Source organism: Channa argus, chromosome 9, assembly GCF_033026475.1.
Source record: "Channa argus isolate prfri chromosome 9, Channa argus male v1.0, whole genome shotgun sequence".
NCBI classification, from domain to species: Eukaryota; Metazoa; Chordata; class Actinopteri; order Anabantiformes; family Channidae; genus Channa; species Channa argus.
This window is the reverse complement of record NC_090205.1, coordinates 2238720-2309148: the sequence shown is the minus strand read 5'-3', so window position 1 is coordinate 2309148 and position 70429 is coordinate 2238720. Positions and strand designations below refer to the sequence as shown.

At 38.2% G+C, this 70429-nt stretch overlaps 10 protein-coding genes across 10 annotated transcripts; 6 read left to right on the top strand and 4 right to left on the bottom strand.

Annotated features, from left to right (window-relative positions):
• The first annotated feature begins 3593 nt into the window (after window positions 1-3593).
• Window positions 3594-4520, top strand: LOC137133551 (olfactory receptor 13C2-like). Its single transcript, XM_067517267.1, has one exon. It carries the CDS (start codon window positions 3594-3596, stop codon window positions 4518-4520), a length of 927 nt encoding a protein of 308 aa, XP_067373368.1.
• A 1976-nt stretch (window positions 4521-6496) lies between these two features.
• LOC137132875 (olfactory receptor 11A1-like) lies at window positions 6497-7423 on the top strand. Its single transcript, XM_067515891.1, has one exon. It carries the CDS (start codon window positions 6497-6499, stop codon window positions 7421-7423), a length of 927 nt encoding a protein of 308 aa, XP_067371992.1.
• A 3758-nt stretch (window positions 7424-11181) lies between these two features.
• LOC137132449 (olfactory receptor-like protein COR2) lies at window positions 11182-12093 on the top strand. The gene has a single exon (XM_067514894.1). It carries the CDS (start codon window positions 11182-11184, stop codon window positions 12091-12093), a length of 912 nt encoding a protein of 303 aa, XP_067370995.1.
• Window positions 12094-22270: 10177 nt separating this feature from the next.
• LOC137132872 (olfactory receptor 5AC2-like) lies at window positions 22271-23200 on the bottom strand. Its single transcript, XM_067515885.1, has one exon. It carries the CDS (start codon window positions 23198-23200, stop codon window positions 22271-22273), a length of 930 nt encoding a protein of 309 aa, XP_067371986.1.
• Window positions 23201-25438: 2238 nt separating this feature from the next.
• LOC137132871 (olfactory receptor 6N2-like) lies at window positions 25439-26359 on the bottom strand. The gene has a single exon (XM_067515884.1). The coding sequence runs from the start codon at window positions 26357-26359 to the stop codon at window positions 25439-25441; it is 921 nt and encodes a 306-aa protein (XP_067371985.1).
• Window positions 26360-41943: 15584 nt separating this feature from the next.
• Window positions 41944-42855, top strand: LOC137132870 (olfactory receptor 13C2-like). Its single transcript, XM_067515883.1, has one exon. The coding sequence runs from the start codon at window positions 41944-41946 to the stop codon at window positions 42853-42855; it is 912 nt and encodes a 303-aa protein (XP_067371984.1).
• Window positions 42856-50518: 7663 nt separating this feature from the next.
• Window positions 50519-51430, top strand: LOC137132688 (olfactory receptor 2M5-like). Its single transcript, XM_067515511.1, has one exon. It carries the CDS (start codon window positions 50519-50521, stop codon window positions 51428-51430), a length of 912 nt encoding a protein of 303 aa, XP_067371612.1.
• A 7506-nt stretch (window positions 51431-58936) lies between these two features.
• On the bottom strand, window positions 58937-59863 carry LOC137133386 (olfactory receptor 6N2-like). The gene has a single exon (XM_067516950.1). It carries the CDS (start codon window positions 59861-59863, stop codon window positions 58937-58939), a length of 927 nt encoding a protein of 308 aa, XP_067373051.1.
• A 3208-nt stretch (window positions 59864-63071) lies between these two features.
• On the bottom strand, window positions 63072-69796 carry LOC137132869 (olfactory receptor 13C9-like). The gene is made up of 2 exons (XM_067515882.1): window positions 69778-69796; window positions 63072-63991 (listed from the first exon to the last, which is right to left on the bottom strand). Exons 1-2 carry the CDS (start codon window positions 69794-69796, stop codon window positions 63072-63074), a joined length of 939 nt encoding a protein of 312 aa, XP_067371983.1.
• Window positions 66792-67718, top strand: LOC137132796 (olfactory receptor 2T27-like). Its single transcript, XM_067515786.1, has one exon. The coding sequence runs from the start codon at window positions 66792-66794 to the stop codon at window positions 67716-67718; it is 927 nt and encodes a 308-aa protein (XP_067371887.1).
• Window positions 69797-70429: the final 633 nt, after the last annotated feature.

Genomic DNA, 70429 nt, shown 5'->3' with positions numbered 1-70429 from the left:
TTGCTACTTACTGCTCCACACCAGTCACCTCTTCTACTCTTCGTTCCCTTTCATTTTCCTCATTCATCAACTCTTCAAAGTTCTCCTTCCATCTTCCCATCTCTATCTCTTTGTCTGGCCAACCTGTACAAATCCACCTCTCCCTCTTTAGAGTCCAACCTAGCATACAAGTCCTCATATGCTCTTTGTTTGGCCTTTGCCACCTCTAACTTCACCTTACGCTGCATCTCCCTGTACCCCTGTCTACTCTCTTCAGTCCTCTCAGTGTCCCACTTCTTTTTAGCTAACCTCTTTCTCTGTATACACTCCTGAACGTCCTCGTTCCACCACCAAGTCTCCTTGTCCACTTTTCTCTTTCCAGATGACACACCGAGTACCCTCCTACCTGTCTCCCTGATCACATTAGCTGTAGTGGTCCAGTCATCTGGAAGTACTTCCTGATCACCCAGAGTCTGTCTCAGTTCCTCCCTGAAAACTACACAACATTCTTCCTTTTTCAACTTCCACCACTTCGTCCTCTGCTCTGCCTTTGTCCTCTTCATCTTCCTCACCACCATCCTGTGTTGTCTGGCTACACTCTCCACTACCAATACTTTACAGTCACTGATCTCTTTCAGATTACAATGTCTACACAAGATGTCGTCCACCTGAGTGTTTCTACCTCCGCTCTTATACGTCACCCTATGTTCCTGCCTCTTCTGAAAGAAAGAGTTCACTACAGCAGTTTCCATCCTCTTTGCAAAGTCTACCACCATCTGTCCTTCTGTGTTCATGTCCTGAAGACCAAACCTGCCCATCACATTCTCATCACCTCTGTTCCCTTCACCTACATGTCAATTGAAATCTGCACCAATCACCACTCTCACACCTCTGTGGGTGCTCTGCATGACTTCATGTAACTAACTCCAGAATTTCTCACATCCTACCTGTGGGGCATAAACACTAACAACATTGAATATCACTCCTTCAAGTTCCAGCTTCAGACTCATCAACCTGTCTGATAGTCTTTTCACCTCTAGAACATTCCTCACAAACTCCTCTTTCAGGATAACTCCGACTCCATTTCTCTTCCTATCTGACCTGTGATAAAACAACTTGAACCCTGCTCCTAAGCTTCTAGCCTTGCTACGTTTCCACCTGGTCTCCTGGACACACAGTATGTCCACCTTCTTCTCTGCATCATGTCAACAAACTCTCTAACCTTCCCTGTCATAGTCCCAACATTCAAGGTCCCTACTCTCAGTCCTACATTCTTAGCTTTCCTATTCTCTCTCTGCCTACGAACACACCTTCCTCCTCTTCTTCTTTGTCTTTGACCAACAGTAGTCCAATTTCCACCGGTACCCTGTAGGTCAACAGCAGCAGTGGCAGTCCTTGTTAAGCCCGGCCCCGACCGATCAGGAAGAGAAGTCAGATTTGCATGTGTTTTAGAACAGGTGCCTTTCCTGACAGAATCCTCTGTATTTATGCAGACTTGGGACTGGAACAGGAAGACCGCCCCATTGGTTGCATTTCTATGCTCATTCACTCAATGTGCTTTATTGCAAAATTACTAACATAATCAGTATTAGCTTTTAGTTCTTACAAAGGACATCCAGCTAATGACACCATGACCGGTCCTGTTCATTCTAGATTTATCAGAAAATGTGTAAAATCTCATTTTAAGTTAGTCTAAGAGATTTGGCCTTTTTGGCCTTTACCAAATAACATAAACGAAAATAACTTTTTTGCTCTTATCAATCTGTGCATAAAGACATTTCAATAACTTTAGCGAAAATAACACATTTAGGTCACTAACCTGTAGATTCAGGACTTCAGAGTTTAATAAAGATGTTGACATGTAAGTCAGGAAAAGTTTAATGAGATCCACTGAGGGAGAAACAGACTTATAAAACCCTTCAATAGACTCAGACTGATCTCTTAGCAGGATTGAAGATTAACACATACAGAAGTGAATTACAAGGTCTGTTAACTGTAAGTTCAGGGAAATGTTGCAGCCTTCAAAGTAAAACATCTTTTTAAAAATCTATGAACTTTATTTTATTTTCTTTGTCGTTTACAATAAGCAATTACTGATTTTCTTAATGGAGGAAGAAGTAAATGTAACAGGACAAGACCCAATAATTCCCCCTTGAACAAGCCCTAGGCAACAGTGGAGAGGAAAAACTCCCTTTAACAGAAGAAACTTCCAGCAGAACCAGGCTCAGGGTGGACGACCCTCTGCCTTGACCGGTTGGGGTGAGTGGAAAGTGGAGAGAGAAAAGAAAAGAGCAACAAAAGCAACAACAAAACATTGGGCAGGTTGGTAGGACCAGTAGCTGCACACTGGAAGACACACAGCTTCAAAGCTGGGGACACCTGCAGAAAGGGACAGAGAGAGGGACACAGAGAAGGACAAAGACAACGACGGGAGAAAACACAGAGTTAATGTCATACAGTGGTGACAATTGTGGGGTGAGAGGAAGGAAAGGAGCTCAGTGCATTGGGGGGTGGGTCCCCCAGCAGTCTAAGCCCATAGCGGCATAACTATAACTAACTATATGTTTTATTAAAGTGGAAGGTTTTAAGCCTAGACTTAAAAGTAGAGAGGGTGTCTGCTTCCCGAATCTGAACTGGGAGCTGGTTCCACAGGAGAGGAGCTTGATAGCTAAAGGCTCTACCTTCCATTCTACCTTTGTAAATTCTGGGAACCACAAGTAGGCCTGCATTCTGAGACCGAAGTGGTCTACTGGGATGATATGGTGCTATGAGATCTTCTATATATGATGGAGCCTGATCATCCAGAGCTTTATATGTAAGAAGCAGGGTTTTAAATTCTACTCTAGATTTAATGGGAAGCCAATGGAGAGAAGCTAGTGAAGGTGAGATATGATCTCTCTTGCTAGTTCCAGTCAGCACTCTTGCTGCAGCATTGCTGCAGGCTCTTTAGTTACTGGGGCATCCTGAAAGTAGGGAATTACAGTAGTCCAACCTAGAGGTAACAAATGCATGGACCAGTTTTTCAGCATCACTTTGAGACAGGATGCTCCTATTTTTAAGATGTTCCGTAGGTGGAGAGAGTTAAAAGTATTGGTCCTAACACAGAACCTTGTGGAACTCCATAGCTAACCTTTGTGTGCATGGAGGATTCACCATTTGGAGTGATGTGCTAAAAAGTAACGGGGGATAATGACAATTTACAGTTATCTATGTATTGCATGAAACAATCAATTTATGTATTTATAGATATTTAGCTGATTTCAATAGATAAATATAATGATGCAGTTTACTGTGGCACAGAATGATTTAGCAGGTTGTAAACTTGAGTCAGGCCTCCAGAGTTTGGTAAAGTTGTTTACATGTCACTCATGTTGGAAAGTTTAATGAGATCCATAGAGACTGAAACAACCGTATAAAACAAATTCACCAGTTTCAGCAGTTCTCTTTGCAGAAGTTGGAATTTTAACGTCAGGTAACTGAACAAATTAGACAATAAAGCTTTCTAATAAAGGGGAAATCTGCAAACATTAAAGTAAAACAACTTGTTTAAATTCTTATCTACATTTTACAGTTATAGTATCTGCTTGGTAAAATAATAATATCTGACTTTGTTTATGGAGGAAGAAATGAATGTAACATATTTAATTCTCGATGGGCATGTAGAACTTAATAAATACAGATACTTTTATTTCATGATTGTTTTTATAGTTTATCTTCTGATAATCTGCAGTAATTGTACTATTGTGTACTTGATCTGGAAACACCAAAACCTCCATGAGCCTATGTACATTTTCATTGCTGCTTTGTTACTGAACTCAGTTCTTTTCAGCACCAACATCTACCCAAAGCTTTTGATTGACTTCTTATCTGAAAAACAGATCATATCTCATCAAGCCTGCATTGCTCAATATTTTATGTTTTATGCTTTAGGTGATTCAGAATTCTTACTCCTGGCAGTCATGTCCTATGACAGATATGTGTCTATATGTAAACCTCTGCAATATCCAACTATTATGAGGAAAACAACTATAATTGTCTTTTTGGCTTTAGCCTGGCTTGTGCCTGCTTGTCAGCTGGCAGTTTTAGCAGCAATGAGTGCCAATCAGAAGTTGTGCAGCTTCACTCTGAAAGTGATTTTTTGTAATAACACCATCTACAAACTTTTCTGTGTTGCTTCTAGAGAGATATCTATTTTTGGTATATGCAATTTGTTAAATGATGTTGTTTTCCCTGTGATCTTCATCATTTTTACATACACCAAGATACTTATGATATGTTATCGGAGCAGTGGAGACATCAGGAAAAAAGCTGCACAGACCTGTTTACCTCATCTGCTGCTTTTAATCAATCATTTTTTATTGATGACATATGATCTTATTGTAGTTAGAGTTGAATCTAATTTGTCAAAAACTGCACGTTTAATAATGACTTTACCATTGGTTTTGTATAATCCTATTTTTAATCCAATTATTTATGGACTAAAAATGAAAGAAATTTCTAAACATCTCAAACGGTTGTTCTCTCAGCAGAAAATGAACTAATGCTATTCATATTGATAAAGTCCTTCCTAATAAGACTAAAGTGATGTGATTTTTCTGAACAATAACAAGAATTTCAGGATTTGCAAAGCCTGCAGAACAAAGCTTTGTCCACGTAAACACTGTCAATATGTATGAATATAAGCACTCACCTTATAATCATACATATTATAGAATCTTTTTTTAATGGGCTGTGTCAGGTCCTGGATTGATTTAGTGAAATTTGATTCTTCAAACTGGACCAGTGTAGGATTCTGCTCTGCACTTGTGTATCCCATGACTGGATAAACTTAAAGCTGAGCAGACACTGTGTGACTTTTATCAGTTGTGTCTGATGTGTTTTAACTGGCCTTTTAACTCAGCCACAACCTCCAAATGTATTTAAAATTTATAAAAACAGAGAAATGTAGCTTTACTTTGTGCTGTTGTTGATGGCTGGAGCATGGGCGCTGTAAATCACAGCATACTTTTCAGAATTCAGCAATAACATTAAAAACAACCTGTGGTTTAGCCATAGCATGTAAAATACTGACAATATCCCCAAAACGTGTTTAAACAAGCAAACACGTGTTGTGCTGTGACGTCAATCCCATTCACGTTGCCAAAATAAATGTGGGTATTCTTCTGTTACCTTGAGAATCGCTAATTCTCAAAATCATCAAAGAATAAAAACAGCAGCATGATGAAGTCTCTATTTTAAAATGCATGGCCTTAGCAGTGAACTTTCTCTTTTTTACAAAAGTAAAATTAGCACATAAAAGAAAAAAAGATGAAAAAAGTGGAAAGGGTGGATAATAAAGACAAGATGACAAGTTTACCACCTACATAGGAAAATAATGGTATGATGAAGCTAAGATCAGCTAAAGCAGTGGTTACTGTAGGTCTCCCTCAGTTGTGATGCCATTGGATGTAAATATGAACAACCATGTCTCCTAAAAAATAAGTTCCTGTACAACTAAACTGCAAACCCGATTATGTTTTCCAGAGAAATTGTAATTTCAACCACATTATGTTTCCTGTGGACATTATGAGAATATGTTGACAACGTGATGTAACGTATGTTGATACCGAACATATCAATAAAATGTTAGGACGAAGTAAGTTTGTCCAAAATATCTAATCATGCAGCAAAATACAAAATAGTTTTGTTTTCTGCTGTACAATGTCCAGTTTGTGTGACTACAGCGTTATTAAAGTGTTTTATGGTTGTGATTAGGCAGGTAAAGGATCTAGTTAGAGTCAGAGGTAGTTCGAGGGCTGGTGTGTGTTTTTATACAAAATCTGTTTTATTGCTTTTAAACACATTTAGAATCTTTCTAATCCTAATGTCAGTCGTTTTCTTGCCTAAACATAACCAGACACAGGACTCAGGAACTGAAATCGGGTCTTGGCTTGAAAGTCCAGTGCTTTTTACACCATCCACCCCCCCCAACGACCGCCTGGCAGCTCCCTTTCCCTTAACGATTAAGTCAATATGTTTGTTACAAACATGTAATCGCGTTGGCAGTTTTGTTGTATAGGAAAATGATTTTTAGGATACATGGTTGCCACTATAGCTCAGGTGCCCTTTTTAGCCAGGAACACGAGAGTTTCTTCCAACAGAGAATTGCTCTTTTTTATTTATTAATACATTAACCAATATCCATAAAACAACAACATGAAATATAACAGGCCACAAGCCCTAAAAGGCTCTAACAACGCCTCCAGAGTTTGATAAAATTCTTTACATGGTAGTGAGGTAGTTTAATGAGACCCATGGAGAGGTTTACAGTCTTATAAAACAATTTCACAGTCTCAACCAGTTCTCTTTGCAACATTTGGAGATCAACACACATATATCATCAGGTAACTGAATGAATTCAAGAATCCAGTGCAGAGAATATGTTGTTATCTTTAAAGTGAAACCTCACCCTCTAATTATTGGTTCAAATATTCTTGTTATATCTGCTATCTAAAATGAGCAACATTTGACTTTCCTAATGGAGGAAGAAGTAAATGTAACATATTTAATTCTCGATGGGCATGTAGACCTTAATAAATACAGATTCTTTTATTTCCCGATTGTTCTTATAGTTTATCTTCTCATAATCTGCAGTAATTGTACCATTGTGTACTTGATCTGGAAACATCAAAACCTCCATGAGCCTATGTACATTTTCATTGCAGCTTTGTTATTGAACTCTATTTTTCTCTGCACTAACATCTACCCAAAGCTTTTGATCGACTTCTTATCTGAAAAACAGATCATAACTTATCAGGCCTGTCTTGTTCAATATTTTATGTTTTATTCTTTAGTTGATTCAGAGTTTTTAATGTTAGCAGCCATGTCCTATGACAGATATGTGTCCATATGTAAACCTCTGCAATATCCAATGATCATGAGGAAAAGAACTGTCAGTATTTTTCTGGCTTTAGCCTGGCTTTTGCCTGCATGTCAGGTTATGGGAGCAGCAACAATGAGTGCTAATCAAAAGCTCTGCAGCTTCACTTTGAGAGTAATTTTTTGTAACAACACAATTTACAAACTTTTCTGTATGACTTCAAGAGCGATATCATATTTTGGTGTGTTTATTTTACTAAATACTGTTGGTTTTCCTGTGATCTTTATTATTTTTTCATACAGCAAGATACTTATTATATGTTATCAGAATTATGGAGAAGTCAGGAGAAAAGCTGCACAGACCTGTTTACCTCACCTGTTTGTTTTAATCAACTATTTTGTTTTGTTAAGTTATGATGTCATTACAGTTCGACTTGAATCAGACTTTCCAAAAACAGCACGTTTAATAATGACTTTACAGTTAGTTCTGTATAATCCTCTTTTTAATCCAATTATATATGGACTAAAGATGAAGGAAATTTACAAACACCTCAGAAGGTTGTTTTGCCAAGATAAAATTAACTAATGTTATCAGCCTTTATAATTTGATGCTGATATTCATCTTAAGAGTCAAGCAATTTGTGTGACCTATGAAAAGTCTTGATTTCTAACACTTATTAAAAAGGTCATCGTCAATTATGTGACGACTGATTATATTTCATTTGATTAATCCAAAATCCATCATTGTTGTCCCGTGTACCTCAAATTGCAGGTTCCAGTCAATATCAGTCAAATACTAGTTTTGGGAATTTAAAATTAATCAATTTTACATTAGTACCTCTTACAGGAAATAGGTGTCTGTTGCACTGTAAAATCTGATGGTGACAAAGGCTTTAATGGTGCCTCCTCTTGATTACTCGCCTTACTTACTATAATCTACCAGCAATCTAAATTAAGTCAACCTTAAAATGTGCTTAAAACCCTCTCAAACTGTGACAAAGTTTAGTTCCACTGCTACTTTATCAATACTGATACTACCTCAGGCCACATATATTGGATTCAATTATTTCAGAATTTCATAGTGTCACTTCTTGACTTATGTATTCATTTTCTCTTTGCCCACTATTAATGAAATGTATTACATTAGCCCTGCTTTATTGAATTTCCTAATCTCATTATCTCATTTTAAATGTCCTAATATAAATGTAAATGTCAGTAGGGATGCCTGGCATGGTTGAAATAAAGGCACTGTGGGGGACATTAACAACATAACAAACACAAAGACTCAAACTCAAACGGACAGAACAAATGCCAGCAAAAGGCCATTACTAAGAAAATAGCCAAAACATGTCAGAAAAGCTACAGGATTTTGAAATGACTTTAAAGCTTTATAAAAAAAAGTTCATTCTCTGGAAATAATTGAGGAGCCATGTACATTTGTTTTGAGCAACGGAAACTATTAAACATCTTTGCATCAAAGTCCTTTGAGAAGGTTTAAATTGTGTGACTTTACTGACTCACTGCTGCTCTACCTGCTCACTTAAAGTGAGCAGGTAGACAGAAGAGAGGAGGTCTATACCAGCAGACTCGGAAAAGATCTTTTTGGCCCCTGCTTTTTAGGTTGTGTAAGTCAATGAGCCCAGTTCCCTGGATGCACTGGAGTGTGATAATTGCTTAAAAGCCTAATTGAAGCTGTGATAAAGTGGTGGAAAACATGCTACACAACATTTTCACAGCCGATCAATAAATGACAGGTCATGTCCTACCATCTTAGTGGATTTGTATGAGAAACAATTTTCCTACTTTGCAGAATGAACACAGGGTTATTCACATTCACATGACATAAAAAATACTTATGTATGTGGATATTATTAGTGATTAATATTGGGGTTTTGGGAATAAATGAAAGAGTCTATTGGGGGTTTACGAGAGGACTTCACTTAAGCGCATGTTGGGTACATGAACACAAACTCCCTAATGTCACAGTTGAGACTGGCACATCAGAAGTATTGTTAAACAACAAAAAAAGCACAAGAAATGACAGGCCAGACAAGAGCCTTGGCACCACTTCAGGACCTTGGGGCATGGGTGATCTGGGTGGTGTTAAGGGGCCTGAAGCACTTCTTCCTCTATGTCAATTCTGGTAATATTCAGAGGGGCAGAATGTGGCAGTAATTTGGAGTCCTCCTTTTCTATTGGAGGGTCAAACTGTCGAAACAAGACATTAAGTTTGGCAGGAATTTAGATATTCGGCAATTGGTGGGACTTTTTATGGTCAGTGAGTACCACAAATGGTGGTTCTGCTCCCACAAGCCAAGAGTGATACTGGAGTGCCAGTTTTACTGCCAGATGTTCTCTCTCCCCTAAATCATAATTTTACTCTACAGATGTGAGTCAACGAAAGAAAAATGTTGATGGGTGGATGTAGTTATGCTTTTCAAAACAATAAGACAATACTTGACCCACTCCAGAGTTTGGGGAATAAACATCAATAACAAATCATCGGTCAGCAGGGGGCAGAGCATTTGTGAATCCAAAGGGCATTGCCAGATAATCAAATTTACTGACTTGGGTATTTATGGCTGTCTTCACCTCATTCTGTTTTTGGATCAACACAAGTTGGTAAGCATTCCTTACCTTACCTTGAAGGAGTTTGAATGCAGATGAGATAAGGGCAGTGGTTCTTAATGGCAGTTTGGTTCATTGCCTGATGATCAATGCCAGGACACAGACCTCCATCTTTCTTACCAATATAAAGAACTCTGTACCAGCAGACGAAAGATGATGATTAGTTTAGCATTGCTGCCAATGCTTCATCATCGTATGACTTCATGGCCAGACGACCAGGAGCTGACAATGAGTACAGGTGCCCCAAGGAGGCATGGCTGTGGGAAGCAGGTCAATGCCATAGTCATAAGGTCAATGAAGGGGGAGGGAAGTGGCTTTGGTTTTGTTAATCCAGGGATTGTGGCTGTCCACCTCCATGTGTGGGTTGTTTTGTTTTATCCAGGTGGCACCAAGAATTAGCAGTAGCTGAGGAGACTGGATGACAAGAAAGGCGACTTTCTTGTGATGAAGATAAGTGGTGAAGATAAATGAACCCGAAGAGCACTTTGAGAAAACATGAAGTAAAATGCCAGGCCTTTTAATGGGTTGTTCTGGACATGATGCCCTGAGCCACCAGAAAGCAAGCAGAGATTCACACCTTAGTGCCACTCATATTCCTCCTAAGTAAGACAGGACCTGTCCAGCCGCTTGGTCGGTGCTTTGGGGTGCTGCGGCGATGCACTGCACTGTGTGCTGCGGTCACCCAGAAGTCAATAGCATAGCAAAGTCAAAGTAGCAGGCAGGAGACAACAGGCAGGTTGGAAGTACCTTAAGCCAGTCAGGTAGGCAGGCAAAAAAAACGCGAAGTCCATCCAATAGAATTAAGCTGGCTGTGGAGTAAACGTGCATAGCTACAGGAGAATATGTAATGAAGAACTTAGAGAGAACAGGGTAGAAATGGACAAAAAACAAGTGAAACAACTATAGCAATGAATAACCCAAAAAGAAACTTGGACCAGAAAGATATGTCCAGGAAGTGGGGGGTTTCAGAGTGTGTGTCCCGAGAGTGAGATGGTGCTGGAATTCAGGCAATGATTGTGACACTCTTCCTAAGAGCGCTACCAAATTGTAAATCTTTTCAGGTGTCAGCCCTGACTGCTACTTATCAAATGATTTTTTTTAAGTTGTCTGGGTGCTGAAAATGTTGACATTCAGACAGGACAGAGTATGTAGTTTACACATTTCACTGATCTACTTCACATGTTTGGATTCATAGAGCAAAACCTGTGCAATAATGCGAGAAATGAAAGGTAGCTATTTGTACAAATGTCCTCCTAAAAGTGTCTGGCAGGGATTGTGCTTTAGTGGGTTTAGTAGCATTTTACATGCCACGTTTGTTTGATACAGTTGTTGGAAGGAACAATTTTGGAACAGTTTATTTATTCAGACATTTTGCCACTTTCTGTTACAAACAAATGTGGAAAGCGGAAAAAGGAAAACTCCCAAGCAAGACTACAGACAGATTCAGGCCTCCAGAGTTTGATAAAGTTGTTTACATGTTAGTCTTTAATGAGATCCATGGAGGGTGAAACAGTCTGATAAAACCATTTCACCACTTCAAACTTCTCTCTATGTAGCATTTGAAGTTTAACACATAAAGTGAAATTTAACAGCAGGTAATTTAATGAACTACACTGTGCAATACATGATTTGATTAAATAGTAAACTTAGAGTTTGAACTTTGTCTTTAACTTTTTATTTGAATACTTATACATTAATTGACTTGGAAGTCAATTAATGGAGGAAGAAGTAAATGTAACATATTTAATTCTTGATGGATTAGTAGAACTTAACAAATACAGATACCTTTATTTTATTATAGTTTTTATTATATATTTTCTAATAATTTGCAGTAATTGTACTATTGTGTACTTGATCTGGAAACACCAAAACCTCCATGAGCCTATGTACATTTTCATTGCTGCTTTGTTACTGAACTCTGTTCTTTTCAGCACCAACATCTACCCAAAGCTTTTAATTGACTTTCTGTCTGAAAAACAGATCATATCTTATCAGGCCTGCCTTGTTCAATATTACATGTTTTATGTTTTAGTTGATTCAGAGTTTTTATTGTTAGCAGCTATGTCCTATGACAGATATGTGTCTATATGTAAACCTCTGCAATATCCAACTATTATGAGGAAAAGAACTGTCAATATTTTACTGGCTTTATCTTGGCTTCTTCCTGTTTGTCAAATTGGGGGATTAGCAACAATGAGTTCTTGTCAAAAGCTCTGTAGCTTCACTCTGAAAGTAATTTTTTGTAATAATTCAATTTATAAACTTTTTTGTGTAGCTTCTAGAGCGATAACTGTTTATGGTGTATTCGTTGTGTTAAATATTGTCGGGTTTCCTGTGGTCTTCATAGTTTTTACATACATCAGGATACTTGTAACATGTTATCGGAGCAGTAGAGCTGTTAGAAAAAAAGCTTCACAGACCTGTTTACCTCATCTGCTGCTTTTAATCAATCATTTTTTATTGATAACATATGATCTTATCATAGTTCGACTAGAATCAGATTTTCCTAAAACTGCACGTTTAATAATGACTTTACAAGTGATTTTGTATAATCCTATTTTTAATCCAATTATATACGGACTAAAAATGAAGGAAATTTATAAACACCTCAAGAAGTTGTTCTGTTAAGATCAAATGAACTAGTCATATCAATAGTCATATCAATGTTGATAAACCTTGTCTGTAATAAGTGTTTCGATTTGTTGTGATAGTGTCAGCAAATCTTTGTCTGGTCTTCTGCATGTCAAAATGTATCGATCATCTTATCTCTTATTTCTCGTGGATATTCATATTTGTAATCCAGTTAAAATACAGCACTATTAAAAAAGAAGCCAAGTCATTACTTCTAACCCTCCAACACTTTGAGGTTTATGTTGGCTCCAGCCCATTACAAGTTGTTGTGTTTACTGCTCACAACCCTCATGTTCTTGGCACAGATGAAAAACCTGAACCATAGATTAATGAGCTGGTCCTTCCTCGTTCAGGATTTTAACCCGTAAATCTATCACAAAAAAGGAACTGAAAATGTTTTTGCTGATGCTTTGTCACGTGTGTCTAGCTGTTCCTAATTATCAGAAATTTTAGGGGAATGACTGATTTTTAGGAAGAGGGGTGTTACGGCCTTGGCCGAATGTGATGTAAATTATTGTTCTGTTTAAGTTGTGTTTTGTGTGACTGTTTTTGAGTAAGAGTGAGTGCTCTTTGTTTGTGGGGATCTGTGTGCACTGTGTGATTGGCTGGATTGGGGGGAAGTGCTGGAAGGTGAATGGTCCATCTTACACTTCCTGGAATTTAGAAAGTCTGGTTTCTCTGATAGTAGCACCTATTATCTGTCCTCTAAACTGTTTTGTAAACTTTGGATTAGTTGCATTGTTGGGCCTTGTGCCATAGTTTTGTGTATTTATTGATTATTTTGTAAATAAGATTACTTATCACCATCTCCATTGTACATATTACCATTCTTTCTGCTGGTTTGTCTTGTTTTCACAGTAGGGAGTTAGGGTTAGAGATGGGCTTTTTGTTTGTTTGTTTCCTCTTAGCGGTTAGTTAGCACTTTCTGTGGGAAATAGATCCTTTTGTTGGTTTGTTTTTTGGCCTTGGTTCACCTTCAGATATAGTGCTTCACTTTGACCATGACCATTTTAACTAGAGTGATCAGAATTTGTGTAAAACCTAAGTTAATGTTTAGGAGCTTTAGTGAGGCCTTACTGGCCTTTGTATGGTTACAAAAAAAAAAATTTCATTTTTATTTTCCTCTTAAGACATTTTAGGGATTTTAAGAAGAAACTCCTTCAGGCCTCCAGAGTTTAATAAAGGTGTTTACATGTTAGTCACCAACTTTAATGAGATCCATTGAGAGAAAAACAGTCTTATAAAACATTTTACAGGCTCACACTGTTCTCTTTGCTGGATTTGGAGATCAACACAAACAGAAGTGAAGTTCCAGGTCAGGAAACTGTAATGGAGTAAATGAATCCAGTATTGGCGAATTGTTGCAAAGTAAAGCAATTGTTTTTAAATCTATGAACTTTTCATATTTTATTATCTGCCTTTTAAAATAAGCAATTACTGATTTTCTTAATGGACAAAGAAGTAAATGTGACATATTTAATTCTCGATGGGCATGTGGAAGTTAACAAATACAGATACCTTTATTTTATGTTAGTTTTTATAGTTTACATTCTTATAATCTGCAGTAATTGTACTATTGTGTACTTGATCTGGAAACACCAAAGCCTCCATGAGCCTATGTACATTTTCATTGCTGCTTTGCTACTGAACTCTGTTATTTTCAGCACTAACATCTACCCAAAGCTTTTGATTGACTTGTTATCTGAAAAACAGATCATATCTTATCAGGCCTGCATTGTTCAATATTTTATGTTTTATAGTTTAGTTGATTCAGAGTTTTTACTGTTGGCAGCCATGGCCTATGACAGATATGTATCTATATGTAAACCTCTGCAATATCCAACTATCATGAGGAAAAGAACTGTCAATATATTTCTGTTTTTATCTTGGCTTTATCCTGTTTGTCACTTTGTTGCATTAGCAACCATGTGTGCTAATCAAAAACTCTGTAGCTTCACTCTGAAAGTCATTTTTTGTAATAACACATTTTTCAAACTTTTCTGTGTGACTCCAAAAGCAATAACTATTTTTGGTGTGATCACATTGTTAGATAATGCTGGGTTTGCTGTGTTCTTCATCATTTATACTTACACCAGAATACTCAAGATCTGTTATCGCAGCAGTGGAGATGTCCGAAAAAAAGCTGCACAGACCTGTTTACCTCATCTGTTGCTTTTAATCAATCATTTTGTATTGATAACATATGATCTTATTATTGTTCGACTGGAATATGATTTCCCAAAAATTGCACGGTTAATAATGACTTTACCAGTTGTTGTTTATAATCCCCTTTTGAATCCAATTGTATATGGATTGAAAATGAAAGAAATTTTTAAACATCTTAAAGGGTTGTTCTGTCGACAGAAAATGAACTAATGTTATTCATATGGATAATCTCACCTGTAATAGGAATCATGTGATTCTTCATTTCTGCGCAAAGTATTTGTCAGGATTTGCAACACATGCACTAAAAATCTGTTTCATTTTACACAGGACAGATGAATCTATTTATAACTTTTTGTGTTCTTTTTGCCAAATTGCCAAACAGATACAAATGCAATGAGGTAGGCCTCTCCAAGGAAAATTGCATAAAAGTACAATGATTTTGTACAAGTGCTGGCACCACTTTTGCAGTAAAATAGACCCAGGTGGAAAAAAGTGTACACGTGTTGATCTGCTTTCACTGTTTGGCAGCAGCCCTGAGTTGGTATTTATTTATTTAGGTTGTTTTATTTCTTTAATATTTTTATGCACCTTACATTGATGTACTGACTCTTACCCAACATTGATTTCAAGAAATTTGAAGGGCATAGAACAGGACTCTGAAATCAACTCTAGTGTGAAACAACCGTTGTAGATCAGACCACGACTGTTTTGCTAACCATAATATGTTTAATTAGTGTCTAAGATTTTCATGCATTACAGATGATGTTTTTGTGCCTAGCTCTGACTAAAGTTGTGCTATTTTAAAAGATGCCTGCCTTCTTATGTAGTGATGCTATTTCAACAAATGGGTACTTGGGTTTTCGAAGGGGCAAAATGTAAATGTTCTCAATGGTGCTTATATAAACAGGACAGAAAAATATTTAGATTCTTATTGATCCTTACACATCATCCAGAGATTTAAAAAAAAATTCCAATATCTTTTTAAATTTTTTTCTAGTAAATATATGATCAGCAACATATCTTATTTTGGAGAAGTGCCTCCCTATTAAATAGCCTAGAAGTGGGGCACAGAAAATTGTTCTACAGTTTTTAAGATCTCTTTCTCTCATCAAAGCAGAGATGCCAGACAGACAGCTAGAAATGTGTGTTGAGACAGTGCAGTCATTTGGTGGAAAGGACAGGGAGAGGTGCGTTATCAGCAAAGCAATGATAGTAAAGGCCATGTGAGTGGATGATAGAAACCAGGGATGTAGTATGGATGGGGAAAAAAAGGCCCAAGCATTGAGCCCTGCGGCACACCAGTAGAGAGGCTATGAGATTTAGAAATATGCCTTGAAAGTCTGTCCATGTAAGTAAGACCAAAGCCAGGCCGGAGCTGTTCCAGGGATGGAGACAGGAGAATGTGATGGTTTATCATGTCAAAGGCTGCAGGGAGATCAAGTAGAATTAAGACAGAAGACTGACCTGTGGCTTTTGCAGCCTGCAGGGATTCCATGACCATCAGGACTGCCATTTCTGTGGAGTGAGCACTGTTGAAGCCCGACTGGTTGACATCAAGGAGGAGCAAATCTGAGAGTTGATCAAAGACTGCCCTTTCAAAAGTCTTGGCCAGAAATAGAAAAAAAGAGATGGGTCTGTAATTCTCAATAACGAGAGTGCAATCCATGCACCCAAAGGACCACAATTGTCTAATAACCACTTGTTAAACCTGACACCGGCAAATTCAGAAGGAGCAATAACACCTTATATCTTCTCCAGTGCTATGATCACAATATTGATATTGTCAGAATAATCAGGAATCAGAGTAACATATGTTTCCTATGTGATATATTAATTGGGACTTAGGCTAAGTTTATAATTGTGAGGTTAACCAAAAAACATCATCCTGACCACCCTAATGGCAAGAAGAGAAATGCTTGAGTTCCACAAAGCCAGTAGAAACTTTTAATAGGTGGTTTGCCTTTTTATGCAGGAGCAGGGAGTGAGTCACTTTTAAAGTCACTTTTAACAATCACTTCTAAAGAGATGTTCACTGGGTGAGACACTGGGTAGTTCCAGGAGTGATAACTGTCCAGCAACAAGGTTTGCACATTTTGACAATCCTATGAACTGTCCAGTGCCATTTCAGCAAAGACATATTCAATGTTTGACCACACATTCTTCGTGCTAATTTGCTGGATCTGGTTCTCCAGTTCTCGCTCAGTTTCAATTTTATCTCCTTCTGCACAGACTTCAGCAGATATCTGTCCCCATCCCTGAAGGCGCTCTTCTTTCAGCTGAGCAGCTTATTCAGGTCACCGGTGATCCAGGGTTTATTGTTGGAGAAGAACACCACTGTCCTGGTTGGGATGGTGTTGTCCAAACAGAGGTTTATGTATTCTATGACATGGTCTGTCGCTAAGTCAATGTTGTCTCCATGGGGCTCACAGAATACATTCCAGCCTGTGGCTTCAAAGCACCCCTGCAGAGTCTTAGTAGCCTCCTGAGAACACCTTCTACAAGTAATGTGTGTTAGGAAATCCTGTGAGGATCATGAAAGCATTTGATCTTGATTTTGTAGCTTAGCAGTGATTGTGTTGACAAGCTGTGTCACGAGAAGCCGACGGTGGGATGTAAAGGGCAATAACAATGGGACTTGTTCTTTGACTTCTCCAGCTCTTTTAACACAATGCAGCCTGTCCTGCTGGGGGAGAAATTAAAGAGCATGCTCGTTAAAACCCCCACGGCTGTCTGGATTTTTCTGGACCCCAATAGGTCCATTCGCAGAACTTTCTGACGCTGTGACCCTATGATCCGTTTTGTTAACCTGTGTTAGCACAATCATCTCCAGCTCAACATCAGTAAAACAAAGGAACTGGTTGGTGGTGGACTTCAGGATGTCCGAGACTCCTGTCAATCCTTTGGGTGTGGAAGTACAAATACCTGGATGTCCACCTGGACAATAAACTGGACTGGTCCGTTAATGCAGCATCACTATACTGTACATCGAAAGCACAGAGCAGGATGTATTTTCTAAGGAGACTTGAGTCTGCAAAATCTGCAGCACCATGCTGTGGATGTTTTATGAGTCCATGGTAGCCAGCTCCATCTTCTATGCTGTGGTTTGCTGGGGCAGCAATATGAAGGTGGCAGCCAGTAACTGGACAAATTAATAAGGAGGTTCTTTCCTGCGGGAGATGCTGGACCTTCTGCATGTTGTGGCTGAGAGGAGAATGTTGTCCAAATTTCTCTCAATCCCTCCCACCCACTCCACTGTGTGCTTGCTGCACAGAGGAAAACTTTCAGCCAGAGACTGATCATAGTCAAGTGCTCCACAGAACATCACTGGAGATCCTTTCTCCCAGTGACCATTAATCTTTTCAACTCGTCCCCCTTCTGTAAAAAGATCAAATGATCAAATAGTATTGTTTTTATTTTATTTATGTTTTTCTCCTCTAGCTGGGTTTATTCTTACTTATTGATCAGTAGTTTGTACTTGTACTTGGTCGGGGGAAGGTTTTTCCTTCCTTTTCTACATTTCACGTGGAGAGCAGCCGTAACAAGGCAATATTCCCCAATGGGATGAATAAAGTTGTTTGAATCTTCAATCTTGAACCTTGAACATATGCAACAATATCGCAAAAAATATGGATGCATGCTCACAGCTAGTAGTTCTACTAGGAACTCAAGGCACTCGTTGAAGAAATCACAGTCCCCCAGAGGTACTGAGGGAATTGTATCCAAGCGTCCCATTAATTCCAATCAGAGGAGACAGTATAGTATGGCCGTCCACCACTTACGTTACAAACAGCCTGTCTCAGTTGTCTGACTGATCGACAGTGCTCCCCTTTTTGCTTGGCAGTATCCACTCACTGAAACCTATCCTGACTTTTAGACTAGAATCAGGTAGAGGGACACAAGGTGAACACCTCAACAACCCGAGTCTCACTAATGTGTGGTTTAGTAGTGGGTCTACTGTTATGTACTATAAAAATACACATGAACTGACAACATACATTTTTTATTGAATTACTAGGATGAAATAATTATTATTTTCATCCATTATCAGCTTTCTGCAGCCTGCAATTCAATAGACTAATTGTACATATTGTTAAATAGTGGCTTCAGGGGCAGCACGCCGAGGGAGTGGTTGGTGCTACCACCTTGCTGGACTTTGCAAGTTCCCGGCGGTTTCATCCCACAGCCCAAAGACGTGCATGTTATGTTAATTATGACCCTTAACAAGATAAGTGGTTACAGATAATGGCTGTTGGATGGATGGATAATGGCTTGAAACACAGCATCCAGTGCTAAAACAACACCCCAAACATAAAACACTGGTACATCCCATTACATTTTCATTTAGTCATTCAGAGGCTTTTATCCAAAGCGACTTACAAGTGAGGCACAACGCAGCAAAACTCAACATCAAGGAGAAAACATCAAAGCAAAGTCTGTTTTCAGCAGATTTTTGAACATTGGGAGTGAGTGTGCAGAGTTTGGTAGCTCGTTCCACCATCGTGGGTTCACTGAGCTGAAGAGTTTTGCTGCTGCCCGTACATGATGAGGGGGGAAAAAGTCACAGCACTAGTCAACACCATCACTGCTTTTGGTTATAAAACTTACCCACACCAGAGGTAATGGTAGTGCATGGAATTAGAGGAGTGTGAAAAAAAAAAACAGTATTAAGAAGAAATTTGAGAAATGGGTTCAGGTTTAGCATAAACCATAAAGTCCTAAATTACAAAACCTACAATATCTTGGGAAAGCCCAGGCATTTTCCAATAGGAGAGCTTGGGGGTTTTACAGACTGTTGAGAAGAGAGAGACGTCTTTTAATACATTTTCTGAATGTGTCATGAAAACAAGTTCTATAGCAACACGTGGATTCAGGCCTCCAGAGTTTGACAAAGTTGTGTGTGCATGTTAGTCTCTCATGGTGAAAAGTTTAATGAGATCCATGGAGGGTCCAGCAGTCTGATAAAAGTTTTACAGGCTTGATCAGTTCTCATTGCAACATTAAGAGATGATTATAAACTATGTGCATTTCAAGCTCAGGTAACTGTGAATGTTTTAGAGAATCTAATACAGGAGACATGTCACTGCATTATTAACAACATCTTCTCTACATTTATAGTTAAATAATCATTTTATATTGTCTGTCTGCTTTAATAATTAAATATATTAGGCTTTTTTAATGGGGGAAGATTTCAATGTAACGTATTTATTTCTGGATGGACACGTGGAAGTTCAGAAATACAGATATGTTTATTTCATGACTTTTCTAATAGTTTATATTCTCATAATCTGCAGTAATTGTACTATTGTGTACTTGATCTGGAAACACCAAAACCTCCATGAGCCTATGTACATTTTCATTGGAGCTTTGTTACTGAACTCTGGTATTTTCAGCACTATCATCTACCCAAAGCTTTTGATGGACTTATTATCTGAAAAACAGATCATATCTCATCAGGCCTGTATTGTTCAATATTTTTTGTTTTACTCTTTGGGTGGTTCAGAGTTCTTTCTATTGACAGCCATGTCCTATGACAGATATGTGTCTATATGTAAACCTCTGCAATATCCAACTATCATGAGGAAAAAAACCATCAGTATATTTCTGGTTTTATCTTGGATTCTCCCTGTTTGTCACTTTGTGGGATTAGCAACACTGAGTGCTAATCAGAAACTCTGTAGCTTCACTCTGAAAGTCATTTATTGTAATAACTCCATTTACAAACTTTTCTGTGCGAGTTCTCATGCGATATCTGTTTTAGGTGTGTTGGCTTTGTGTCATAATGCTGTTTTACCTGTGATCTTCATCATTTTTACATATGCCAGGATACTTTTGATATGTTATCGGAGCAGTGGAGAGGTCAGGAAAAAAGCTTCACAGACGTGTTTACCTCACCTGCTGGTATTAATAAATTATTTTTGTTTGTTCATGTGGGACGTTATTACAGTTCGAGTGGAATATGACTTTCCAAAAATTGCACATTTTATTATGACCTTACAATTTATTTTGTATAATCCTCTTTTCAATCCACTTATGTATGGACTTAAAATGAAAGAAATTTCTAAACACCTTAAGAGTTTGTTCTGCAAAGAAAGATGAGATATTATTTAGTTTACTATCAGTGTCATGTTTTTCTTAATTAGAATGATGGGACACAGATGGGATTTTTTTGATGTGTGTGAAGTGTTTAATGTCAGTACTGACATGTTCTGAGAAAATGTGCAAACTAATAACAATCAGTAAAACCCTTTTTCAGATTCACTGATGTGAAGAAATGTTTTTACTGGGTTGGTTAAACTGTGGCAAAAGCTGAACATATGGTGGCACAGTTGCAAAATTATTTAAAAGTATTTTTGGAAATAATAAATTGTGTACTAAAAAGCCAGCAGAATGTTTGACATTTCTGAGACTTAAACTTTTTATAAATACGTAACTTATCCATCATTTTAATACACAGACAGACAACCAGTCACACCTACAGGCAATTCAGAGTCAGCAGTTAAGCAGACATGCATGTCTTTGGACTGTGAGGAGAACATGCAAACTCCACACAGAAAGTCCGCAGCCAGCCCGGGATTATCAACATCAATCAATATTTTAATAGCAGACATTCACATAATTCACATAGATAAAAGTAATATATGAGTGGCCATTTACCTTTTATAGAGCTTAAACATGGAGTTTTAGTTTGCCTACTTTAGAGCCGCTGGGGTCTTTGAGGGTTTCAGGACGTAAAGGTTTGCTCCCAAACTCTTCCAGGTGTTTTTTGTTGCCTAGGCAACAACAGCATGCAGCAATTAAGCAAAACACGAGCTCTCTGTTTGTCACCAAACACCAAAGAGGCATGGGCAGGGTTCTGGCAGCTCCTGTGGTGTGATGTCCAGACAAAACCATAAACAAATGTAGTAATTGGTCATGATATTACAGAAACTTTATAAAGGTTTAAGGTGGCTTATTGTGCAATAACACAACATTTGGAATCTAATATCTAATAGATTTCACAATCTGATGCTGAGAGATTTTTTTTAAATTGGCTTTTAATGTAACAATTAAAAATTCCACAAAAAGAAACCATAGAAACAGGTAATTTAGTGACCATGAAAAATGAAAAAACGTATGTGCATTATATGCTGAATAAGAACTGTGATGGAAGATGGAACAGGATGGCGTCTGGAGTGAGGAACCATGGCCCAGGACAAGTGCGGTTTGGGGAAGGATTACAGGAGGTAAACAGGAAAGGGGGGGTATGAAAAATGAGAGCACTCTGATGATTAAGGCAGGAGGATATTTGTAGACAGTAGATTGGAAAGGGAGTGTTTGAGGCGTGGTCCCACTGCTGAAGTTCAGAAAAACTCAATTTAAGGGTAATAGGATGGAACTTCTATCAACTTTTGTCTGAGAGGAAAAATAGACACTAGAACAGGCTTTCAGCTAGTACAAACATCCCTTTATCAAAAATTACTTAGTCAAGAATTCATTTATCAAGGGAAACACAAACGTTTGGACTAATTTAATGTTCACTATTTTACTATATTCTTTGTTTTATGAATTCTATGTTAGTTCTGATGATGTACATTTGTGCATTGTTATTATGTAACCGTTAGGGTTATGGTTGGTTTTTTTATTTATGAAATGTGTCACAGAGTTGTAGGCTACACAGTGCAAAACAGTTTATACTCATTTTTGTGCAAACATCAGGGCATTGTCTTCTAGGCGCTTTGAAAGTTTACACACATATAAACAGTCCCTGAAATTCCTAGAATATCTTGCATATTTCTTTCTATCATGTGTGCAGGATTTACTTGGACACGAACACCAACAAGCAAACTCTCAGCTCTAAAAAGGTCTAAATGTCTGAAAAATTCATCAGTCATCACATTTGGTAGGTTGACAAAGGTCTTTACTGCATATTAATAAATCTCACATGTCACTATTATTACTGACAATTAGTTTACACAGAATCACACCTCTGCATTCTTGATCTGCACTGACAAAAATATCAGTATTAAGATTATGATTTCACTTTTCCTTGGCAGAACAACCTTGTAAGGTGTGTTGCTATTTTCTTCATTTTAAGTCCATAGATAAAAGGATTAAAAAGAGGATTATACAAAAATAACTGTAAAGACATTATCAAACGTGCAGTTTTTGGAAAATCATATTCCAGTCGAACTGTAATAACATCACATACAAACAAACAGAAAAAATTGGTTAAAACAACCAGGTGAGGCAAACAGGTCTGTGCAGCTTTTTTCTTGACTTCTCCACAGCTGTGATAACATATTATAAGTATCCTGGTGTAAGTAAAAACGATGAAGATCACAGGAAAAACCACAGTGTTTAGCAAAATAAACAAACCATAAAATGTTATTGCTCTTGAAGTCACACAGAAGAGTTTGTAAATTGTGTTATTACAAAAAATGACTTTCAGAGAGAAGCTGCAGAGTTTCTGATTAGCAAACAATGTTGCTAAACCTACTTGCTGACAAGCAGGCAGAAGCCAAGCTAAAGCCAGAAAAATACTGATGGTTCTTTTCTTCATGATAGTTGGATATTGCAGAGGTTTACATATAGACACATATCTGTCATAGGCCATGGCTGCTAACAGTAAGAACTCTGAACTACTCAAAGCATAAAATAATGAATATTGGACAAGACAGGCATAAAAAGATATGATCTGTTTGTCGGATAAAAAGTCAATTAAAAGCTTTGGGTAAATGTTAGTGCTGAAAAGAACAGAGTTCAGTAACAAAGCTGCAATGAAAATGTACATAGGCTCATGGAGGTTTTGATGTTTCCAGATCAAGTACATAATAGTACAATTACTGCAGATTATGAGAAGATAAACTATAAGAAAAGTCAGGAAGTACAAGTAACTGTATTTGTTAACTTCCACATGCCCACCAAGAATGAAATATGTTACATTCAAATCTTCCTCCATTAAGAAAATGAAACAGGCAGAAAATATAACATAAATTTGTGAATAGAAATTTAGACAAATTACTGCCACATTTCTCCTCATCAGTTAACTGACAGCGACATTCATTTAGTATGAGCTCATATCCACATCTTTCAAAAAGAACTGTTTGAGCCACCAAATATTTTATCCGACCTCTTCACCCTCCATGGATCTCATTAAACTTTCTGCCATGAGTGACTCACAGGTAAACAACTTTGTCAGTCTCTGGAGGCCTGTCTCCACACACATTGTTAGACCTGTTTGGGGCTTGTGACCTGATGAATTCAACGCTTCATTAAATGGCTTCATTTCTATGGATTTTTAATAAAATTCATTAATGCTCCCAAAGTTTATTTTTTGTTAAAATCTCATTTGTGATAAGGACAATCGATGGATGAGTAAATCAGAATATAACCCCTCTTTCTAGAAGCTTTGTGCTGGCCATAAATTAACTTTGGAATCAGATATTTGGGGGCGAAAACTGGTTTACTGATGAGGTGCTCCTGTTTAGAATCTAACAGAAGCTGGGGGGGGGGTCAACAAAATATCCCATTTTCTTCCTCTGTACAACTTTCTTGATGTTAATCAGTACGGCTTTAGAAGTGGTTATCTGACTGAAACAACCCTCCTGACTGCTGTGGAATTACAGGTACAGTGCCTTGAAAAAATATTCATACCCTTTAAATTTTCCACATTTTGTCACGTTACAACCATAAATGTAAATGTATTTTATTGGGATTTTATGTGGGAGACCAACACAAAGTGGTACATAATTGTGCAGTGGAAGAAAAATTATTATGAAATGGTTGTCAATGTTTTTTACAAATAAATATTTGAAAAGTGTGGCGTATCTTTGTATTTAGCCCCTCCCCCCCAGTCTCAAGTCTTTTGCAGACTCTAACAGGTTTTCCTCTAAGATTGTCCTGTATTTGGCTCCATCCATCTTCCCACTCTGACCAGCTTCCCTGTCCTTGCTGAAGAAAAGCATCTACCAGGGATGATGTGTTCAGGGTGATGTGCATTTTGCATTCAGGCCAAAAAGTTAAATTTTGGTCTCATCTGACCAAAGCACCGGCTTCCACATTTGATGTGTCCCCCACATGGCTTGTGGGGACTTCTTATGTCTTTCTTTCAACAATGTGTTTCTTCTTGCCACTCTTACATAAAGGCCAGATTTGTGTACACGACTAACAGTTGTCCTGTGGACAGATTCTCCCACCTGAGATGTGGATCTCTGCAGCTCCTCCAGAGATACCATGGGCCTCGTGGCTGCTTCTCTGATTAATGCTGTCTGTCAATTTAGGTGGACGTCCATGTCTTGGTAGGTTGCAGTTGTGTCACACCCTTTCCATTTTTGCATCATAGATTGTACAGTGCTCTGTGAGATGTTCAAAGCTTGGGATATTTTTTTATAAACTAACCCTTTTGTTCCTTGGACTTCATGATGCTGTTTGTTCACTAATGTTCTCTAACAAACCTCTGAGGGCTTCACAGAACAGCTGTATTTATACTGAGATTAAATTACATACAGATGGACTCTATTCACTAATTAGGTAACTTCTGAAGGCAGTTGGTTCCACTGGATTTTAGTTAGTGGTGTCAGAGTAAAGGGGGCTGAATACAAATGCACAACACAGTTTTCAGATATTTACTAGTAAAAAAATTTGAAAACTATTTACCATTTTTTCTTTCACTTCACAATTATGTGCAACTTTTTGTTGGTCTATCACATAAAATCCCAATAAAATACATTTATGGTTGTGGTTGTAATGTGAGGGGTATGAATACATTTTCAAGGCACTGCAGGTTAAGGTCAACAAAAGAAAAGGTTTTTAAGGATCCTTCCCTCTACACTGTGTCCTAAAAATAAAAATGACCTTACAGTAAACCCCCAGAGTACTGATCTGAACATCACGGTGTCATCGAATGAACTGATCACACTTTCTAGGTTTTGGTATATGAATTTATATAGATTAAAGTACAATTAAAATAGAGTGAAACTTGTAAAAATAGCACAAATATGTCAGGGCAAAACTGAGAAAAGTGATCATTTAGAGGCTGAAAAATCATTACTGTGTGGCAGTGATTGTCGGTTCAAACTCCATTTTCTCAGAATGTACTTAATTAATATCACTGACAATTATTTTAAACAGATTTAAAAATCACTCCACTTTATATTTTTTAAATTTAAAAAATCATTAAAAGATGAATAATATTAATTTATTTTTCTTGACAGAACAACCTCTTGAGGTGTCTATAAATTTCTTTCATTTTAAGTCCATATACTATTGGATTAAAAAGAGGATTATACAAAACTAACTGTAAAGTCATAATTAAACGTGCAGTTTTTGGAAAATCATATTCTAGTCGAACTGTAATAACATCATAAGCAAATAAACAAAAATAGTGGATTAAAACCAGCAGATGAGGTAAACAGGTCTGTGCAGCTTTCTTCCTGACTTCTGCACTGCTGTGGTAACAGATTATAAATATTCTGCTGTAAGTAAAAATTATGAAGATGACAGGAACTACAACAACATTTAACAAAATTACTAGGCCATAAACAGATATTGCTCTTGAAGTTACACAGAAAAGTTTGTAAAATGTGTTATTACAATAAATGACTTTGAGAGTGAAGCTACAGAGTTTCTGATTAGCACTCATTGCTGCTAATCCCACAAGCTGACATGCAGGCAGAAACCAAGCTAAAGCCAGAAGAAGACTGACAGTAGTTTTCCTCATGATCGTTGGATATTGCAGAGGTTTACATATAGACACATATCTATCATAGGACATAGCTGCCAACAGTAAGAACTCTGAACAGCCTAAAGCATAAAACAGAAAATACTGAATTACGCAGGCCTGATAAGTTATGATCTGTTTTTCAGATAGAAAATCGATCAGAAGCTTTGGGTAGATGTTGGTGCTGAGAAAAACAGAGTTCAGTAACAAAGCTGCAATGAAAATGTACATAGGCTCATGGAGGTTTTGGTGTTTCCAGATCAAATACACAATAGTACAATTACTGCAGATTATGAGAATGTAAACTATTAGAAAAGTCATAAAATAAACATATCTGTATTTCTGAACTTCCACATGGCCACCAAGAATTAAATATGTTGCATTCACGTCTTCATCCATTAAGATGACTCATAATATTTAAATATCCAAACGATGTAACAGAAAAACATGAAATTAAATGTAGAGAAGAAGATTCACTTTGAAGATTGTAGTGACATTCTCTAATTCACTTACAGTTCATCTCCTATAGTGTGCTCATCCTCAGATCCTGCAGAGAGAACTCTTTGAGTGTGTACATTGCTTTTATTTGACTGCTTAATCCTCCATGGAACTCATTAGGTCCAGGGTCCGTCAGTGACTTGCACTTCAGTTGTTGACTTGTTTGTATTTTATTGTATTATCTTTGATGACTGACTGAAGAATAAAGTAAATGTATCTTTATTTGTTAAGCACCTAAATCAATTAAGTTGACCAAAGTGCAATACAGGTTAAAAACATAAAATGAAGACAGTAATATAATGTAAATTATCTGATTCACCCAGCTGCCCACTGAAAAGTGGACTAGTAACAGCTCACATCCTCTATCTATACGATAGACACAGTTGTGACTTATTGAAACTGATGCAAGTCAGGTGGTGAACTATAGAGCAAATTATACTTTCTGCATTGAATGTGATGGAGATTACTATAACCTTGTGTTTTTCTTTGCTCATGTTCAGCTTCCCAACTTTTCTTTAGTTATTGGGCCGTTGGTTTTGTTAATGATGGTTTTTGTCCTCCCTTCTGGATTGGTTTTGAGTTTGATTGCTGCTTGTCTTTTGATTCCCCTGTAAACTGTCACATTTATCACACTACTGGTCTCTGTTTACACTTGGGTCCACCTTTGTCAAACCATGACAACGGATGTGTGTATAAGCCAAATGATCAAACCACACTAATGCACAAAAATAACAGATGTGTCCATTCAGCTAGATCATGTTTCTCATTGTTTTTTAAAATGCTAATAATCCTACATGCTGCCAGCTAGAAACATGGTTTCAATTATAATATGTTAATTACTGTTAGGAGAGATGAGCCATTACTTTGTGGGCTGAAAGCTGATGTACAATAATTGTTATGAATATTTGTATGATGTTTTTTGCATTGCTGTCTATGAGAGCAATCTTCACACAGCTATATCTCAAAAACTAAAAAGAAACTTAGTGGACAGCTGCCCAATGATGAAATGTTTCATGTGGGAAGCAGTGTCAAGTCAGTGTACAGTATGGGCTCTCCACCGTGTGGCCAATTAGAGAAGTAGTTTTGTAACTTCTAAAAAAAAATGTTTTTTTCTGTTTTCGCTTCTATATTGTATAAATGCCTTTAGTCCTACCACATGCACCTACCATCTAGCAGCCATTCACGGAACTGCAACTTTTTGGATCTTTTGTTTTTAAGCTAACGCAATGACTAACTTGAATTAAACTTTACACACACGTGCAAGACACTGCTTCCCACTGCTCCGGCCACAGAAAGAAATTTATTTTTACATATTTCTGCAATATGTACAGTCACTGAAAAAGTATTAATACTGCTTGAAAATTTCCACATTTTGTCACATTACAAACTCAAATGTGAACACATTTTATTGGGATTTTATGTGATAGATCTACCCAACATAATTGTGAAGTGGAAGTAAAATGCAAAATGGTTTTCAAGATTTTTTACAATTGAATGTCTGTTGTGTGAGTAAAGGCATCCGGCGTAAAAACTGTGCCAAATCAACATGCGAACAATGATCCACTGTGGCGACACTGAACTCACGAGCACAAAAAAATAAAACAGAAAAACATGATGTTTGCCATGACCCAAAGGTTCAGAACACACAGAGCATAGCAGCTTGTGTTGTATCTGGCTTTGTTGAGTCGCCTTGCTGAAACCTGTCCATGACAAAGTATTAATAAACAGGGCCACTTGTTTTGCTTTAGGCCTTATTGGTTTATTACAGAATGCAAAAAAACAAAACAAAACAGAAACCTCCTTTGTTCTTATTCCAAATTAAACACCATCATACATTATGGATACATTATGAGTAAGAAGCTGATCAGAGTGGTAATGGGTACAGTTTTATTCAGAAACACAAAGGACACCATTGTGTCATGGTGTCAAGGTTTTGGTTAAGGACGGACCCAAGTGAGGATACAGTGTGAAGGATGAACTAAAAAGGGCTTTTATTGACAGGAACTTAAAGGGCAAACAGAAATTGCTCCTAACAGGAGGGTACAAAAAACAGGTTCAGTACGGACAAGACTAAGACAAACTAACCATAGGATCTGAACACGAGGGGAGTTTACTTAATGTTTACTAATGTTGGCAACAAGAGGGGAACATAATTTACCACAATTACACAACAAAGGCTCAGGGATAAATAAGTCCGGGGATGTGATCACACAGGGAAAAAACTTGGAGAGTAATAAACTGAATAAAAACTCCAAAAAACAGGGCACGAGGAAAAGCATAACCTACTAAGCAATCAAGGCACAGATAAACATGAACTTACTAAACCAGGTAACACATGGGGTAGCCTAAGGAAAGTGACAAAACCAAGATAAACCAAAATAATAAGGCACGGATAAACATAAACCACTAAGCAGGTAGACACACGGGGTAGACTAAGGAAACCAGTAAAAAGAAAAACCAGAGATGAACTAAACAAATGAGAGAGAGATTAACAAGACTGTTAACCGGAAAACCAAACCCCAGACCAAAGGTTACAGATGCACAGAGTCCAGAACACAAAGTCAGGGTTGCTAAGAGTTAAGATTGTTCACTAGGGGTTAGACAACGACAAGGATCTGGCCCAAAAGCGAGGGGAAGACTGGGCTTAAAAAGTGAGGGAAACAGGTGCAAACAATAGGGACAATAAAGGTAAAGATGGGAAAAAGAACCAGGCACAGGAAGTGGGGAGAAGAGGGCACAAAATAAAAGTCTAAGGACAGGAAGTGTGTTGGATCATGACACGTGGAATATGTTGCTATAACAATCGAGGCCTCCAGAGTTTAATAAGGTTGTTTATGTGTTAGTCACTCATGTTGGAAGTTGAGAGATCTATGGAGGGTGAATCAGTCAGATAAAAGCAGTTAACATGCTCAAACAGTTCTCTTCACAGCACATGAGCACATCATCACATACACTACATTTAAATCTCACATTAGTGTAAATGAAAAAATAATCCATCTTTTTTCCAACAATTACAGGTTCTATTATCTGACTGTTTTCATAATCTTATTTGTTTGTATTATACTTTATTAATGGATAGAGAATTGAATGTGACATATGTAATTCTTGATGGGCATGTGGAACTTCACAAATACAGATACTTTTATTTCACAATTGTTTTTATAGTTTATATTCTCATAATCTGCAGTAATTCTACTATAGTTTACTTGATCTGGAAACACCATGACCTCCATCAGCCTATGTACATTTTCATTGCAGCCTTGTTAGTGAACTCTGTTGTTTTCAGCACTAACATCTTCCCTAAGCTTTTGATCGACTTTCTATCAGAAAAACAGGTCATATCATTTACAGCCTGTCTCTTTCAATATGTCGCTTTATGTTCGTTAATTGATTCAGAGTTCTTACTGAAGTCAGTCATGGCCTATGACAGATATGTGTCTATATGTAAACCTCTGCAATATCCAACAATCATGAGGAAAAGAATTGTTGTTATCTTTCTGGCTTTAGCTTGGTTTCTGCCTGCATGTCAGTTTATGGTATTAGCAATAATGAGGGTCAATCAGAAGCTCTGCAGGTTCACTCTTCGAATAATATATTGTAATAACTCGATTTACAAACTTTTCTGTGTAACTTCAACAGCACTGTCTTTTTATGGTGTGTTCATCTATGTGAATACAGTTGTTTGTCCTATGGTCTTCATACTTTTTACATATGTGAGGATACTAGTAATATGTTATCGTAGTAGTGGAGAAGTCAGGAAAAAAGCTGCACAGACCTGTTTACCTCATCTGCTGGTTTTACTCAGCATCTTTTATGTGACTGCATATAATCTTATTACAGTTCGAATTGAAACTGATATTCCCAAAACTGCCAGTTTAATATTTACTTTACAGTACATTTTGTACAATCCTCTCTTTAATCCTTTTATCTATGGACTGAAAATGAAAGAAATTTCTAAACACATCAAGAAGTTGTTGTGGTAAATTAACACTGGGGAGATTTAATTTGTGTTATTCCTGAAAAGTTTTTCAGAACATGTTTTTATTTCTAATACTTATTAAAGTGCATTGTCAACTTTTCCAATATGAAAACTGTTTGATTTTCTGCTATTACACCAAAATGTCACATTTCTGTTCTGTGACTCACAGACGCAGAATCTTAGCAGGGATATGCAGTATGTTTTATTATTGAGGTCTAACTTTATCCCTCCTCACAACAAAACATTGACCTCCATTCAGCAAAGAGTGGGTAGCAGCTGTATTATAAAGTAGGTTGTTCTAAGTATCCTGGAGAACTTGCATTATTTTTAATTTCACAAGTTTTTATTCTTATAAATTCAAGACCCTAGTAAATCTGTATTTATTTATTGTGTTTATACCAACTACATCACTCTACAATGGGACATTCACTAAGTGACTGAACAGGCTCTTTTTTAAATCATTCCCTAAACCATTATTTTTTCACAAAGTATACCCTGTGATTTTACTGATCCTACACTTTAAAAATTGATTCTGTTCTTACATTTTATTCTTACCAGTGCATTGATGTAAAACTGTCACAGCACTCTGCATTTCTCATTTTACATTTAGTATTTGGGCAGATGAACTTTGCTCAGAATCCTATGCTGTGTGGTGCAGGGACAACCAGACAACACAGTGGGCAGGAGGGACTGTAGACCTGTAGGGTCTACAGCACTGATTAGGGTCTGAACAGTGATGGGACAGGTGTTATTTCTGGCTGGTGAAATTAAAAAAATGTGCGGCTAAGTGCTGTACAAGTCATGGACAAATATGAACAGCACCTGCACAAGGAGTTGGGTTGAATGTGAAGAGCAAATACAGCACTGATTAAGTTTCTTGGTCAGGTAATTATAAATAAATATGTGTGGAACCTCCCTTTAACATTAGTGCTTACGCAGACTGACAGCAAAGACGAGGCGTGTACAACTTTATTTTTATACCACGGTTTTCACCAATAGAGAAGACACAACCAACTCCTGAAGAGGCACCATTAACAAATATTTTAGGAAATATAGGGAATTAATATCGCAGGCAATTCTCCATTTTTAAGTAAATTGGTTTTAAGTACCAGGTTCAGGGAGATGGAGGCTGCCCAGTGTGATAGTTGGCAGAGTAGGGCCTTAATACTTTTGGCCACTCCCACCTTTCAGGTGCAGCCAGGTCCTCTGACGACCCACCAAGGGTCCTGCCAGAGAAATCACATCCGGATTAACAACACAGCTAGACTAGTTTCACAGTTTAAATTTTAATTCCTAACATTTTTACTGAACTGTGACCAATGAGGCAAAGTGAGGCAAAGCCTAAATAACACAAAACAAGGGCAGGGGTTGTTTCTGTAGGTCAAAGACACCAGCTTTTATACCCAGGAAGGTCCCACTTAGACAAAATCAGCTGACAAACCTCTCAAGTTAGCCAAACTCTCCTCAGGTTGCCCAGAATGACCTCCATCACCACAAGAGGGGAATACTAATACCCAGGCCTGAACCTTCTGCAGCCCCCACTGTGTCAATTCAATTCAATTCAATTCAACTTTATTTATATAGTGCCAATTTACAACAAAGTCATCTCAAGGCACTTTACAGAATAAAGTCCAGACTACACAAGTATGTAGAAGTAACCCAACAAATCCCCCTTGAGCAAGCCCTAGGCAACAGTGGAGAGGAAAAACTCCCTTTAATGGGAGAAACCTCCAGCAGAACCAGGCTCAGGGTGGGCGGCCATCTGCCTTGACCGGTTGGGGTGAGTGGAAAGTGGAGAAAGAAAAGAAAAGAGCAACGAAAAGCAATAACAAAAAAACAACAACAACAAAAAAAAGCAACAACAAAGCATTGTACAGGTTGTAGGACACAGAATTAATGGCATACAGTGGTGACAAATAAATGTATAGAGAAAAGCTAGTTAGGGTTGAGTGAGGATTATTAACTATAAGCTTTATCAAAAAGGAAAGTTTTAAGCCTAGTCGTAAAAGTAGAGAGGGTGTCTGCTCCCCGAATTTGGATTGGAAGCTGGTTCCACAGGAGAGGAGCTTGATAGCTAAAGGCTCTGCCTCCCATTCTACTTTTGCAAACTCTGGGAACCACAAGTAGGCCAGTATTTTGGGATCGAAGTGGTCTAATCGGGCGATACAGGACTATGAGATCTTTTAAATATGATGGAGCTTGACCATTAAGAGCTTTGTATGTAAGAAGCAGGGTTTTGAACTCTATTCTAGATTTTATGGGAAGCCAATGAAGAGAAGCTAGTGAAGGTGAAATATGATCTTTCTTTCCTAATCCAGTCAGCACTCTTGCTGCAGCATTTTGGATTAATTGAAGGCTTTTTAGAGAGTTATTAGGACACCTCAAAAGTAGAGAATTACAGTAGTCCAACCTAGAAGTAACAAATGCATGGACCAGTTTTTCGGCATCACTTTGAGAGAGGATGCTTCTAATTTTAGCAATGTTCCGTAGGTGGAAGAAGGCTGTTCTAGAGATTTGTCTTATATTCAATTCAATTCAACTTTATTTATATAGCGCCAATTCACAACAAAGTCATCTCAGGGCACTTTACAGAATAAAGTCAAGATTATAAAGATATATAAAGAGAACCCAACAATTCCCCCTGGAGCAAGCCATAGGCAACAGTGGAGAGGAAAAACTCCCTTTAACGGAAGAAACCTCCAGCAGAACCAGGCTCAGGGTGGACGGCCATCTGCCTCGACCGGTTGGGGTGAGTGGAAAGGCGAGAGAGAAAAGAACAGAGCAACAAAAAGCAACAACAAAACATCGGGCAGATTGGTAGGACCAGTAGCTGCACGCTGGAAGACACACAGCTTCAAAGCCGGGGGACACCTGCAGAAAGGGACAGAGAGAGGGGGACAGAGGAAGACAAAGACAACTACGGGAGAGAGCACACAGAGTTAATGACATACAGTGGTGAGAATTGCGGGGTGAGAGGAGAGGAGAGATGGTCAAGAGGAGGAAAGGAGCTCAGTGCATTGGGGGGTGGGTCCCCCAGCAGTCTAAGCCTATGGCAGCATAACTATAACTAACTATATGCTTTATTAAAGAGGAAGGTTTTAAGCTTAGACTTAAAAGTAGAGAGGGTGTCTGCTTCCCGAATCTGAACTGGGAGCTGGTTCCACAAGAGAGGAGCTTGATAGCTAAAGGCTCTACCTCCCATTCTACTTTTGGAAATTCTGGGAACCACAAGTAGGCCTGCATTCTGAGAGCGAAGTGGTCTACTGGGATGATATGGTGCTATGAGGTCTTCTATATATGATGGAGCCTGACCATTCAGAGCTTTATATGTAAGAAGCAGGGTTTTAAATTCTATTCTAAATTTAATAGGAAGCCAATGGAGAGAAGCTAGTGAAGGTGAAATATGATCTCTCTTGCTAGTTCCAGTCAGCACTCTTGCTGCAGCATTTTGGATTAATTGCAGGCTCTTTAGGGAGTTACTGGGGCATCCTGAAAGTAGGGAATTACAGTAGTCCAACCTAGAAGTAACAAATGCATGGACCAGTTTTTCGGCATCACTTTGAGACAGTATGCTCCTAATTTTGGCAATGTTCCGTAGGTGGAAGAAGGCTGTTCTAGAGATTTGTTTTATATGTGACTTAAAGGACAGATCCTGATCAAAAATAACTCCAAGGTTCCTTGCAGTAGTACTGGAGGCCAGACTTATGCCATCTAGGGTAACAATATGGTTGGACATCATATCTCTGATATTTTTGGGCCCAAATACTATGACTTCAGTTTTGTCTGAGTTTAAAAGTAAAAAATTGTGGGACATCCAGGCCTTGATGTCTTGTAGGCATGCTTGAAGCTTTATTAACTGATTATTTTCATCTGGTTCCATAGATAAATATAGCTGGATATCATCAGCATAACAGTGGAAATTTATGGAGTGTTTTCTAATAATGTTGCCTAAAGGAGACATATATAAAGTAAAAAGTATTGGTCCTAACACAGAGCCTTGTGGAACTCCATAGCTAACCTTTGTGTGCATGGAGGATTCATCATTAACATGAACAAATTGAAATCTATCAGACAGATAGGATTTAAACCAACCTAGTGCAGTTCCTGTAATTCCAATTTCATGTTCCAGTCTCTGTAATAAAATGTTATGATCAATGGTATCAAATGCGGCACTAAGATCTAACAGAACAAGTATAGAGATGAGTCCATTATCTGAGGCCATGAGAAGATCGTTGGTGACTTTTACCAGTGCTGTTTCTGTACTATGATGAACTCTAAATCCTGACTGAAATTCTTCATACAAATTATTCCTATGAAGGTGATCACATAATTGTTTTGCGACTACTTTTTCAATTATTTTAGAAATAAAGGGGAGATTAGATATTGGTCTGTAATTGGCTAAAACACCTGGGTCAAGACAGGGTTTTTTAAGTAATGGTTTAATTACAGCTACCTTATAGGCCTGTGGTACATAGCCTGTTTCTAAAGATAGATTGATGATATCTAATATGAACGTATCTATTAAGGGTAAAGCTTCCTTGAGCAGCTTAGTTGGAATAGGGTCTAGCAGACAGGTTGTTGGTTTAGATGAGGTAATAATTGAAGTTAGCTCAGAGAGATCTATGGGTAAAAAGCAGTCTAACAGGGAGTGGGGCCTTATCCATGATTCTAGCACTGCTGTACATGAAGATCTATCTGTAATTTTTGGGGGGAGGATCTGGTGAATACTTTCTCTAATAGCTACAATTTTATTCATAAAGAAGGTCATGAAGTCATTGCTGCTCAAAGTTAAGGGAATAGTAGGCTCAACAGAACTATGGCTCTTAGTCAGCCTGGCTACAGTGCTGAACAGAAACCGGGGGTTGTTCTTGTTTTCTTCTATTAATGATGAATAATATGCTGTTCTGGCATCACTGAGAGCTTTTTTGTAGGTTTTTAAACTATTTTTCCAGGCTAAATGAGATTCTTCTAACTTTCTGGAACGCCACTTCCTTTCTAACTTTCATGTTTCCTGTTTTAAGTTGCGTGTTTGTGAACTATACCATGGAGATCGCCTCTGCTGGTTTACTGCCTTCTTTTTTAGAGGGGCAACACTATCGAGTATTGTACGTAGTGAGGCTGCAGAATTGTCAACAAGATAATCTACTTGTGCAGGAGTAACATTAAGGAGACTACTTCCCATTGTATTAACATATGGTGAAGCAAATGATGAAGAAATAATTTCTTTAAATTTGTTGACAGCTTTTTCACTTAAGCATCTGCTATAGTGGAATTTTTCCCTAACTGCTATATAGTCCGTTATTGTAAATTCAAATGTTATTAAAAAATGGTCAGACAGAAGAGAGTTGTGAGGACATATTGTTAAATTATCCGTTTCAATTCCATACGTAAGGACAAGGTCTAACGTGTGACTAAAACAGTGTATTATATATTATATGTGACTTAAATGCCAAATCTTGGTCAAAGATAACTCCAAGGTTCCTCACCGTAGTACTAGAGGCCAAAGTTATGTCATCTAAAGTAACTATATTGTTAGACAGCATATTTCTCATGTTTTTAGGCCCAAAGAGGATGATTTCAGTTTTGTCTGAATTTAGAAGTAGGAAATTGTAGGACATCCAGGTCTTTATGTCTTTTACACATGCTTCAAGTTTGACTAATTGGTTAGTATCTTCTGGTTTCACAGATAAATAGAGCTGGGTATCATCTGCATAGCAGTGGAAGTTTATGGAATGTTTCCTAATAATTTTGCCTAAAGGTGACATGTACAGATTAAAAAGTATTGGTCCTAACACAGAGCCCTGTGGAACTCAATAGCTGACTTTGGTGCATAAAGAAGAGTCATCATTAACATGAGTCCAAACCTGATGTACTTAAAAAAGGAAAAGTCATTGTTTAAATGCCTATTTCTGGTTTTAGAGGTGGTCTTACGCGAATCTGACGACTCTGACGCTTCAGGAAAAACCCCAGAGATCGTTGTGTGACGAGCATTGAACAATTATTGTACTAGCTTCTACACTTACCCGATGACGGGTCAATTGTACACACAAGTTTAAGTACAGTAATCTCACTAGCACGTTCGCAAACAGTTTCATGAAACAAGTTTCTCAAAGTGTGGCTGAACTCACTGAACTCGGTAAGAAACCGTGCGCCTCCACAGCTACACCCTAAACCTTTTTCTTCTACCTTGCGGTTCACACCACCTTGTAGTCAGTTCCTCTGCTCCAGCTACTGCGTCATGTCAGCACCCTTCAGTAGCTGAGCTGAACTGCATCTCTTGTAACAAAATCCTTGCATTGCATTGTTCCCTTGACAACTGCACAAAAAACCTAAAGGGTAAACTACAAAGGCAAACTATCAAAGCTATATGATGTCACTAATGACGTCATTAGTACACAGAAACATATCACAACACACAATACAGTACAGTTCACAATACACTACATAGATCAACAACTAAAGTTAAGAAACCCTTGGTTGGTTCACACATTGATCAATTCCACAAGGTTCCACCAAGACTTCATTAATGGCCAGATTATGTTGTTCCCCACCAAGACTTCATTAATGGCCAGATTATGTTGTTCCTTCCGTGCTTATTGAGGTGCAGGACAGGAATGAGACCTGCTATTCAAATTCAGGCTGAAGGACACATCTGTATTTATTACCTGTCCCAGACACAAACTGTTTAGTTCTATCTCATGTGTGTCCCAGTGACACTTTCTTGTTGTTCTTTAAAGTCTTGATTACTAGGAAAGACATGGTGGACTGGAGGAGCGAGGGCTTTTATGGCAATGAACTAACTTTTCATGTAGTATCACTGGGTTTTATAAAAACTCACCACCATTTTATATCAGGGAACAAACAAGTAGCTTTTGAACAACATAAAAAACAAATTAAATGAAATTATGATTTTTGCCATGACCCAGAGGTTCAGAACAAACAGAGCATAGCAGCTTGTGTTGTATCTGGCTTTGTTGAGTCCCCTTGCTGACACCTGTCCATGACAACGTTAACACCATCTTCTGTTATTAATGTTGTAGTTGATGTAAGCAGTTTATTTTTGCTGTAAATATCAATAAAACATTGCTCCACTGTTCAAGCTAACAGACCTGGATCTAATAATAAACAGGGCCACGTTTTTTGCTTTAGGCCTTATTGGTTTTTTACAGAATGCAAAACAAACCAGAAACCTTCTTTGTTCTTATTCCAGAATAAACACCATCAAGTGGATACACTATGAGTAAGAAGCTGATCAGAGTGGTAATGGGTACAGTTTTATTCAGAAATACAAAGGACACCATTGTGTCATGAAATATGTTGCTATAACAATCGAGGCCTCCAGAGTTTAATAAGGTTGTTTATGTGTTAGTCACTCATGTTGGAAGTTGAGAGATCTATGGAGGGTGAATCAGTCAGATAAAAGCAGTTAACATGCTCAAACAGTTCTCTTCACAGCACATAAGCACATCATCACATACACTACATTTAAATCTCACATTAGTGTAAATGAAAAAATAATCCTTCATCTTTCTTCCAACAATTACAGGTTCTATTATCTGACTGTTTTCATAATCTTATTTGTTTGTATTATACTTCATTAATGGATAAAGAATTGAATGTGACATATGTAATTCTTGATGGGCATGTGGAACTTCACAAATACAGATACTTTTATTTCACAATTGTGTTTATAGTTTATATTCTCATAATCTGCAGTAATGCTACTATAGTTTACTTGATCTGGAAACACCATGACCTCCATCAGCCTATGTACATTTTCATTGCAGCATTGTTAGTGAACTCTGTTGTTTTCAGCACTAACATCTACCCAAAGCTTTTGATCGACTTTCTATCAGAAAAACAGATCACATCATTTACAGCCTGTCTCTTTCAATATGTCACTTTATATTCGTTTGTCAATTCAGAGTTCTTACTGTTGGCAGCCATGGCATATGACAGATATGTGTCTATATGTAAACCTCTGCAATATCCAACAATCATGAGGAAAAGAATTGTTGTTATCTTTCTGGCTTTAGCTTGGTTTCTGCCTGCATGTGAGTTTATGGTATTAGCAATAATGAGGGTCAATCAGAAGCTCTGCAGCTTCACTCTTCGAATAATATATTGTAATAACTCGATTTACAAACTTTTCTGTGTGACTTCAACAGCAGTATCTTCTTATGGTGTGTTCATCTATCTGAATATGGTTGTTTGTCCTTTGGTTTTCATACTTTTTACATATGTGAAGATACTAGTAATATGTTATCATAGTAGTGGAGAAGTCAGGAAAAAAGCTGCACAGACCTGTTTACCTCACCTGCTGGTTTTACTCAACATCTTTTATTTGACAGCATATGATATTATTACAGTTCGAATTGAATCTGAAATTCCCAAAACTGCCAGTTTAATACTGACTTTACAGTTAATTTTGTACAATCCTCTCTTTAATCCTGTCATCTATGGACTGAAAATGAAAGAAATTTTCAAACACGTCAAAAAGTTGTTAAAGTAAGTTAACAGTGGGGAGATTTAATTTCTGTGATTCATGAAAAAATTTTCAGAACGTTTTATTTCTAATACTTATTAAAGTGCATTGTCAACTTTTCCAATATGATAACTGTTTGATTTTCTGCTATTACACGAAAATGTCACATTTCTGTTCTGTGACTCACAAATGCAGAACCTTAGCAGGGATATATAACTAAAGTGCCCTAAGAAGAAGTGTTTTAGTATGTGCCAGGAAGGGACTATTTTCTTTCTAATGTTACTGGCGAAACTGCTGAACGTGCAGAGTTTGGTAGATCTTTTCATCATGGTGAGACAACTGAGTAGAAGAACTTTGCTCAGAATCCTTTGCTGTGTGGTGCAGGGACAACCAGACAACACAGTGGGCAGGAGGGACTGTAGACCTGTAGGGTCTACAGCACTGATTAAGGTCTGAACAGTGATGGGACAGGTGTTATTTCTGGCTGGTGAAATTAAAAAAATGTGCGGCTAAGTGCTGTACAAGTCATGGACAAATATGAACAGCACCTGCACAAGGAGTTGGGTTGAATGTGAAAAGCAAATACAGCACTGATTAAGGTTCTTGGTCAGGTAATTATAAATAAATATTTGAATGTGTGGAACCTCCCTTTAACATTAGTGCTTACGCAGATTGACAGCAAAGACGAGGAGTGTACAACTTTATTTTTACACCACGGTTTTCACCAATAGAGAAGACACAACCAACTCCTGAAGAGGCACCATTAACAAATATTTTAGGAAATATAGGGAATAAATATCGCAGGCAATTCTCCATTTTTTTGCTAAATTGGTTTTAAACACCAGGTTCAGGGAGATGGAGGCTGCCCAGTGTGATAGTTGGCAGAGTAGGGCCTTAATACTTTTGGCCACTCCCACCTTTTAGGTGCAGCCAGGTCCTCTGACGACCCACCAAGGGTCCTGCCAGAGAAATCACATCCGGATTAACAACACAGCTAAACCAGGACGAAGGGCTGTCACATATGACAGTGAGCAAAGTTAGACTAGTTTCACAGTTTAAATTTTAATTCCCAACATTTTTACTGGACTGTGACCAGTGAGGCAAAGCCTAAATAACACAAAACAAGGGCAGGGGTTGTTTCTGTAGGTCAAAGACACCAGCTTTTATACCCAGGAAGGTCCCACTTAGACAAAATCAGCTGACAAACCTCTCAAGTTAGCCAAACTCTCCTCAGGTTGCCCAAAATGACCTCCAACACCACAAGAGGGGAATACTAATACCCAGGCCTGAACCTTCTGCAGCCCCCACTGTGTCCAAACCTGATGTACTTAAAAAAGGAAAAGTCATTGTTTAAATGCCTATTTTTGGTTTTAGAGGTGGTCTTACGCGAATCTGACGACTCTGACGCTTCAGGAAAAACCCCAGAGATCGTTGTGTGACGAGCATTGAACAATTATTGTACTAGCTTCTACACTTACCCGATGACGGGTCAATTGTACACACAAGTTTAAGTACAGTAATCTCACTAGCACGTTCGCAAACAGTTTCATGAAACAAGTTTCTCAAAGTGTGGCTGAACTCACTGAACTCGGTAAGAAACCGTGCGCCTCCACAGCTACACCCTAAACCTTTTTCTTCTACCTTGCGGTTCACACCACCTTGTAGTCAGTTCCTCTGCTCCAGCTACTGCGTCATGTCAGCACCCTTCAGTAGCTGAGCTGAACTGCATCTCTTGTAACAAAATCCTTGCATTGCATTGTTCCCTCTACAACTGCACAAAAAACCTAAAGGGTAAACTACAAAGGCAAACTATCAAAGCTATATGATGTCACTAATGACGTCATTAGTACACAGAAACATATCACAACACACAATACAGTACAGTTCACAATACACTACATAGATCAACAACTAAAGTTAAGAAACCCTTGGTTGGTTCACACATCGATCAATTCCACAAGGTTCCACCAAGACTTCATTAATGGCCAGATTATGTTGTTCCTTCCGTGCTTATTGAGGTGCAGGACAGGAATGAGACCTGCTATTCAAATTCAGGCTGAAGGACACATCTGTATTTATTACCTGTCCCAGACACAAACTGTTTAGTTCTATCTCATGTGTGTCCCAGTGACACTTTCTTGTTGTTCTTTAAAGTCTTGATTACTAGGAAACATGGTGGACTGGAGGAGCGAGGGCTTTTATGGCAGTGAACTAACTTTTGATGTGGTATCACTGGGTTTTATAAAAACTCACCACCATTTTATATCAGGGAACGAACAAGTAGCTTTTGAAAAACATAAAAAAAAAAAAAACAAATTCAATGAAAACATGATGTTTGCCATGACCCAGAGGTTCAGAACAAACAGAGCATAGCAGCTTGTGTTGTATCTGACTTTGTTGAGTCCCCTTGCTGACACCTGTCCATGACAACGTTAACACCATCTTCTATTATTAATGTTGTAGTTGATGTAAGCAGTTTATTTTTGCTGTAAATATCAATAAAACATTGCTCCACTGTTCAAGCTAACAGACCTGGATCTATTAATAAACAGGGACACTTTTTTACTTTTGTACCTTATTGGTTTTTTACACAATGCAAAACAAACCACAAACCTTCTTTGTTCTTATTCCAGAATAAACACCATCAAGTGGATACACTATGAGTAAGAAGCTGATCAGAGTGGTAATGGGTACAGTTTTATTCAGAAATACAAAGGACACCATTGTGTCATGGAATATGTTGCTATAACAACTGAGGCCTCCAGAGTTTAATAAGGTTGTTTGTGTTAGTCACTCATGTTGGAAGCTGAGAGATCTATGGAGGGTGAATCAGTCAGATAAAAGCAGTTAACATGCTCAAACAGTTCTCTTCACAACACATGAGCACATCATCACATACACTACATTTAAATCTCACATTAGTGTAAATGATAAAATAATCCTTCATCTTTATTCCAACAATTACAGGTTCTATTATCTGACTGTTTTCATAATCTTATTTGTTTGTATTATACTTCATTAATGGATAAAGAATTGAATGTGACATATTTAATTCTTGATGGGCATGTGGAACTTCACAAATACAGATACTTTTATTTCACAATTGTGTTTATAGTTTATATTCTCATAATCTGCAGTAATTCTACTATAGTTTACTTGATCTGGAAACACCATGACCTCCGTCAGCCTATGTACATTTTCATTGCAGCGTTGTTAGTGAACTCTGTTGTTTTCAGCACTAACATCTACCCAAAGCTTTTGATCGACTTTCTATCAGAAAAACAAGTCGTATCATTTTCAGCCTGTCTCTTTCAATTTGTTACTTTATATTCGTTAGTTGATTCAGAGTTCTTACTGTTAGCAGCCATGGCCTATGACAGATATGTGTCTATATGTAAACCTCTGAAATATCCAACAATCATGAGGAAAAGAATTGTTGTTATCTTTCTGGCTTTAGCTTGGTTTCTGCCTGCATGTGAGTTTATGGTATTAGCAATAATGAGGGTCAATCAGAAGCTCTGCAGCTTCACTCTTCGAATAATATTTTGTAATAACTCGATTTACAAACTTTTCTGCGTAACTTCAACAGCACTGTCTTTTTATGGTGTGTTCATCTTGCTAAATATGGTTTTTTGTCCTGTGGTCTTCATACTTTTTACATATGTGAGGATACTAGTAATATGTTATCGTAGTAGTGGAGAAGTCAGGAAAAAAGCTGCACAGACCTCTTTACCTCATCTGCTGGTTTTAATCAACATCTTTTATTTGACAGCATATGATGTTATTACAGTTCGAATTGAATCTGAAATTCCAAAAACTGCCAGTTTAATACTGACTTTACAGTTAATTTTGTACAATCCTCTCTTTAATCCTTTTATCTATGGACTGAAAATGAAAGAAATTTCTAAACACATCAAGAAGTTGTTGTGGTAAATTAACACTGGGGAGATTTAATTTGTGTTATTCCTGAAAAGTTTTTCAGAACATGTTTTTATTTCTAATACTTATTAAAGTGCATTGTCAACTTTTCCAATATGATAACTGTTTGATTTTCTGCTATTACACCAAAATGTCACATTTCTGTTCTGTGACTCACAGACGCAGAATCTTAGCAGGGATATGCAGTATGTTTTATTATTGAGGTCTAACTTTATCCCTCCTCACAACAAAACATTGACCTCCATTCAGCAAAGAGTGGGTAGCAGCTGTATTATAAAGTAGGTTGTTCTAAGTATCCTGGAGAACTTGCATTATTTTTAATTTCACATGTTTTTATTCTTATAAATTCGAGACCCTAGTAAATCTGTATTTATTTATTGTGTTTATTCCAACTAAATCACTCTACAATGGGACATTCACTAAGTGACTGAACAGGCTCTTTTTTAAATCATTCCCTAAACCATTATTTTTTCACAAAGTATACCCTGTGATTTTACTGATCCTACACTTTAAAAATTGATTCTGTACTTACATTTTATTCTTACCAGTGCATTGATGTAAAACTGTCACAGCACTCTGCATTTCTCATTTTACATTTAGTATTTGGGCAGATGCTTTAACCCAAAGTGACTTAAACAAACAGCTAAATTAGGCTGAAGACTTCAAAACTAAAGTGACCTAAGAAGAAGTGTTTTAGTATGTGCCAGGAAGGGACTATTTTCTTTTTAATGTTACTGGCGAAACTGCTGAACGTGCAGAGTTTGGTAGATCTTTTCATCATGTTGAGACAACTGAGTAGAAGAACTTTGCTCAGAATCCTTTGCTGTGTGGTGCAGGGACAACCAGACAACACAGTGGGCAGGAGGGACTGTAGACCTGTAGGGTCTACAGCACTGATTAAGGTCTGAACAGTGATGGGACAGGTGTTATTTCTGGCTGGTGAAATTAAAAAAATGTGCGGCTAAGTGCTGTACAAGTCATGGACAAATATGAACAGCACCTGCACAAGGAGTTGGGTTGAATGTGAAGAGCAAATACAGCACTGATTAAGTTTCTTGGTCAGGTAATTATAAATAAATATTTGAATGTGTGGAACCTCCCTTTAACATTAGTGCTTACGCAGACTGACAGCAAAGACGAGGAGTGTACAACTTTATTTTTACACCACGGTTTTCACCAATAGAGAAGACACAACCAACTCCTGAAGAGGCACCATTAACAAATATTTTAGGAAATATAGGGAATAAATATCGCAGGCAATTCTCCAATGTGGCGCAGGAAGGTAGAGCGGTTGTCCACCAATCTCACAGTTGTTGGTTCAATCCCCGGCTCCTCCAGTCACATGTCGAAGTGTCCTTGAGCAAGACACTGAACCCCAACTTAGTTGCTCCCGGTGAGTGTTGGCCAGCTGCATAGCAGCTCCCCCATCGGTGTATGAATGTGTGTGATTGTGAGTGTGAATGGGTAAATAAGAAGCAGTGTAAAGCGCTTTGAGTGCCAATAGGTAGAAAAGCGCTATATAAGTGCAGACCATTTAAATAACACAAAACAAGGGCAGGGGTTGTTTCTGTAGGTCAAAGACACCAGATTTTATATACAGGAAGATCCCACTTAGACAACATCCGCTGACAAACCTCTCAAGTTAGCCAAACCCTCCTCAGGTTGACCTCCAAGACCAAAAGAGGGGAATACTAATACCCAGGTCTGAACCTTCTGCAGCTCCCACTGTGTCCAAACCTGACTTACAGAACACAGTAAGAAACCTTGCGCCTCCACAGCTACACACTGACCCTTTTTCTTCTACCTTGAGGTTTACACCACCTTGTAGTCAGTTCCTCTGCTCCAGGTACCACGTCATGTCAGCACCCTTCAGTAGCGGAGCTGAACTGCATCTCTTGTAACAAAATCCTTGCGTTGCATTGTTCCCTTGACAACTGCACAAAAAAACTTAAAGGGTAAACTACAAAGGCAAACTATCAAAGCTATATGATTTCATACCCAGGCCCTAATTGTGCTACAGTATTAGAAAAATTTAATGTTGGAAACAATTACTAAATTACTTTGCACAAACACAAAACAAATCATACAATAACCCACAAACATCATGACTATTCTTCTATGGTGTTCTCTCTTCTTTCTTCTGATGCCAGAGGTTACCAGGACTTAACACACCGTAGGAGATCAGTCTTTACCACTGTCTCACTCTGATTCCTTGAGAAAACACCTTTTGGGTATGCGTCTATCAACTCATTGGTGCTCGTCTTGATACAAACCCGACAGACTAGACCTCGATGATCTTTATCCAGAACAGCAGGGTGCTTGGATTCATCAGGCATGAGCTGTCCACCTACGCAAAGAATTCCACCCACAAGCATTTGATTAAGTCTATGTATGTGACTGCTCCGTTTCACTGGTTCCTTTTTAGCAGAGCTTAAATTTCATCTGGAAAGCTCTTCTGCTGGCAGTGACAAATTGTTCCAAACTCCACTTCCTGGAGCTCATCCACAGTTAGGTTCTTCTTTCTTGTTTTGTAGTTCAGCATTTTTCCTTGAAGCCGAAAATGTTGGTCAATATTTCCTAACAACTGCCTTTTCCTTCTGGATGATGTTAGGAGCATTTCTTTCAACCTCAGAAGCCACGCAACAGCCCGCTTTAAGCGTGTCCATGATGAGTAGTACTCTATTAACCCTTGCAATATATCAGTGCTTTCTTGAACTGCGAGAACATTCACTGTGACCTTTCTTTTCACCTCAGGATCGGCTACATCAACCTCTTGCAACTCTGGATCTCTTGGCCACTTCTCAACCGCTTGTATAATGAATTCAGGTCCAGAAACCCACAGCTGATTACGCAGAAAGGCTTTAACGTTCTGCCCCCTTGATGCACCATCTGCCGGATTAAGCTGAGAGTTCACGTAGTGCCACTGTGTAACTGCTGAGGTCTGCTGAATCACTGACAAACTATTAGCCACAAACGTGCGAAACATTGAAGTCTTGTCTTGTTGATCTATTTCAGCACCGCTGTATTGTCAGTCCAATACACAGAATCCAAACGAGGGATAGTCATAGGCTTTAGCGGGGCAACGCTTGCCTTTTCAAGCACAAAGGCACTGTGAGCTTGGTTGCTGATGTTTCGCTGGACTACGTATGTTACTGTCCCATAGCCATCCTCACTAGAGTCTGCAAAGTGATGCAGTTGAGCAGAGACGGTCTGACCAAAGCCTTTTGGCTTGAAACATCTCTCAATTCCAAAGTCATTTAGCTGCTTTAGACTTTGCACCCAATGGGACCACATTTGGGCAAGATGTTCAGGCACCCTCTCGTCAAGTTCACAGGTGCAAGCTTTCCCAATGGATCATACGCTGAACTCAACATGGATAAAATCCCTCTTCTAGTGGGGGGCTTACTTTGTATAACGACCCTGAACTTGAATTGATCTGACTGAATGCACCATTACATGCCCAATACCCTTTCCATTAGAAGTGCATTTGGATCCAAATCCAGATCCATTATTTCTATCGCCTTCTCCTCCTCCAGAATGGCTGCTAACACCATCCGATCGTTGCTGATCCACTTGTTTAACTTGAAGCCACCCATCTGACATACAGTCTTCAAACTGTGGTAAAGAGACTCAGCCTTTTCAACAATTTCAACTGATTTTAGAAAGTCATCTACATAAAAGGTTTGCAGCACCGTATTTACCGTGCAGGCATCAAACAGATATGTGTTGTTTTCTGTTAATCGCCTGAGTGCATAGCTAGCACAACTGGGCGATGAAGTGGCACTTAACAGATGCACCTCCATCCTGTATTCTGCCATCGGCTGACTAACGTCACCATCTGGCCATCATAAGAATCTGAGTAGCTCAGTGACGGCTGACAAGACCTTTACCTGGTGGAACATGGCCTCCACATCTGCAACTATTGTCACAGGTTCTTGATGAAACCTAGTCAGAACTCCAATTATTGTACTAGTAAGATTTTCTCCCTGAAAGAGCTGCTCATTCAGTGAGGTTCCCTGCCAAGATGTAATCCTTTAATGGGAGATTAAAACAGTAGTGTCCATCTACCAACTTGGCAGACAGTGACACTCTTTCCATGAACAGACGATCTGCCTTAGACATCTCATACACGTCCTCTTTACCACTCTCAGGAAAGTCATACTGAAACTGTCCATTCCACAGCTCTTCCAGCTTGGCAACGGCTATACGATTTGACACAACTTGATTTATTTTGTTCTTGGTTCTGTTGCAACCACCCTATTTCAGTGGCCCATTGACTGTCCAATGGTTCGGAATTCATAAGGCCCATTGCTGACGCTAGGAATGACTTCCTATGTTTCCATCGGCCTGGCGACATTAGTTCCATTCAACAACCCTATATCCGCACTGATGAGAGGTAGCTGCACTCCTTTAAGATGTGGCCACATCCTCCTGTCGTGGTTTGCTCCCTGGAATGCCGTTCTGTGAAAACACCTCATTTCGCTCTATGAAGCTATTCGGTTCCAGGTGGCCTACCTCCAACTCTATCACCATATTACTGGTCACAACTTTTTCCCAATGGTTATAGGAAGAAGTCTGACCTTTTTCCCATGCAGATTCAGCTCGTCAAGAAGCTTATCTGTGCAAAACGTAGCTGTGCTCCCAGTATCCAAGAATGCATCACTTTGTTGCCCTTTTTTGCCTTCACTCAGATAGGAATTATGGCAAGGATGCCCTCTGTGCCCTCGGACCTGTCATCGAAGCTTTGATTACGTCTGCTATTCACAAATCCGTTGAACACTGCTGGTTCATCACCGTCCACAGACTGCCTCTCCTTCTTGATCTTCACGTGCAGCAAAGTAGGTTGCGTCTCTGAGCAGAACTGACAGTTTACCTCCTCCTGACAGCACTTGCTCACATGCCCTGGTTTCAAGCATCTGAAGCATAAGCCTTCCTTCCTGAGAAACTCTATCTTATCCTTGTAAGGAGAATTCTGTAGTTTTTTTTACAGTGCTCAAAAGTATGCCCCTCTTGGCAAAACAGACAAGACTCTGGTGAGCCCTTGATGGTACCTTTGAGAGTCTGTCTTACTAAAGCCAGGCTCTGTACTCACATCCTTCTGAGTAGTCACTTGCCTTAGAGAAGTGGTGAAGCTCTTTTTAGTACCACCTACCTTCCCCAACTTGGTACCTGAAGGACTCTTTAGGTGATCTTTAGGTTTGTCTACTATGTCTCCATTGTAAGGATGCAGTGAGATTTGGACTCAACTACATATATAAACTTAGCATTATGAACGTGTTTGCTACTAAGATTGTAAGCCCGATTCCTCCACTTCTCTTTGAACTTATATGGGAGCTTGGAAAGAATCGTATGTATGCTGCTTGTAGTATTAAACTCTTCCACACATTCCAAATCTGCCACTGCTTTTACACAATTAGCTAGGAAAAGAGCGAACGAATGGAGCGCTTCACCATCTTCAGCTATTATTTGCCAATTTAAGGCCTTTTCCATATAGGCTTCTGATATCTTCTATTCATTGCCAAAATGCTCCTTTAAAAGCCGCCTGGCCTTTTGATATCCTTTGCTTGGTTCCATATGGAAGCAAGTTTGCGCCATTTCCTTTGGTTTTCCAATTGTGTTCCGTTCCAACAGGTAGAGTTGATCACTGTCATCCCCTACTCTCTTTTCCACCGCGTGCTCAAATGCTTTGATGAAGAGACCATAGTCTAGAGGGTCTCCATTAAAAGTAGTAATCATTGAGTAGATTGAGCAGAAAACCAGTGATGTTTATCTGGAATTTCAGTAAAGTCATTTTGACACTGAGCATCCCTAAACAAAACCTGTTGACCCTTTGAAACTGGAAGCTGGCTAACAACAGTTGCTTGGAGATCACAGGGCGAGCCTCAGCCTTTACACTCCCTCTGTACTCAGCACCAAAACACCTCCTAACAGTTTCATCTCTTGCTTCTTCAAACAGTACAGCTGCATCAACGACAACAGGTACTTCCTCCCCAGCATATATTGTCTGTGCCTGGTTTAGACTGAAGTCGTCATTGCTGACATTTGGACCACATGACGCCACGAGGTCTGCATGTTTCTATAACGTCAAAGAAGCGTGCAAACCCTTCACCAAGTTCTTTGAGTTCATTAAACTTTGGCTCGAACCGCTCTTTCTGATCGGTTTTCATTACTTCTTCGAGATTAAGCTCATGGAATGCTTCTCTGTGTGAGGTTTTTATGCTATAAAACTCATCAAGCAGGTGGTAGAACTCCGGCAACAGTTTGGTTTCCACCACCTTGTAGCAGTCCTCTTCCATGAAAGAGCACATCTTGGTCTTCTGTTTCGTCAGCTGGTCCAACTTGTCCTTCCTTTTGTTTATCCGATTTTGCAAGCCATTCTCCATGGCCTTGAGACTGGGCTTAGCCTGTCATTTCTCCACGCTGTCTGGATCAACTTCTCCCTCCATCATTCGCTGAGTAGTGCTTAGCCCATGCAGAGATGGTTTCATACTAATGTAGAGGTGATTTTACTCGAATCGGATGCTCCAGCAAAAACCACTCCATAGATCGTTGTTTGACAAAAATTAAACATTTATTGTACTTCATTCTTCATTCTCATTAGCCGATGACGGCTAAATGTACATACAAGTTTAAGTACAGTAATCTCACTACCAAGTTCTCAAACAGCTTCATCAAACAAGTTTCTCAAAGTATGGCTGAACTCGCTGAACTCCCAGAACCTCGGTAAGAAACCGTGTGCCTCCAGAGCTACACACTGAACCTTTTTCTTCTACCTTGTTGCAATCCAAACCACTTCGTTGCCAGTTCCTCTAATCCAGCTACCGCGTCACGTCAGCACCTTTCAGAAGCTGAGCTGAACTGCATCTATTGTGACAAAATCCTTGCGTTGCATTGTTCCTTTGACAACTGCACAACAAATTTAAAAGGTAAACTACAAAGCTATATGATGTCACTAATGACAACATGAAAACATGATGTTTACCATGACCCAAAGGTTCAGAACAAACAGAGCATAGCAGCTTGTGTTGTGTCTGACTTTGTTGAGTCCCCTTGCTGACACCCGTCCATGACAATGTTGACACCATCTTCTGTTATTAATGTTGTAGTTGATGTATGCAGTTTATTTTTGCTGTAAATATGAATAAAACATTGCTCCACTGTTCAAGCTAACAGACCTGGATCTATTAATAAACAGGGCCACTTTTTTTGCTTTAGGCGTTTGCTTTGGTTTTTTACAGAATGCAAAACAAACCAGAAACCTTCTTTGTTCTTAAACACCATCAAGTGGATACACTATGAGTAAGAAGCTGATCAGAGTGGTAATGGGTACAGTTTTATTCAGAAATACAAAGGACACCATTGTGTCATGAAATATGTTGCTATAACAATCGAGGCCTCCAGAGTTTAATAAGGTTGTTTGTGTTAGTCACTCATGTTGGAAGCTGAGAGATCTATGGAGGGTGAATCAGTCAGATAAAAGCAGTTAACATGCTCAAACAGTTCTCTTCACAACACATGAGCACATCATCACATACAGTACATTTAAATCTCACATTAGTGTAAATGATAAAATAATCCTTCATCTTTATTCCAACAATTACAGGTTCTATTATCTGACTGTTTTCATAATCTTATTTGTTTGTATTATACTTCATTAATGGATAAAGAATTTAATGTGACATATTTAATTCTTGATGGGCATGTGGAACTTCACAAATACAGATACTTTTATTTCACGATTGTGTTTATAGTTTATATTCTCATAATCTGCAGTAATTCTACTATAGTTTACTTGATCTGGAAACACCATGACCTCCATCAGCCTATGTACATTTTCATTGCAGCTTTGTTAGTGAACTCTGTTCTTCTCAGCACTAACATCTACCCAAAGCTTTTGATCGACTTTCTATCAGAAAAACAGATAATATCATTTTCAGCCTGTCTCTTTCAATTTGTTACTTTATATTCGTTAGTTGATTCAGAGTTCTTACTGTTAGCAGCCATGGCCTATGACAGATATGTGTCTATATGTAAACCTCTGCAATATCCAAATATCATGAGGAAAAGAATTGTTGTTATCTTTCTGGCTTTAGCTTGGTTTCTGCCTGCAGTTGAGTTTATTGTATTAGCAATAATGAGGGTCAATCAGAAGCTCTGCAGCTTCACTCTTCGAATAATATTTTGTAATAACTCGATTTACAAACTTTTCTGTGTGACTTCAACAGCACTGTCTTTTTATGGTGTGTTCATCTTGCTGAATATGAATGTTTGTCCTGTGGTCTTCATACTTTTTACATATGTGAAGATACTAGTAATATGTTATCGTAGTAGTGGAGAAGTCAGGAAAAAAGCTGCACAGACCTGTTTACCTCACCTGCTGGTTTTACTCAACATCTTTTATTTGACAGCATATGATGTTATTACAGTTCGAATTGAATCTGAAATTCCCAAAACTGCCAGTTTAATACTGACTTTACAGTTAATTTTGTACAATCCTCTCTTTAATCCTGTCATCTATGGACTGAAAATGACAGAAATTTCTAAACACGTCAAGAAGTTGTTGTGGTAATTTAACAGTGGGGAGATTTCATTTGTGAAATTCCTGAAAAATTTTTCAGTACATGTTTTTATTTCTAAAACTTGCATTGTCAACTTTTCCAATATAATAACTGTTTGATTTTCTGCTATTACACCAATATGTCACATTTCTGTTCTGTGACTCACAGACGCAGAATCTTAGCAGGGATATGCAGTATGTTTTATTATTGAGGTCTAACTTTATCCCTCCTCACAACAAATCATTCACCTCCACTTTTACAATTTTTCATGCTACTTGTTTTAATATGCTTTAAAGTAATTGTATAAATTAAGGACCCTTAAATGTGCCTAGATTTTTGTTTATACTAATCTGTAAGGGAACATGCTTAATTAAAAAAGGCTGCTACATTTTGGATCATTTGGAGAGGGTTGATTGTGAGGCTGATAAGCTCTATAGTATTCATGGCCAGATATGAACTGTACCTGCACGGGAAAGTAAGTCATGATTGCTTGGTAGATCTACTGCTATTTGTCACACTAGACCATTATAATGCAGGCTTGGATAAACCACTCTTTTTCAGTTTGCATGGTTGTCTATCTGTGTGTGCCTCTCTGTGGTGGCCCTGAGAAATACTGGAGACGTGTCCAGGGTGGACCCCATCTCTCGCATAATGACAGCTGGAATAGGCTACAGCCCCCCGCGACCCTGAACAGCATAAGTTGTTACAAATAATGAAATGAATAGATGATTATGGTTTACAGCTTAGGACAATTAAAAAAAAAAATCATCATATCAACAAATAACAATATTTCAAGTTAGAATAAATTACATAGTATAAATACAACAAATTTCTCTGTCTGCTTCAGTAGACGCAAAGTGCGAGAAAGAGCAGAACGGAAGTTTTTTTTAAAAAAAGATTTAACTGCATAGGAAGATGTGGAAGAGTTCTGTTTTCAGCAGATTTTTGAATATTGTAGGTGAGTCAGCTGAGCGTGCAGAGTTTGGTAGCTCGTTTCACCATCGTGGGATCATTGCGCTAAAAAGTTTTGCTTTGTGTCTTCTGTGCGGTGCTGGGACCACCAGACGTCATTCGTTATGACATGGGCCTTTTTTGGCTGATTAAAAATGAGGCGAGCTGCTGCATTTTGAATCATCTGCAAGGGTTTTATTGTGGATACCGGTGACCCCATCAACAAAGCGTTGCAGTAAGTTGGGTTGTATATTCTGTGATGTAGGGTCTGATCTTCCTGATGTTGTAGAGGGCAAATCTGCTGCCCCAGAGACTGAGGAGATGTGGTCCTCATTTGGTCGTCAATGATAACCCCCAGATTTGTGGCGGATTTAGTGGGGACAATCACTGTAGATCCAATGTTGATGCTGATGTTGTGTTGTGTCGAAGGTCTGGCTGGGAAGACAAGGACTTCGGTCTTGGAGAGGTTGAGTTAAAGATGTCTCTCTCTCATCCAGGCTGAGATGTCTGAGAGACAGGCATAAATGCGCGATGAGACAGTGGAGTCGTCCGGTGGAAAGGACAGGAAGAGCTGTGTCTCATCAGCGAAGCAGTGATCAGAAAGACCATGTGAGTGAATGATGGAACCCAGGGATAAAGTATAGACAGAAAAAAGAAGAGGACCAAGAACTGAGCCCTGTGGCACACAGGTAGAGAGGCTATGAGAGTGAGAAAGATGCCCCCGCCAGGATACCTTGAAAGTTCATCCCGATAGGTAAGAACGAAGCCAGTCTAGAGCTGATCCAGAGGTGCCTAGTTCAGAGAGTGTGGACAAAAGGATCTGATGGTTCACAGTGTCAAAGGCTGACGATGGATCAAGTAGGATTAAGACAGTAGACTGACCTGTGGCTTTTGCAGCTCGAAAATATTCCACGACTCTCAGGAGTGCAGTTTCTGTGGAGTGACCCCTCTTGAAGCCAGATTGGTTGACATCGAGAAAGTTGTTCTTGGAAAGGAAGTCTGATAGTTGATCGAAGACTAGGTTGTTGCCAGCTTTGTGGGTTGGAGGAGAGGAGACCAGACTCAGGTCAAAAGTGTTTTTAAAAAGGCAAACACGTCAGGCGCATGTGGTTTGTCCGGGTGGATGTTCAGGTCTCCCATGATGATGAGAGGAGTGCCATCTTCAGGGAAGTGGGAATAGTAGGAGTGAGACTGCTTTGCATCCAGAATTTGGCAGTCCGTTCCAACATCACGGGTCTACTGAGTTAAAGAGCTTTCCATGTAGCTTTTGCTGTTTGGTGAGGAGGACAACAGACACTGGCAGAGTGCAGTGGGCAGGAGGGACTGTAGACCCTGATGAGGTGTTTAGGTAGAAAGGTGCTGTTGTGTGGACCACTCTGTAGGCGGGAGTCAGAGGTTAAAAGCTTATGTGGTTAGATACCTTTTGCTACTGAAAAATAGGTAAGACCAGAGCCTGACCAGAACTGTCCAGAAATGTCCACTGGAGGATTTAATGGTTCACAATGTCAAAGGTTGCAGATAAATCAAGTATGATAAGGACAGAAAACTTAACTGTGGCCTTTGTAGCCTGCAGGGTTTCCAGAACTGTCTGGAGTGACATTTCAGTTGATTGACCAATCTTGAAGCCAGACTGGTTGACATCAAATACATGGTTCTAAGAAAGGAAATCTGAGATTTTATTGAAGACTGCTTGTTCAGGGGTCTTGGCAAGAAATGGAATATGAGAGATGGGTCTGTAATTTTCTAGACCTCCATCAAGAGGAGGCTACCTAAGTAGTGGGGTAATCTGTACATACTTAAATTGGATGGTAGGATGATTTGAGAAGAGGAATGTAGATGTGTCATCTTTGATCAATTATAAACGATTGAAGAGAAACAATTTGAGGGGCACTGCCAAAGAGGTTGCTGTAGCTCAGGAGGTAAAGGGGTCACCTACTAGTCTTGGAGGTCAGCAGTTTGGCACTGAAGGTGGGCGGTCCCTCCTACTCCTACCAGTAATGTCAATGTGTTCAGGCCCCTAGAGTTTAATAAAGCTGTTTCCATGTTCGACACTTGATGGAAAGTTTAATGAGATCCATGGAGGGTGAATCCGATAAAAAACAGTTCACAGGTTCAAACAGTTCTCTTCGCAACATTTGGAGATGAGCAAATACAGCACTAAGTACATTTCTTGGTCAGGTAGTTGCAAATACATACTTAAGTCTAATACATGAGAAATATTATTATAGTCCTCAAAGTGAAATTTTTGTCAATTTTCCTCACACATTCCTGTTACCTGTTTTATGACTCAATAGTTTATGCTAGAATTTCTTAATGGATGAAGAAATAAATGAAACATATTTAACTCTTGATGGACATGTTGAACTTCACAAATACAGATATCTTTACTTTATAATTGTTTTTGTGTTTTATCTTCTCATAATGTGCAGTAATTGTACTATTGTGTACTTGATCTGGAAACACCCAAACCTCCATCAGCCTATGTACATTTTCATTGCTGCTTTGTTACTGAACTCTGTTCTTCTCAGCACTAACATCTACCCAAAGCTTTTGATTGACTTTCTATCAGAAAAACAGATCATATCAAAATCGCCCTGTCTCTTTCAGTTTGTTACGTTATATTCTTTAGCTTGTTCTGAGTTCCTGGTGTTGACAGCCATGGCCTATGACAGATATGTTTCTATATGTAAACCTCTACAATATCCAACTATCATGAGGAAACAAACTGTGAATATCTTTCTGGCTTTATCTTGGCTTCTTCCTGCTTGTCAGTTTGCTGGATTAGGAGCAATGAGGGCCAATCAAAAGCTCTGTAGCTTCACTCTGAAAGTCATGTTTTGTAACAATTCGATTTACAGTCTTTTTTGTGTGACTTCAAAAGTAGTGTCTTTTTACGGCGTGTTCATTTTGATCAATCTCTGTGTTTTCCCTGTGATCTTCATAGTTTTTACTTACACCAGGATACTTATAATATGTTATCACAGTCGTGCAGAAGTCAGGAAAAAAGCTGCACAGACCTGTTTACCTCACCTGCTGGTTTTGATGAACAATTTTTTCTTGATTACATATGATGTTATTGCAGTTCGACTGGAATCTGATATTCCAAAAATTCCACGTTTGATAATGACTTTACAATTTGTTCTTTACAATCCTCTTTTTAATCCTCTTATATATGGTCTTAAAATGAAAGACATTTGTAATCACCTGAAGAGGTTGTTGTTTCAATATAAAAATGCAGAGAAGTGATTGTTTTTAGGATTTGTCTTGATTCCTAACACACGTCAACAGCATTGTCAGCTTCAACTATGCGATGATTTATCAGTTGTCTTACATGACACAAAAACCCAGCATTTCTATACAATAAATTACAAGCTCTATTTTATTGTTATTTTGCTTTAACCCTAGAATGCCATCACATTATATTTAATGTTTAAATGCATACATGTATTACTGATTAGACCATGTAATAAAATAAAGTCTCAGTGAAAACTGTGTGTGGTAATGTCACAGTCTGAACTGTGTCTGGATTTAAGCTCTGAAAGTTTGCATTGTCAACTAAAAATTATACCTTTTGTACTCATCTGGTTTGCCACCTGATGAACATCTTCATTAACCATTCTCTAACAGATTTTACATGAACTTTGTACATTGTCTCTTTACTCTGTTAAATATGTGTTGGCTCCTCTTTGATACAAACAAGTATCTGTAACTGCATGTATCTGTTCACAGAATATTGCGTAGACCCAGTTCCCTCAAAGTGGGCACAGACGTAACAACGGCAGAGCCAATTATGTTCTAAATGTGATTTGGTTGTGACAAATGGTCGGAACTAGTGGGGCTGGGTTGGAGCCAGTCTGACTCAGGTGGTGCTGACAGCCAACACTGTAAATCTTTAAATGTTTGCTATTTAAAGATGCTAGTTTTTAGTCCTTAGACCCAGTTGCTGCCTCTCATTCCGACTAATATTTACAATCAGTATCAGAGACCAATGATGTCACAACTGAAAGTGACTTACAGCAACTACAGCTTTCCTTGAACTTAGCTTTCTTCAAAAAGGTTATTTTACCTTCATTTTGTTATGTAGGCAATATAGTCCACATTTTCAAAGGATCCACATATACAAAAGAATCTTGCCACATTTTTGTTTCTTTTTTATGTAATTTTACTCAGTTTACTTAGTTTACTAGTCGCACAACTTTGAAAAGTTGTGTGAGTAAAATTCCCAGTTGCCACCATATTTGTTGTGGCACAGGGTCTCACTGGATTATTGAGTTGGCCAGTTATTGTATCAGCCAGAGTGTCTATTCTGGTGGTGTAACTTTACAGTTTTTTAAACATGTTTCTTCTTTCTGATCTTGCAACCTGCAACTGACTTTATTCTGGCCTCTTTGACTTGCCCTTGCTGTACTGTTTGCCTGTGTTACAAGATTACAGGTCGCTGATCTCAATATTAATAATATTAATAATTATTGTGAACATCCAGGAGTGTTTTCAGAAGGTTAATTTCTTTGAACAGTTTTCTGCCTCAAATTGTGGGTCAATTTAATTACTTTTCGGGTTGTAGTGTTTCCCTATTCTCTATATTTTGTGCAGACCAGTTGGGTGTTTTCTCTGCTACATACCCCGTCTTATGGCTCAATAAACTGTTTGTTTGAAATGGCATGTAGAGAGGTAGTTGTCTGCTGAAATTACCCCACTTTTAAAATGACACTACAATGTAGTGTAATTCTTACACTGGAATTAAAAGTGTTCCAGTTTCACACTTGTGTCTTGCATTAAATGATGCAAACACAGTGGTTTTGTTAGTGGTTGGTTGACCTTCTTCCAATACTTTTTCAAAGGACTGAATCTGTACTGAAAAAAATTAATCTGAGATGATGTAAATGTAGTATAATTAAATCTGTGTTATTACCAATAAAGAATCAAGTTTGTATGTTTACCAAAATATACCTAAGTTAGAAGTTGATCTGCGTTTGTTCACAACACAAGACATTGTGCATTTTTCCTTAACAAAATGTTTTTTGTAATCCCTGACAATCTTTCTAGGTACGTGCACACAACAACCAATCATCTTGTTGATTTTAATTAAACTGCCTTGCCAGTGCACGCCCACTGCTCATTACCTGTGTTCAGTGAATCAGAAGCTGAAAGATATAATTCCAATCGTCTTCTCCCACTTGACCCTCATTGGACATGGTATCGTCCAGCTTCTGATTTACTGAACACACCTGATCCATATAATGAGGAGTGGGTATAGGGCAGGGGACCTTGACATCCCAGGATTGAGAACCCTGTGCCAGAATGAGGACGTGAACCAAAAATTATTACTGATATTCCAACAATTCCACGTTTGATAATGACTTTAAAATTTGTTCTTTATATTCTCTGAGGTACATCATCTCGAGGTCATCTTGCAAGTATAAAGACCATAGAGATCACAATGGAGGTAGTTGCACTAAGTTCTGTCTTTTTTGTTTTGCAGTTGTTTATTTTAACTATTGAGGAGTGTATGCACATAAGAAAAAGTGTCCTTTACTTCAGTGTTTGTGTGGGTGAAGTTGCATTTTAGAATGCACAATTACCCTTTAGATATTTTAACTATAATATATTAGAAATACCCAGTTGCTAATCAGAAAATCTGAGTAAATGTAACTTTAAACTGTGAATAGCACATTTAGAAAAACAAAGTAGGTCCCACTCTAAACAATTAATATTGAAACTTTCAAAATTAGGTAAGTTTAAATTAAAGACATATTTGAAACTCATATTTGAAAATATTTGAAAGTTACAGCACACAGAAAACAAGAACTAGGGAAAAGCTTGAATTAAACAGACTTTACTAGCAAAAAGTATGTTTTACATATAGTAGTAAATACAAACACCAGTCTTCCTTGAACTATATAATCATCTGATGCAAATAGTTATCTTAATTTTTTTTTAAGTGGATGATGCTGGTTATTTTTATCAGTGTGAGAACATCTACTTAAATAATGTGTGTGTTTCAAGTTGGTATGTGTGGTGGTATACCATGATCATTCTGCCTCAATGTTATTGTGCTTATTAAAAATAAAAACAGTAAAACTGACTTAAAACTATTTCAGTCATTACATAAACCAATAATGATGTAAGAAAAATGCTGACAAAATCATGGTGTAGCTTGTGAGCTTATGATTTGAGTATTTACTTAAAATAGAACAATACAGCCTATGCAAAAGTCCTCTAGTAGATTATTCCAAAGACTGTGGCCTCAGACAGAAATGTTTTAGTGACCTCATAGAGATAGTTTTGATGCAGGACCCAGGTCATGCAGCATTTTAAACCATAAAAACTCCTACAAACTACAAACGGACAGCCACCAATCAATAACAAATACACCCTGAATAAATAAATCATTATAGACATGTTTGCATAATCATTATATTTAATTAAAAAAAATCACACTCACAATTATGATTTGCAGGACAAAGTTTTGGGGTTGGAGTAATAGGAAGAAAAGATCTAACTGAAATAAAAAAAATTATATCTCCGCATAATTAAAGGAGAAATTACTGCATTACTAATGGAAATTAGTTCATTTTATCTTGACAGAACAACCTTTTGAGGTGTTTAGAAATTTCTTTCATTTTCAGTCCATATATAATAGGATTAAATAGAGGAGTATACAAAATTAACTGTAGAGTCATGACCAAACGAGCAGTTTTTGGAAAATCTGACTCCAGTCGAACTGTGATAACATCATAGGTCACCAATACAAAAAAGTTCATTAAAACCAGCAGGTGAGGTAAACATGTCTGTGCAGCTTTTCTCCTGACGTCTCCACAGCTGTGGTAACAGATTAGAAATATTGCTACATATGTAAAAATGATGAAGAACACAGGACACACAATAATATTCAGCAAAACAAACAGACCATAAACAGTTATTTCCCTTGACGTTACACAGAAAAGTTTGTAAATTGTGTTATTGCAAAAAATGACTTTCAGAGTGAAGCTGCAAAGCTTTTGATTAGCACACAGTGCTGCTAATACCACATGATGACATGCAGGCACAGCCCAAGATAAAGTCAGAAAGATAACAACAATTCTTTTCCTCATGATAGTTGGATATTGCAGAGGTTTACATATAGACACATATCTGTCATAGGCCATGGCTGACAATAGCAAGAACTCTGAAGAACCTAAAGTATAAAACATATAATATTGAACAATACAGGCTTTATAAGATATGATCTGTTTTTCAGATAAGAAGTCGATCAAAAGCTTTGGGTAGATGTTAGTGCTGAGAAGAACAGAGTTTAATAACAAAGCAGCAATGAAAATATACATAGGCTCATGGAGGTTTTGATGTTTCCAGATCAAATACACAATAGTAAAATTACTGCAAATTATCAGAATATAAACTATAAAAATAATCATAAAATAAAGGTACCTGTATTTGTGAACTTCTACATGCCCATCAAGAATTACAAATGTAACATTGATTTCTCCCTCCATTAAAAATATTACTGATTATTAAAATGTATAATAAAGATCATAGCAACATATTGAATTCTCTTGTTCAGTCACAGTTACCTGAACTTGGAATGCACTTAGTCTGTGCTCATCTCCAGTCTTAGGAAGAGAACAGTTTGAACCTGTGAAATACATTTATCAGACTGCTTGTCCCTCTGTGGATCTCATTAAACAATGAATGTCTTCATACAGAAACAACTTTAAAAACCTCCTGAGCCCAGAATACATCTTTGTTGCTTGACATGTTTTATCATGTGAGTCCCCACATGCCAATGTCACTTTTAATTTCTCAATATTTCCATAATTATGCATAGTGTGGTGTCTGCACTGTCACTTAAATCTGAGGAGACCTGGACACCTATATCACCCCCCCTCGCCAGCTCTTTCTCCTCAAACAAGCGTCTTTTTTTAGACACTGTCTCCCACTGGCCAATGGTAGAATGTAGCTATAATAAATAGCGAACCCAAACATGACATTGACTGGGTCATTCTAACACATGAATATGCTTTGATCTAAACCATTCCATTGTAGCTCTGACTGTAGGTTTACTGTTGTTGTTCTGCTGGAAGGTGAACCTCCTCCCCAGTCTCAAGTCTTTTGCAGACTCAGAGTTTTCTTTTAAGATTGTCCTGTACTTGCCTCTTGCCCCTCTTCCATAATGGTCAGATTGGTGGAGTGCACGATTATTAGTTGTCCTGTGGACAGATTCTCACATCTGAGCTGTGGATCTCTGCAGCTCCTTCAGAGTCACCATGGGCCTCTTGGCTGCCTCTCTGATTAATGCTCTCCTTGCCCGGCCTGTCAGCTTAGGTGCATGGCCATGTCTTTGTAGGTTTGCAGTTGTGCACTATTTACGGATGATACACTATATTGCCAAAAGTATTCGCTCACCCATGCAAATAAATGAATTCAGGTGCACAAAGCAAGGCCCAGGAAATTGACTGGCCTGCAAAGAGTCCTGACCTCAACCTGATAGAACACCTTTGGGATGAATTAGAGTGAAGACTGCGACCACTGTGTATTATGTATTTCATAAACACAGTCCTAAACCTCGATTAATCGTGACCTTAAAAGAGTTGAAGCTGTTATAGCTGCAAAGGGTGGGCCGACATCATATTAAACCCTATGGAATGGAAGAATGGGATGTCACTAAAGTTCATATGGGTCTAAAGGCAGGTGAGCGAATACTTTTGTCAATATAGTCTACATTATACAGTGCTCTGTGAGATGTTCAAAGCTTGGGATACTTTTTTAAAACCTAAGCCTTCTTTAAACTTCTCTACAACTTTATACCTGACCTGTCTTGTTTGTTCCTTGGACTTCATGATGCTGTTTGTTCACTAATGTCCTCTAACAAACCTGAGGGCTTCATAGAACAGATGTATTTATACCGAGATTAAATGTAGATGTACCACTTTTTGTTAGACCATCACATAAAATCCCAGCAAAATACATTTATGTGGTTGTGGTTGTGGTTTGTGGTTGTAATCCTCTGTATCTCATTTGTAGCACAACACTGCTGCTAGGCTTTTAACCAGAGCAAACAAAACCACATATCCCCCATGCTACAGTCTCTACATTATCCTTTGTCACTACAGGATTGATTACATCCTCTAGGACACTCCAGTCTTTATGTACATGTACATAAATGCCATTAAAGCTCCCAGTAACTTCCCTAAAATAAAAAAATATCAGCTAGAAATATGTCTCTATTTCTAGCTGAAAAATGCCTCCAGATGACATCACTTGGAGGAACCTTCAGTTCAGATTATGTTGTCTTGTTGCTCAAACTATGTAGTTTTTAATCATGGTCAACCTGCTTTTCCAGATGTCATCAGCTGCAAACTCCAAATGATTAAAAAAATCCTCCAGGTGATGTCATCTTGGGGGAGGGGGTTCACATGGAAGCAGAAATATTTTAATATTGGGAAGCCAGAGGAAGATTGGAAAGCATTAATGTTTATTTACCCCCTAAACTAAAGCCACAGAGAGGAAGTTGAAAATTGATGGTCGCCCTTTAGTTTTCGCAACATTGTTTCAGAAGATCCAATAAATTTTGAATTTAGATTGATGATGGACTAATTTAGATTCGAACAAAGACATTTACACAAAGTCATCAATAAAGCTTTTTTTGCAATGTCTCGTAAACATTGAATTTCAACGTCTACACAAAGTTGTAAATACATTTTGGAACCTTGTAATTTCAATTTAATTAAAATCAAATCAACTTTATTTATATAGCACCAATTTACAACAAAGTCATCTCAAGGCACTTTACAGAATAAAGTCAAGACTATAAAGTGAATAGAGACATTTATGTCTGTTGTCTAAATCAGACCTTCAGAAAACTGTCCCATAATGACATTTATTTTGGCTATTTAAAGGACCCCTTTTTAAAGACACTTATAAAAATGTCCTTACCACATGTCTACATTTTTCCAAAACCGTTCCTACACTGAGATGTTTGGAATGTGGTTAGGATATCTACTGACTTCCAGTTATGCTCCCTATTAGATGTCTATATCCTGAAACATCTGAAACTAAGTGTTTATAGATATTCAGTGTAGAAGAAACATAGGGGAAACATGCATGTGATAGCATGTCAGTTGGTCCTGGTCCCCTGTCTATGTTTTTGAGGCATACGATACAGGTTAAAAACCCTGATGTCTGGATATGAATCCTTTAGATGCATTTGGACATGTCATAGACTTTTTTAACATTAGATGTCCAAAATAAGTCTTTACAGAACATCCTATTAGCCAAACTATTGCTCAGATTCCTGAACATTGTACTTTTATAGACATATACTTGGAACTATTTTCTGTTGTGCCCCTGCTGCAGCTGTATCCACACTCATCTTATTTAATAATTTGGGGCATTTGCCATAGCCCAGCTATTTAAACTCTTTCAAACAGCACTATTCCTCTTGTTTTCTTACCACAATTTTTTTTTTCAATTCACCCATTGGTGAACTGAAGTGTATTTCATTAATAAACTTCTGCATTTGTACAATTAATTTAAACAAGCAACAAATGAAACTTAAAATATTTGCATTAATGGCATCATACATATAATCAGTCATCTCATTGTTGATGCTGACAAAGAAGTTTACTGTGTGTTACACCAATCAGAACCAATTCTCAACAACAATTGTCATTTTCAATTTGTATTAAACAACAAATTATCAGATTAACATCGGTTGACTTTATGTTGACAGAACAACCTCTTGAGGTGTTTAGAAATTCCTTTCATTTTTAGACCATATATAAGTGGATTAAAAAGAGGATTGTACAAAACTAACTGTAAGGTCATGATTAAACGTGCAGTTTTTGGAAAATCTGATTCCAAACGAACAGTAACAAACTCATATGTTATTAAACAAAAATAGTTAATTAAAACCAGCAGGTGAGGTAAACAGGTCTGTGCAGCTCTTTTTCTAATTTCTCCACTGTGATAACATATTATTAATATTCTAAGGTATGTATAAATGATGAAGAACATAGGCAAAACAATAGCATTTAGCAAAGTAAATAAACCAAAAAATGATATTGCTCTTGAGGTCACACAAAAAAGTTTGTAAATTGTGTTATTGCAAAAAATGACTTTCAGAATGAAGGTACAGAGTTTCTGATAAGAGCTCATTATCGCTAATCCAGCAAACTGACAAGCAGGCAGAAGCCAAGCTAATGCCAAAAACAAAATTATAGTTCTTTTCCTCATGATAGTAGGATATTGCAGAGGTTTACATATAGACACATATCTGTCATAGGACATAGCTGCCAAAAGTAAAAACTCTGAGCTGACTAAAGTATAAAACAGAAAATATTGAACAAGACAGGCCTGATATGATATGATCTGTTTTTCCGATAGAAAGTCGATCAAAAGCTTTGGGTAGATGTTAGCGCTGAGAAGAACAGAGTTCAGTAACAAAGCAGCAATAAAAATGTACATAGGTTCATGGAGGTCTTGATGTTTCCAGATCAAGAACACAATAGTACAATTACTGCAGAATATGAGAATGTATACAAGAAAAACTATCATAAAATAAAGGTATCTGTATTTGTTAAGTTCCACATGACCATCAAGAATTAGAAATGTTACATTAAATTCTTCCATCATTAAGAAAGATACATTTTGTTAAACATGTAAACAGACAGATATAGCAGTACAATGTAAATAAATATTTCAAGATGTTTAACCTTTAAGATAGTAGCAGCATTTCTTCTTATTGGTAATGTCGGACTGTCCAAAGAGAACAGTTTGACCTTCTGGAGGTTTTTTATTAGACTCCTCAAACCTCCATGGATCTCATTAAACTTCAATGTCTAACAAATCAGCAATTTTATCAAACTCTGAATGCCTAAACCACTGGACTTGGTTAGACTTCTTTAGCTCACAATTGTGCCATTTTTCTCAGCATCTTATTAACTGACACCACGTTTTGGTCTTATCACCAACTACAAATTCTGCAATCTCATTGTTGCTGGCAGTGATGTCTCGCTGGCTGAGAATTAAAAGCAATTCTTTGCCTTCTTTGACGTTGAGACAGCAGAGGCAGCCACATGACACTCATGGGCCCATGGTAGCATCTTCAAAGTGCTGAAACATTATGGGAGGTAACCAGTGAAGTTGAGGAAAGCTGCCCAACAAACTGTTGTGCCAAAGGTCAATGCAGACTAGCTTGTTGGGGTCATCACTAAAATCTTTAACTTGTCCCTACTATTCCAGTCTGCCATTCCACCCTACCTGTAGTCCCTCTGCTATCGTCAAAAAAGACCACCATCAGCAAGCTTGATAACTATCTTCCTTAGGCTCCCTCACTTATTATGAAGTGTTTCGAGAAACTGGTCTGGAGCTACATCATACCCAGCCTGTCATCCACATTTGACTCGTCAGTTTGCATACAGAGCAAATCGATCTAGAACAGGCTGCTCTTCTTAGACTTTAGCTCTGCTTTGACTCCTCCCTTACAGACTGGCCAACAAATTGTTAGATTTAGGGCTCCAATTTACAGTCCATCTGTTTATGGATAAAGATGGACAGACTTTTTGTCTTATCTCCCTGAGAAAGTTATCTTCTTAGGCCTCAGTCTAAGCACAGGCTCACAGTAGGGATGTATGTTGAACCCCACACTCTACAGTCTTTACACCCATGACCGCATCCTCAATGTCTCAAATATCTGACACTGTCAAAAGTCTTCTCCTGTCTAATTGTCTTTTATATTTTGCCAAAATAACTACCAACAACTTAAATTGAAGTATTTCTACCCTAATTTCTGTAGAAACTTGCCTAAGTACATTATGACTAGGGTTAGATAATTAAGGTTATGTTCCAAATTACAACACGGTGTGACTATAGTAAACTCTCAAAAGTGTGGCTTCACTCAAGAAAACAGCAAAACACAGTGACATGCATGTTAGATGGCACATCAAGTTTCGCCAAACAAATGTAGCAAAATAATAGACCAGACAGTGTTTGATGTTTTGCAGTGTCCCAGCATATAGGAACACAGATTTCAAGAAGAGACAGACAGAATTATATTTACTGCTTCATGGAGAATATAGACGTGAATGTCACGAGCAACTGGTGACAAAAGACAGCAAATATTGCAAATCCAAATCCAAACCCCCAAAGACATAGAAAACAGCAGGTCAGGTAATCAAGGATTGACTTACAACACTAAGAGCAACTGTTACCAGACCTACCTCTACTATCTCAGCCATGAAGTTAACTTTTACAGAGCACAATGTCAGCATTAACTGGAGGGAGTTGTGGATACTCTACAAAGGTGTACGCCTAGCTGACATTAAGGATTTGGTTTCTTGGTCCAAATGTCAAAATATATGCATAATTGGACCTCCAGAAGGAATTGAGTGCAAAAACCAAAGACAATTTATGACAGTTACTTGTTATAGTTCTGGGCAACTGTCTGCCTGGCTCACCAGAACTGGACCAGTCTCAATGAAGCCTTGGCCCCAAGCCGGAACAAGGGGAATATGTTTTGGCACACTGTTCCCAGCTCGCCTGTGAATGATGCTGAATGGAGTGGACTACATTTTTTACTCACCGCTCTTCTAACACTCAATGACATCACCAGTAATGACTCTCTGGGGGTTACAGGGAGATGGTGCTAAAATAATGCAATAGCACTGAGTAGTCATCTGTGGAAGGTGGCAACCTCATGACCCTCTGGACATGGTGCCTACAGGTTCTGATTAAGGTAGCTATATTGATGTTTTATAGCATAATGGAAAATGATCTGCAATTATATAGCACTTTTCTATCTATTGGGACGTATAGAGCTTTACACTGCTTCTCACATTCACAATTCACACACGATATGCAGGTGGTCAACACTCACCAGGAGCAACTATGTTGGGGTTCAGTGTCTTGCTGAACACCAACATGTGACTGGAGGAGCCAGGGATTGAACCAACAAAGGCTAAATTGGTGGATGACCGCTCTACCTTCCTGCACCACAATCACTCTCCATGACACAGAGTAGCAAGTGATACAATTCATAAACTTACTGGGAACAGTCTTCATATTTTTTTAAAAAATGTAACCATTAGGCTTTCCATAGCAATAACACGAAAAAATACAGAAAATGAAAAGCCCCAAACAGGTCTGACAACTGATACGGATTCAGGCCTTTACAGTTTGATAAAGTTGTTTACATGTTAATTACTCATGGGGTAAATTTTAATTAGCTCCGTTGAGGGTCAGACAGTCTGATAAAAACATTTCACAGGCTGAAAGTGTTTTCTTTGTAGGATTTAGAAATAAGCATATACTAAGTCAGTTTCAAGGCCAAGTAATCTTCACAGTTAAACCTCTCTACTTCATTTACATTTACATTGAGCTGTTAAAATATCTGCCTGTTTAAATAATTATTTTTTGACAAATTTAATGGAGGAGCAATTGAATGTAACATATTTAATTCTTGATGGACATGTAGATGTTTACAAATACAGATATCTTTATTTTACAATGTTTTTTCTAGTATATCTTCTCATAATCTGCAGTAATTGTACTATTGTGTACTTGATCTGGAAACACCAAAACCTCCATGAGCCTATGTACATTTTAATTGCAGCTTTGTTACTAAACTGTGTTCTTCTCAGCACTAACATCTACCCAAAGCTTTTGATTGATTTTCTATCTGAAAAACAGATCATATCTCATCAAGCCTGTATTGTTCAATATTCACTGTTTTATGCTTTGGGTGCATCAGAGTTCTTACTGTTGGCAGCTATGTCCTATGACAGATATGTGTCTATATGTAAACCTCTGCAATATCCAACTATCATGAGAAAAAGAACTGTCAGTCTCTTTCTGGCTTCAGCTTGGCTTCTCCCTGCATTCCAGCAAGTGGGATTATCAATGATGTGTGCTAATCAAAAGCTCTGTAGCTTTAGTGTGAAGGTAATTTTTTGTAACAACTCAATTTACAAACTTTTCTGTGTGACCTCAAGAGCAATAACTGTTTATGGTTTGTTTATTCTGTTTAATGTTGTTGTTTGTCCTGCGATTTTCATCATTTTTACTTACACAAGGATACTTATAATCTGTTACCACAGCAGTGGAAAAGTCAGGAGAAAAGCTGCACAGACCTGTTTACCTCACCTGCTGGTTTTAATCAACTATTTTTGTCTGTTTTTATGTGATGTTATAACAGTTCGACTTGAATATGATTTTCCAAAAACTGCACGTTTAATCATGAGTTTACAGTTAGTTTTGTATAATCCTCTTTTTAATCCACTTATATATGGACTTAAAATGAAAGACATTTCTAAACACTTAAAGAGGTTGTTCCGTCAAGAAAAATGTAACTAGTATAAATAATATAGTTTTTATTACATTAATAACAATGATTGTCTGATCTTTTTTAAAGTATTTGTAAAGTATTTGATGACAATAATGATACAGGTACTATTAAAACACATAGTGAGATCTATAACTTGAAATAAAATCCTTGGTTACATTCAATTTGGCAACAGAACAGTCATTTTACTTTGACCTACAGAACCAGAACACAGAACTGGAACTTGCATGAAGAGACTGATGGTGGATCAATATTTACACAGCAGTAGTAATACCCTGGGGGTATTTGTACTTTAATATTTACATTCTCTAACAGTACATACTGAGTATTTGAGGTAGTACTTGTACAGAAGTAACATTTTGAATGGAGGTCTTTTACTTGAATGAATTGATCAAATTTATGATTTTCCTCAGAATTCTACAAACAATACTCTATAATGATGATGTGAAAAAAATCTTGCAATGTTTGTTTGAAATCAAATTTATTAAAAATAAAAAAATACAATAAAGTAGATGCTACACAATAGATCAACCTGCAAGTAGCAGAAACTCAATCTTGAACATTTGGCAGAGTAGTTGGGGAGACCAGGGTAAGTAAAGATCGGCAGACAGGTGAACTGAATTATGGTGATTAGCCAAAGAGTGGAGTATGGATGAGAGGAAAATCTCCAAGAAGTGGAAAAACACAAGGGGTGAGTCAGACAGGATGTGAGGAAACTGAGATAATGCAGGTATTCTGCATAAATTATTCATGACATCATCCAATTCAACAAACACAATATTTCAAAGCTGATAAAACCAAATCAGTTAGGATCTGGCATGTGTTTATTGGACACACCTTCTAAACATACAAAGTGATGGTGGATAAAGCTGAACCTCTTTTTGCACCAGTGACCTTAAGCAAGCGTTTCCTGTAGTTGACCATTAGACCTCCACAACATTCAGAAGAACTTTTATCATTTCAGAGCTGCTTTAGCTCAGGCATATTCATACGACAGCTGGTGTGAGCTGCTCTCATGAGATCATTTCACAGTAGGGTTGAAAGATATGGCCAAAAAAATTAAATCTCGTAAAAAAATGTTTTCAATGTTCTGGTCAATTGGCACTTTTAGTTATTTTTTTCTGTCTGCATAAACTCAAGACAAAACACGATTCAAAAACCAGATTTAAAACAGCTTAAAACTATATGCTAACATCACTAGCAAGGCTGCTTTTCAAAGAATGTTTTTTAAAGGATAACACTAGGAGCAGCTGTGCAACAGTAACTTGTAAGGCCTAACCATAGCAATACCATACTGGACTCTAAATGTCTCTGAAACACAGGTGAACTACGCTCTGGATCATCCCTGAATGCCCCAACATTGCAGCGGCACACTTTAGAGGCTGCTAACTGGAGGCTAAAACTGGTCATTGGTTTCACATGCTGTGCCCACCAGTACTCCTGTCTGTTGTTTAGCAAAGCCAACACACATGCAGGGGTCTCCAAGAAAATGATGGCATACCTGTCGGAACTCTACAGAACTGCAGCTGCCGTTGAGATACCGGCAACTTTTAGAGGTTCAGTGGTTTTATGGCCTATATGAACTATATATTTGAACTTATGTGAAACTGAAATCAATCATCTCTCCTTCGACTATTAACGATTCAACTGAGTTGAACTCCTGAGTTTCTGTGCGTGAATGGGTTAACACTTCCTGTTTGTCACACCATCTGGCTTCGGGACCCCATCTGACTGAAGCAGCAAGATTTATATCTGGTCTGCACTCATCTGGATTTTCCTGTCATTCTTTCAGCAACCTACAATAGATCTACTCCAGTATACAGCTGCTGAGCTCCTCCACCTCTGCTGTCACCTGTCTGAACCTCCTCTGGCAGTGCTGCACCTCCACCTGGACATCGCCCAGAGATGCATCCATCATGGGACCTGCAGGAATTTCCATCACAACAAATCTGATGCTATTAAGTCCACCACTCCTCACCCTCCCAGAAACAGTAGCTGGGCTGTTGATCACAGTGCATTAGCTAGCCTAGCTAGGTCGGCTAAACACACTGTCAAACGTGACAGCACTGCTGTCTGATTCCTCATCCATGATCTACTCACTGACCGTAAGTTAGATTTTTTCTGTTTTTGACTGAAACATGGCAACAGCTTTGTAGCTTAATTAACAAATTTTCCCATCTTAATGACTATACTCCTACGGGATTTGTTTAAACCTGTCAACCCCGTGGCTCTCGCACCGGAGGTCTCGCTATAATTCTTCATGAGAAATAGAAAGTCCTGCCAGTGTCTGTGCCAGCCTACAGCTCATTGCAATATATCCCACCAACCCACTATCATTGCTACAATTTACACTGCACAGCTGATGAACTCTGTAACTGACCATTTCCTCCTTTCATTCAATGTAACTCTATATTGATACCCTCTCCTCTAGCATTGACAATATTCTTAGTCCAGACTATTTATCCACCCCTGATGAACTAGTAGCTCAGTATAATAATTGTTTACGCAACATTCCCAATTCTCTTGCACCTGGGCAATGAAATCCAAATGTGGACAACTTGATTGACTTTAGAGGAATACTGGTCTTACCATTCACAAGGAAATGCACAACACTCATTACACTATATGGACTCAATTGCTCAAACCAAATCAAACTACTATTCAGGCCTATCCTGTCCCAATGAAGCTTACTCAGATCTTCCTCTTCCACCTCAGCACCATC

Coding starts and splice junctions, on each gene's coding strand:
- LOC137132796 (XM_067515786.1), top strand. CDS start 66,792: ATGGAGGAGCAATTGAATGTAACATATTTAATTCTTGATGGACATGTA.
- LOC137133551 (XM_067517267.1), top strand. CDS start 3,594: ATGGAGGAAGAAATGAATGTAACATATTTAATTCTCGATGGGCATGTA.
- LOC137132870 (XM_067515883.1), top strand. CDS start 41,944: ATGGATAAAGAATTGAATGTGACATATTTAATTCTTGATGGGCATGTG.
- LOC137132688 (XM_067515511.1), top strand. CDS start 50,519: ATGGATAAAGAATTTAATGTGACATATTTAATTCTTGATGGGCATGTG.
- LOC137132871 (XM_067515884.1), bottom strand. CDS start 26,359: ATGGATGAAGACGTGAATGCAACATATTTAATTCTTGGTGGCCATGTG.
- LOC137132449 (XM_067514894.1), top strand. CDS start 11,182: ATGGAGGAAGAAGTAAATGTAACATATTTAATTCTTGATGGATTAGTA.
- LOC137133386 (XM_067516950.1), bottom strand. CDS start 59,863: ATGGAGGGAGAAATCAATGTTACATTTGTAATTCTTGATGGGCATGTA.
- LOC137132875 (XM_067515891.1), top strand. CDS start 6,497: ATGGAGGAAGAAGTAAATGTAACATATTTAATTCTCGATGGGCATGTA.
- LOC137132872 (XM_067515885.1), bottom strand. CDS start 23,200: ATGGAGGAAGATTTGAATGTAACATATTTCATTCTTGGTGGGCATGTG.